Genomic DNA, 72,089 nt, shown 5'->3' on the forward strand with positions numbered 1-72,089 from the left:
ATGCTCACCAAGAACGGATACTTGCCAGGACAAGGATTAGGCAAGGACTCCCAAGGAATCCCGGAGCTACCCATTATCAAGGATAATCCGGGGAAACAAGGGTTAGGATACAACCCTTATAAAGATCAAAGGACGAAGAGAAACCAAGATCCTTCTCGACGTTCTTTAAGCCAGATCTTTAGGAAGGCCGGTTCACAAATATCAAGGCCGGCTGTCGTCATCAAGTGTTCTCCTCCTTCCGATAGGGATGTGTAAACCTGATGACTATTAGAGATTACTCCTCGGGGACAGCCCGACCCCCGAGCCTCGATAGGGCACATGTTTCCACTATGATTATAATAAAATCATTCTTCATTATTCATTATTGCTTCTTTTCTTGCTTGCAATAAAATTCTAGACCACATTATTTAACCCTGTTTGAATGAACATAAGTGAGGTTAAAATCGTCTTAATAATCAATAAACCCACATCATTTTTATGTGGAAGTGTGTGTGACAACTTGGAGCACCTTCCCTTGGCCTCGACAAGTGCCATCATGGATAAAAAGAAATCCTTTAAAATAAAAGAAGCTCGGCAGGAAACCCAAAAAGGGGACTGCGCAAAAATAAGAGCAAAAGACCCGCTAGGAATCCCACAAAAGGGTGACCTAGGCAAAAATTAGGGTTGCAAAATAATGAACAAAAACAAAAGCCCGCTAAAACTCCACAAATGGGTGTTTTAGGCAAAAGTTAGGGCAATCGAAAAACAGAATAAATCCATGATGGTACCACCAACTGAATTCAACAAAGGGGCTCAAGAAAAGCTATCCAAGTTGTCAAATCACAAATGTTAATAACCAAGACGTGCTTAACTTCATAAGTGTTTAATCAAACAAGCCTAAACACTTAAGCCTACCATTGGCCAAGCCATTCTTACAAAATCCATTTTTCAAAAAATAAATAATCCCCTCTAAAACACAAACTTTCGAAAAAAAATATCCTTTCCTTCTTTTCTCTCTTGTCCCAAATGATTTTTAAATAATCTAGTGGAAACATGGAGATATAGTAGTCAATAGGAGGGTTGACACATCTTCTAAAGGAAAGGAAAATCATTTGGTTGATGACACCAAATCTCAATATAACATGCATCATTCCTCGGTTACAGAAATCGGCAGCACACAGCCCGTCTAGAGGAGTGGCAAAAATCCAAACAGAGAAACGCATCGGTTAATTCTTTTGAAAAGTAAATCAAATAGAATTAGGTGCATCATACTGCATACATGCATACAGATGATAGGTGTAATGGAAGATCACTTATTCTCTGTTTATTGAAAAAAAAAAAAACAAAAAAATATAAACTTCAGAAAAAACAATGCGCCCGTATCATGTTCAGTACACCCGTACTAAAAACAGGGTTATTAACAAATTTTCAACTCAGTACGGGCGTACTGAAATAGATATGGCCGTATTGGCCACAAAGAAATATTCAAAGACCTCATCATGAGGCAGTCGCATAAAATAGAAAAAATAGAAAAATTGCTTGTGTATGACAGCAGCAAATAAAATGCAGAAATTCAGAAAATCAATAAAATGTACAGAATAATTGAGCCTGGAGAGGCTTGCCGAAATAATACTCTCTCAGAATAACTGAGCCTGGAGAGGCTCGCCGAAATAATACTCTCTCAGAATAACTGAGCCTGGAGAGGCTTGCCAAAATAATACTCCTTCAGAATAACTGAGCCTGGAGAGGCTTGCCGAAATAATACTCCTTCAGAATAAATGAGCCTGGAGAGGCTCGTAGAAATAATACTCCCCAGAGAAACCTCAGCTCGCGCTCAGAACAAATCCCCAGCGAGAGCTATCAAAGCAAGATCGTCAAAATCCCCAATGGAAGCGCGATCATCCAAGCAGAATATCCAAGTCAAAGGACTTAAACTTCCTCAGTAAAGATAGCTCTCCAGCTCAAGCGTTGAGTGAGGCTAAGCCTGCAGAGGCTTCCTAAATAATACTCTGGGATACATAAGATCCCCCATTCCCCAGTCGCCTACTCAGAGGCATCCCTACAAAAAGAGAAAATCAAAAATATCAATAAGTATTCCCCAAGTGGAATCCGGCTCTTAGCCAAACATCGAACGTCAAGCCGATACGCCTAACAGAAGAGGCTAATCAAAATCAACGACAAAATCCCCCAGCGGATAACAGCCTACACAGAGGCAACACAATCAGAAAATCAAAGAGAGACACCCGAATAAGGACAACCGGGATACTCCACTCACGTCAAAAGGACGTCAGCCAAACATAAGGCATTGCTCAACTCAGAGAGAGAGCATCTGTGTCTACACCCCAAGGAGTCAAAAATTCCCATGGGTACCAACTAAGCAATGCAAGTTGGGACACAAGAACCTATGAATGACTGCACATCCCCTAGACGGATCCCTGCGTTATCCATCCCTCAGCGGCACAAAATCAGAAAAACAAACCGTCGAAGCAGCATTGTGGACTGTGGAGACAAACTATACTCAACTACCACATTTTGAGAGGCAAAGTCTGGAGAGACGATACTCAAACGAAGTCTGGAGAGACGGTACTCAAACGAAGTCTGGAGAGACAGTACTCAAACGAAGTCTGGAGAGACGGTACTCAAACAAGGTCTGGAGAGATGGTACTCAAACGAAGTCTGGAGAGACAGTACTCAAACGAAGTCTGGAGAGACAGTACTCAAACGAAGTCTGGAGAGACGGTACTCAAACGAAGTCTGGAGAGACGGTACTCAAACGAAGTCTGGAGAGACTGTACTCAAACGAGGTCTGGAGAGACGGTACTCAAACAAGGTCTGGAGAGACGGTACTCAAACAAAGTCTGGAGAGACGGTACTCAAACAAGGTCTGGAGAGACGGTACTCAAACAAGGTCTGGAGAGACGGTACTCAAACAAAGTCTGGAGAAACAGTACTCAAATGAAGTCTGGAGAGACGGTACTCAAACGAAGTCTGGAGAGACGGTACTCAAACGAAGTCTGGAGAGACAGTACTCAAACGAAGTCTGGAGAGACGGTACTCAAACGAAGTCTGGAGAGACGGTACTCAAACGAAGTCTGGAGAGACTGTACTCAAACGAAGTCTGGAGAGACGGTACTCAAACGAAGTCTGGAGAGACGGTACTCAAACAAAGTCTGGAGAGACGGTACTCAAACAAAGTCTGGAGAGACGGTACTCAAAGAAAGTCTGGAGAGACGGTACTCAAACAAAGTCTGGAGAGACGGTACTCAAAGAAAGTCTGGAGAGACGGTACTCAAAGAAAGTCTGGAGAGACAGTACTCAAAGTCTGGAGAGACGGTACTCAAAGAAAGTCTGGAGAGACGGTACTCAAAGAAAGTCTGGAGAGACGATACTCAAAGTCTGGAGAGACGGTACTCAAACAAGGTCTGGAGAGACGGTACTCAAAGAAAGTCTGGAGAGACGGTACTCAAGGTCTGGAGAGACGGTACTCAAGGTCTGGAGAGACAGTACTCAAGGTCTGGAGAGACAGTACTCAAAGTCTGGAGAGACGGTACTCAAGGTCTGGAGAGACAGTACTCAACCATCAGCGTCGTCAGAGACACGTCGATGTTCAACTTCCGGCTCGGGCGTCGAGTGAAGTTGACCCTGGAGAGGGTAAAACTCAGCTACCAAGGTTGTCAGAAACACCGAGGTATGCAACAACCTGGAGAGGCTACTCAACAATTTTCCACCGGAAGACGCTACAAGTCAGAAGGTTGGCATATTACCCGGACAATTGGGTCAACTCCTTTACTTGTCAATCGGTACACCAAAAGGCCGTTTGACTAAGTAAAGGGGGGGCAGCTGTAGACCCCTAAAATTGTCCGGGTCGGAAATAAAACTCGAAGACCCTCAAAGATCGAAGGAAAGTCAGCCAGAAGGACTCCTAGAAGGCCCTAGGAGGGTTCTCTGTAGGTCTAGAGGTCTTAGGATAGCAAAAATAAGAAAAGTGGGAGGAATGAAGCTCAATACGGCCTCCCAGAGGTTCACTACGGCCGTATTGAGTATTTTGAACTGCAATACGGCCGCGGCGAACTCAGTACGCCCGTATTGAAGTCTTTGAACTTCAATACGGCCGTACTGAATTCAATACGGCCGTATTGAAGTTCAAAAACTTCAATACGCCCGTATTGACCCCAGGGGCCGTACTGCGCCTCATTCCTATAAATATGACGTCAATTTGACGTCATTGGACACTTTTCCACTGAGTTTTGACTCCCTCCTTGAGTATTCTGGGGTTTTTGAGCAGTGTTCTGCCCTAGAAATCTCTCTGGGAGTCGATCCGACGAAGTTCTGGAATTCCGAGCATTTAGCTTGGAGATTCGAACTTAGTCGAAGGGAAATCCTCCGGATTTCCATAGTTAAAATTTTCTAGGAGGGAGCGAGCGGGCTTGTAGAGCGAGGGAACGCCAAAAAGCTTCCCAGTTTTACTTGATATATAAAAGGCACGCTTCAAAGGTTTCTTCTTAAGACCTTCCTTTTACTGCTTTCTGTGTGTATATTTAACTGTCATCATGTAGATAGTTAATTTATAATTGCTTAGAATAAATAGGGGTAATTTAGTAATTTTACGCTATTATTTAATAAATAATCTGTCATAGGGAACCCGAAAGGGGCGCTGTGGGGTGCTAACACCTTCCCCACGCGTAACCGACTCCCTTACCCAACTCTGGTTGTAATGGCCGAAGTTGATTTATAAAATCAATTGCCTTATCCCTTTTTCCAATGTTTTGAGTAAAACATTGGTGGCGACTCCACGAACCCTTCCTTTTTATGAAAACCGCTAATCCATGGAGGGTCCCGCTTGGGATTAACATGGATTGGTGAGCCTTTTAATAAAATTGCTCGTTTGACGAGGTCTCAGTTTGAGAATAAGTCATTCTAGCAATCCATACTTTTCAAAACAATAAAAGAGTCCAACCATCCTTCGCGAATGCCGAAAGCCCGTTTCGGGCCGGTGGCGACAATCATATAATAACAACCATTTTTTTTATACAAATTTTCAATTAGGCAACAACTTTCTAGGGTTTATGTGTCCTTGATTCTTTCATATTGAATAAAAATTCATATTATTATATTAATGACCAAGGATTTTTGACATCAAAGTCAAGCAGAATTATAAAGGTTCTTACATCCTTATTCATCATATGTCGACTAAAAGATTCATCTTAAAATAACAACCATGTTTTTCTAAATTTTCTCGTGATAAATAAAAAAACATCTCATAATAGCAATCTCGTATTCATGACATTAAAGTCAAGGACAACCATCAAAGGTTCTCACACCCTTTTTTCATCATGTAACAACAAAGTTCTCATGAATTAAGAATTAAGGACAACTTTACAGAGTTCATATACCCGAAATTCTTTCACAAATAAATGAAAACTTAATGTTATATTATCAACCAAATATTCTTAACAACAGAGTCAGGGACAACTATATAAGGTTCTTACACTTTTATCATATGTCAACAAAAGGATTCATCATACAATAAAAATCATGTTTTCCTTAATTTAGGGTTAGGGACAACTTTATTGGGTTCATATTGTAACGCCATGGAAATACTAAGCTATTTGGTAGATATACTCTATATATATATATATGTATGTATGTATGTATGTATATATATGTTGTTTATATGGATTTGGATTGGATTATGGAGATGTGGATTTGAAATGTGCTGACCTCTGTGCATGTTGTATGTTGATGTGGTTTTGATTAGTTGTTTAAGCATGGTAGTGATTTTATAGTATGAGATGAAAGGTTAATGTTTTTGAGAGGTTTATATAGGCATGTGTGTGCATGAATTTGGTGAATGATGCATTGTACACCATTATATTGAATTGGTACTAAGAGGGAAGAAGATTGATCACCTTCCTTCTCATCTTAGTTAAGTGAAATATTATGACATGCAACTCATTATTCCAAGCATATGTATCTGAAAGTGATGTTTTTTTGTGTGTTGATACATGTTGCATTTCATATAGAGTTGTGAGTATTGCATGGAAATGAATAGGATGGATAAGAGATTAAAGGATAGGAACATAAGATAAATCCGGTCTTTCTGAGTGAATTTGAGGTTGTTTTAGAGCTTAGAGAGTTGAAATACTTCAAGGAATAGAATATTTGAGGTGAATAGGTGCTAAGGGTGAAATTTGGAAATTTTGGAAAGTGGCTATATATAGGGACTTAGGACCGGAGGATCTCATTTATCAAACAGAGACAATTTTTAGAAAGAGGAAGTAGAGAGAGAGGCTCTGGTCCGGAGGAAAGCTGAGGACACATTTGGGAAGCTTATCAAGCCATGATCAATCTTCACAACTGGAGTTTTAAGAGATTTGGCGTCTAAAGCCTTGAAAAGGGGGATTAAAGTTTGAGTTGGGATTTGAGAGGTTTGTCCAAATCTTGCATTTCTGAGGTTTCTAAGGTAAGGGTAGTACTTATAAGACTTAATATGGTGTGTATGGGTTTGAAATATCACATTGATTCCATGATTTATCCATGATTAAGGATGGATTGAGGGGAAAGGGTTTTGCTTGGGGTTTCTTCATGATTTCCACGAATTAGTGGTTAAGACTTGATTTCATTGCTTAATATGTTGTTTTTGGATAGTATTTATGCTTCATAATGGTTCGAACTCATGTAATTTGGATTGGATTCATGCTTGGAAGAAATTTTTGAGGTTTTCGAAGGTTTCTGGTTGTAAATGCGCCGGGCGTGAATTCATCAAAGACCATCAGTGCCAAATCACGCCGGGCGCAATTTGAAATGAGAATCCTAGGGTGAATCACGCCTGGCATGGGGAGAACCATGTTGGGTGCACTATCAGACGTGGTCCTTGTATTTTTCTTACTGATATTGCGCCGGGCGCAATGACCTCTATAGGTATCTGTTTGAGTTTTGCGCCGGGCGGGATATTTGTGAGCCAGACGTGAGTATGTTGGTCTTGAAGTCTTCATGAAAGTTGTAGCCTTGGATGTTAGCTTTCCAATGACGTTGGAATAACCCAAAAAGGAGGTCTAGAACTCCAGATATGACTGTTTTAGTGAACAGGGGTCAAGCTGCCAACATTGGTTATAGCTGTTGCAGTTTTTAAAATTTTTTAACAAAGTAGATGATGGAATTAGGACTTGATGTCTTCATAAGAGTTGTAGTAAATCTTCTTATCTTTCATATGAGATAAAGATGAGCATGATAAGAGTAGTATAACTCTTGATATGCTATTTTATGTGAAGATTGCCATTTCACAAAGAGTGATTTGATTAAATTGATAGTTGTTTTGGGTGTTTAATTAATTATGTTGTTATATTGAGTAATTTGGCATGATTATGGAAAAGTTTGTATGTAATTATGGAATATGCTATGTGTGTTTGGTTTGGAAAGCTAATAGGACTTAGAGGAGTAAGGTTATGGTATGGATTGAGAGATCTCTTGATGAGATCAGGATATAATCTTTGGAAAAATATGGAATTTGGGAGTTCCATGGTGAGGATTCCAATATGGAACTTTTTGAAAAGATTTTATAATAAACCACTTCAGATGTTAGGTGGATTCTGAAGTACTCCTCTAAGTATTCTATTTGCTACCGGTATGGGGGCAAGACCGAGTCATACCGATGAATGAAGTGACCATGATCACCAGGGTTACGTGACGACGTAACCCAACTGTATATTTTCCATGAGAGGTGAGGTGTGTGACATGGGCAGGTGACATGTTCACAAATTCAACACTTGGTTTAGATGTGTTGAGACCAACATTTGACTTGGATGTATTGACTACTTCATGGGATTATACAGTAGTGTGACTTTGGTTTGGATGTGGAATATGTATGCATTTGGTATGGATTGTATACATTGGTTATGGATTATTTATTATCATAGAATATGTATGCATTGGCATGAATGTGTATACATTGAATTTTGGATTGGTTTATATTTGGCATGGAAATGACTTGTTATAATGTTGTCATTCCCTTGGTATGGATACATACTGTTGATGAATATCTAGTTTATTGATATTTCATTTTATTGTACTATGATTAGTTTTATACGTGCTAACCCTTATATTTCCATGATGTGGACTGTGATGATCTCACTATGTGGGGGAGCAGGTCAGGTGTGAGGCTTTGGGATGGCAAGGAGTCTTTTAGGTAGCTGCTTTGAGAAGTGGCTAGACTTAGAGCTTGACCAGCACCTAGGGTGTCTTATTTTGATACTTTCATGATGTTGTAATTATATTATCTTTTTGAATGACTGTATAACCTTGCTGAGGATGACTCTTTTATAAAATTATGTTTTATATTATGGAAACAATTTATACGTTATTATATATTTACACTCTAGTGTAGCTGGCCTTTGTTCTATTTTCTTTATTATATATTATTTTATTTTAGTTGTCATATTGGTTGTTGATGTGACGGTCTAAGGCGGGTCGTTACACTTGTTGGTATCAGAGCTGGTCAAGTCTTTTTAGGGTTTGTGGGAAATGGTCTTGTTATGTTTCTGTTGTGAGGAAATGGATTTTGAAAAGGAATTACTTATGTATTTTAGTGTAAACTCATGAGTTCCTTGATCTTTTATCTTGATTAGGATGGTTGGTAGGGGAAACCATTCTAATCCTTCTTCAGGCGTGGATGAGCAGCAAATTGCTCAAGCTATGGAGCTGATTGCTACTACTATTGGACAACAAAATACTTTGTTGGCTCAGATGGAGACCAATCGGGCTGCAGCTGAAGCAGCTAGGGTTGAGATACCTGATGAGTATAGGGGCTTGTCAGAGTTCAGAAAAGGGAATCCTCCTCAATTTACAGGTGTTGATGGACTTGAAGTTGTTGACCAGTGGATTGAGGAGATGGAGAAAATCTTCATGGTGATGTATTGTCCTGAGGAGAGGAAGCTAGTTTATGCTGTTTATATGTTAGTGGGTGAGGCTAGCTTCTGGTGGAAAGGTGCTCAAGCTATGATGGAAGCTAGAGGGGAAGTGGTGAATTGGGAGAACTTCAGAAAGGTGTTTATGGAGAAATATTTTCCAGATAGCGCCAGATATGCTAAGGAAGCTGAATTTTTGAGATTGCAGCAAGGGAATATGTCAGTACAAGAGTATGTGGTCAAGTTTGAACACTTGGCTAGGTATTATTCTCAAGCTATCACTAAAGCTTGGAGATGTAGGAAGTTCAGTGAGGGTTTAAGGTATAAGCTGAAGAAGGCTATTGTTCTTATGGGAATTATGGATTTCCTAGTTCTAGTTGAAAAGGCAAAAATAGTTGAGAGATTTGAAGGAGGAAATAGAGTGGCAAAGGGTCTAGAGGGATCATATGGATTTGGAAGGGGGAAACATCCCCAAAAGAGACCATCTTAGTTTCAGAAGGGGAATGCTAATAAGAAACCAATGGGGACTACTACTACAGGAGCTGTTCAGAGTTTTAGATGTTACAGATGTGGAAGCCCACATATGATGAGCAATTTTCCTACAAAGGACTATGTGTATTTTAAATATGGCAAGGTGGGTCACATGGCTAAGGATTGCAATGTAAGAAATACTCAAGCTAGAGGAAACCAGAAAGTGGATTGGCCTACTGCAGCAGGTCGTGTTTTTGCTTTAACAGGTGTTGAAGCTGAAACGTCATCTGAACTGGTAAAGGGAAAGGGCAAAGCTGATGGTAATGATATTTCTATTCTATTTGATTCTGGTGCTTCACATTCTTTTATTTCTTATGAATGTGTGATAATGTTAAATTTGGTTGTGAGTTCCTTGTGTGTGGATCTAGTCGTTTCTACACCAGCTTCAGGGTTTGTTTTGACTTCTGAGGTTTGTTTAAGATGTCTGGTGGAGGTGGAAGGGCGTTGTTATAAAGTGAATTTGTTTTGTTTACCTTTATTCGATTTGGATGTGATTTTAGGGATGGATTGGCTTTCTGCTAACAAGATTTTGATCGATTGTTCAGAGAAGAGATTAATCTTTCCTATTGTTAAACAGGAGAGATTTATTTCTAGTGGACGGGTGGATGGGTTGTTGAAGGGTGGAGCTCTTGGGTTTATGATCCTATTTTTATCAGTTTAGAGAATGAAAAGTTGTTGAATAGTATTGATGTTGTTAGAGATTTCCCAGAGGTTTTTTCGGATGATGTTTTCCGGGGTTACCACCAAAACGAGAGTTGGAGTTTAGTATTGATCTTATACCAGGGGCAGGACCAATGTCTATTTCTCCTTACAGAATGGCACCAGCGGAGTTTTTTGAATTGAAAAAGCAGATTGAGGAACTTTTGGAGAAGCAGATGATCAGACCTAGTGTGTCTCCGTGGGGAGCACCCGTGTTATTAGTAAAGAAGAAGGATGGTGGTGTGAGGTTATGTGTGGATTACAGGCAGTTAAATAAGTTGACAATCAAGAATAAGTATCCATTACCAAGGATAGATGATTTGATGGATCAGTTGAGGGGAGCTTCTATTTTCTCCAAGATTGATTTGAGGTCTAGGTATCACCAAATTCGGGTAAAGGAGGAGGACATACCAAAGACTGCTTTCAGGATTCGGTATGGCCATTATGAGTATGTCGTTATGCCTTTTGGAGTGACGAATGCTCTAACTATTTTCATGGATTATATGAACAGGATTTTCATACCCTTTCTGGATAAGTTTGTTGTGGTGTTCATTGATGACATTTTGGTTTATTCTAGATCTATGGAAGAACATAGAGAACATTTGAGGATAGTTTTGCAGGTATTGAAGGAGAAACAATTATTTGCAAATTTGTCGAAATGTGAGTTTTGGCTATCTGAAGTTAAGTTCTTGGGTCATGTAATTTCTGCACAAAGAATTGCAGTTGATCCTACTAAGGTGGAAGCGGTTCTGAGGTGGGAGCGTTCGAAATCAGTTACTAAAGTTAGAAGTTTTATGGGATTGGTTGGCTATTATAGGAGATTCATAGAAGGGTTTTCTAAAATAGTTATGCCTTTGACACAACTGACCAGGAAGGATCATCCTTTTGTATGGACGGAGGAGTGTGAGAAGAGTTTTCAAGAGTTAAAGGAAAAGTTGACATCATCTCCTATGTTGATTCTGCCGGATCCCAATAAATCTTTTGAGGTTTATTGTGATGCATCTTATCAAGGCTTATGATGTGTTATTATGCAAGATAGGCAGGTCGTGGCCTATGAATCTAGGCAGTTAAAGACTCATGAACGGAATTATCTCTATGGAGCAAAGTTTGATGTGTTCAGTGATCGTAAGAGTCTAAAATATTTGTTTGATCAGAAAGAGTTGAATATGAGGCAAAGGAGGTGGATTGAGTTTTTGAAAGATTATGATTTTCAACTAATGTACCATCCAGGTAAAGCGAATGTGGTAACAGATGCTTTGAGTAAAAAATCTCTTCATATGTCTTACATGATGGTTAAAGAGACGGAGTTGGTAGAGTGATAGAACTAGATGAAGACTGGTTGTTGAATCTTCATAGTTCCACCTTCATTCGACCTTTGCACCTTGAGGTTGATTCAATTAGAAGCTATAAACACCTTTGAAGAACCTTCAATGGTGGAGAAGCAACTTGGATGGTTCAGCCACTTCAAGAAGCTTGAAGAAGCTTGAGGAACCTAGTTCAAAGGTTGAAAACCTTTGAAGAAAAACCTAGAGGAGAAGCTCCACGATTTTAGAGACTTAAGAGAAGAGAGAATTCTAGTAGAATTTCTGAATTCATTCATCAAAAGTGAAGTATTAGGTCAGATTTACAAATATATAGGGAGAGGTAGCTTGTAGTGTAAGCTAACCTTAACCATGGTTCACTAGGAACCATGGTAAGGTTTAGCCTAACCGTCCATGGTTTCTAAAACTTGTAGGAGAAGCTAACCTTGACCATGGTTCACTTAAGAACCATGGTAAGGTCAACCTAACCTCCCAAGGTTTAGAAGCTTGGAAGGCAACCTTCAAAGCTTGAAGGAGAAGACTCAAATTCCGCCAAGAACAAGGTAAAGAGCTAAGCGGCCAAGACTCAAAAATGCTCACTTGATTTATTTAAAAATATTTGATTTGGTTTAGTTAGGTTCATCATATGATGATGAGAGCTAGCTAAATCAAATCTATGAAAAATTAGGAGCAAAATGAGTCTAATATGCAAAATTTTGCCTAGGCCCAGTTCTGGCCCAATTACTAGTCACACCCTTAAGCATTGCTAAATGCCACCCCTTTTTCCCTACTGAAAAAATAGAAAATGAATGTATCAACAAGGGAGGTTAAATGGAATTAAACTCTCCAAGTAACCCACCCTAAAATCAATATACAATCACTAATTAAAAGCAAGTAAAGTGCCTCACAAATGCAAAGGCAAAATTAGACCTATACAAAGGAACTATGTACAAAATATATACAATTAGAACTAGGCCTTCTCTTCATGATAGAGTAGTCCAAATGAAGAGTACCTTGGGCTTGAGAAGCCCACTAGTCTTCAAGAGGTCTAACTCTTCTTGTATTCTTCTAGCCATAGCTCTAGTGACTGGGCCCTTGGCCCATGGTCTATCATCCCCTCCCTCTTGAGAAGGATTTGTCCTGAAGTCTGTAGGTTCATCTTCCTCATCATAATCTGCAAAAGCAGTAAGATCACTAATATTAAAAGTGTTACTTACTCCATAATCACTGGGAAGATCTAATATGTAAACATTATCATTGATTCTTTGGAGGACCTGAAAAGGACCATCTCCTCTTGGATTGAGTTTAGACTTCCTTTGAGAAGGAAACCTTTCCTTCCTCAAATGAAGCCAAACCCAATATCCTTCCTCAAAGATGAGATTTTCTTTCCTTTGCTTCTTTCTAAAGCAGTTCTCTCATTTTGTTGTTGTATATGATTTTTAACCTTCTTATGTAATTTCTTCACAAATTCAGCCCTAGATACCCCTTCTTTATGAAAATAATGAGAAGAATCGGGTAGGGGTATTAGGTCTAAAGGAGTGAGAGGGTTAAAACCATAAACAACCTTAAAAGGTGAGATTTTAGTAGTCTTATGGACTACCCTATTATAAGCAAATTCAATATGGGGCTAGTACTCATCCCAAGACTTATGGTTACCCTTAAGGACTGCCTTTAACATTGTAGATAGGGATCTATTAACTACTTCTATTTGCCCATCAGTTTAGGGATGACAAGTAGTTGAGAAAAGTAGTTTAGTTCCTAGCCTACTCCATAGAGTTTTCCAAAAATGGCTAAGAAACTTAGTGTCCCTATCTGAAACAATGGTTTTGGGAAGACCATGAAGTCTAACCACTTCCATGAAGAAAAGTCTTGCTATGTTGCTTGCATCATCTATTTTGTGACAGGGTATAAAATGGGTCATTTTGCTAAATCTGTCTACTATCACAAAAATAGAATCCATGCCTCTCTGGGTCTTAGGCAAGCCCAAAATAAAATCCATACTGATATCAACCCATGGAGAGTTAGCAATTGGCAAGGGAGTATAGGAGCCATGAGGCATTACTTTAGACTTTGCTTGTAAACAAGCTATACATCTAGAGCAAAACCTCTCAACATCTCTTCTCATATGGGGCCAAAAGAATTTTTCTTTTAAAAAGCTTAGAGTCTTTTCAACTCCAAAATGCCCCATGAGACCACCCTCATGACTTTCTTTAACAAGGAGTTTTCTAATAGATCCTTGGGGTATACAAATTCTTCCTTCTTTATACAAGTACCCCTCAGAAATATAGAAACCTCCTTGAGGCTTTGCTAAGCATTGGGTATAGTATTCATTAAACTCAAGATCATTGGAATACAGTTCCTTAATGTGATCAAATCCCAAGATTTGAGACCCAAGGGAGACTAGCAAAATGTATCTCCTAGAAAGGGCATCATCCACAACATTATTTTTCCCTTTCTTGTATTTGATCACATATGGGAATTGTTCCAAGAACTCTACCCCTTTAGCATGCCTTTTATTTAACTTGCCTTGGCCCCTCAAGTACTTAAGTGACTCATGGCCACTATGAATGACAAATTCCTTGGGAATAAGATAGTGTTCCCAAGTTTGAAGGGACCTAATTGAATTCTACATTTTTCTTCACCAACTCATTCAATGGGGAGGCAAGTGTGGAGAAATTAGGAACAAATCTTCTATAGAAGCTTGCCAAACCATGGAAGCTCCTAATATCTCCAACACTTTTAGGAGTAGGCCACTCTTGGATGGCCTTGATTTTCTCGGGGTCCACATGAACCCCTTTTTTTTTATTAATAATAAAACCTAAGAATATGACACTATCTACACAAAAAGTACATTTTTCTAGGTTTCCAAAGAGTTGGTTTTTCCTAAGTATATGAAAGACTTGTCTTAAGTGTCCTAGATGATTACTTAGGCACCTACTATATATAAGAATGTCATCAAAATAAACTACAACAAACTTACCTTTACAATCCCTAACGACATGATTCATGAGACGCATGAATGTACTATGAGCATTGGTGAGCCCAAAAGGCATCACTAGCCACTCATATAATCCAAACTTGGTCTTGAAAGCGATTTTCCATTCATCTCCTTCTTTGATTCTAATTTGATTATATCCGCTTTTAAGATCAACTTTAGAAAATATAATGGCTCCATGAAGCTCATCTAGCATGTCATCAAACCTAGGGATTGGATGTCTATATTTAACAGTTATGTTGTTGATGGCCCTACTATCACAACACATTCTCCATTTCCCATCCTTTTTAGGGACCAACAACACAGGTACAACACAAGGACTTAAGCTCTTTCGAACCCAGCCCTTCTCCAACAACTCTTGGACTTGAGACTCTATTTCTTTAGTCTCTTGGGGGTTGGTCCTATAAGAAGGCCTATTGGGTAGGCTAGCCCCAGGTACCAAATCAATTTGATGCTCTATTCCTCTTAAAGGAGGAAGGCCCTTTAGACCCTTGGGAGGAAATAGATCATCAAATTCCTTTAAAAGAATTTTTACCCCCTTAAGTAAAGTCTCATGTCCACTAGATGTGGCAGTGCAAGTGAGAGTTCCTTTGCAAAGAAGGATATAAGAAGGTTGTTGAATCAAGAGGGTTTGTTTAGAAAGTTCTTTCTCTTGAGTAACAACCTCTAGGGAAGGAACCATTTTCTCCCTAGATTCCTCTTTATCCTTAGATTTCATGGACTTTTTTCTCTCTCTTTTTTCTGCTTTTTTTTAAACCTTTTTTCACTATCTCTTTTGAGTTTCATTTGTGCTTGATCCTCAGCCACTTGTTGAGGAGAAAGAGGATGAAGCACAAATTTCTTTTCTCTATGAGTAAAGGTGATCTCGTTAGTAAGGCCATTATGCATGGTTTTCTTATCAAATTGTCATGGCCTTCCTAATAAGATATGACAAGCTTCCATTGGTACTACATCACATAACACTTCATCTTCATAATTCCCAATGGAAAGCTTGACCTTTACTTGTTGGTCAACTACTAGGTCACCATCCTCATTAAGCCAATGGAGTTGATAAGGTTTAGGATGGGGACTTGTAGTTAAATCCAACTTTTCAACCAGCCTAGTGCTACAACAGTTACACCATGAGCCACTATCAACAATGAGAGAACATGAATTGTTTGAAACTTTGCATTTAGTATGAAAAATGTTCTCCCTTTGTGATAGGGTACCACTAGGTTGGTTGTTGAGGAGTCTCCTAATCATTAAGAGCTCCCTTTCATAGGGAAAAGTAGACTCCAGATTTTCCTCTTCATCACTTGCTTCTTCCTCACTATTACTAGAGGAAGTAGTAGCCTCATCTTGGCTACTATAAATGTCATGTCCCCTCATGATCATCACTTTCTTTGTGGGACATTGGGAGGCAATGTGGCCTCTCCCTAGACATTTAAAGCATTTTATATCACTAGTCCTAGAACTAGTGTGTGAAGTGACATTTCCCTTTCCTTTGTCTTTTTCTATAGCTAGACTCTTGGAGGGTTCAAAATTTTTCTTTTTCTTAAAAGGCTTTCCCTCCCTCTTGGAGTCTTTCTTTAGAGATGAAGAGTAGGAGCTATCTCTTTTATAAGAGGATTTTCTCATTCTTTGTTGTTCTAACCTTACACAAAGTTGGACCAAGTCATTTAAGTCCCTATAGGGTAGTAGCTCCACTTGGTCTCTTATCTCTAAATTAAGACCACTTAAGAATCTAGCTACAGTTGTAGCTTCCTCTTCCTTTATGCAAGCCCTCATCATGAAAAGCTCCATTTGTTGCCTGTATTGTTTTACAGACATATCCCTTTGTTGGAGCCTTTGGAGCTTATTCATAAGCTCCCTTCCATAGTAGGTGGGAATGTGCCTCCTTCTCATTGCACTTTTAAGATCATTCCAATATTGAATTGGAGGATCATTATGGAGGCGTCTCTCTCTCTCTAGAGTTGTCCACCAATACATGGCATGCCCTTGGAAGCTAAGGATAGCCAGAGGGACTTTCCTCTCTTCACTTACCTTATGACAAGCAAAAAGTTGCTCTATTTTCATCTCCCAATCTAAGTATGACTCCACATCATCTTTTTCGAAAAATTGTGGGAGGTCAACTTTGACTTCCCTAGGCCTTATGGACCTTCTAGGGGGAGGTTGGTAGTGATCCCCTTGATTCATGCTTTCATTAGGGGATGTATATTGGGAAAGTGAGCACCTACTCTTTTTCCTATGTTTCTTCATATCTTCTTTCAACTTTTCTTCTTCTTGCCTTAGAATTCTCAATTCTTCCTCAAGATAAACAAGTTGGCCTTCCCTTTCAATTTTATCTCTTTCTCTTTGAAGAGACTATTGCTTTTTCCATAGTTTAAGTGATTTGAGCTCTTTTGTAATGTATGAAAGACTTTTTGGAGAGCCATCACTTTCACTATAGGAGAAATCTTGAGACATTTTAAGACAAAAAGATTTTTCACACAAAAATAGTTTTTAAGAAAATAATATTTTTGGGAAGTTCTTAGACTTGGCACTTGAAGGTCTAAGAGTACAAATTGAACTTTGGAGGGAGGTGAGCTACTAAAGAGCCACTTAATAACCAAGTCTCTTCAAGTAAAAATCTCTAAACCCCCTTGTACGTTTGCCTTGCACAAAGAAATTTTCACAAAGAAATTTTTCAAAGAAAAATAACAAACAAGTGCCTAAAGTGTACAATTAATCAATGCTTGAAAACTTAAATTATTTAAAACATAATTTGCTTGAAAACTTAAAGACAAGAAAACATAAACTAGGCGTGGAAAGCAATTAGACCTAGGTGAGAGCTTGGAAAGCACCAAAGACTTCCAAGGACCCTCTCACAAGTACTACACGGATTTACTACTTGGAAAACTTAAGGAGAGGTGGAGATACACCAAAGGCACTCCAAGACACTCCTTAATAAAGGCCTTGTACAAAAAATGAGAATTAAAAAGTTACAAGAAAATGAAATACAAATTTACACCAAATGAAATGCAAATTCACACTCAAATGAAATGTAAATTCACACCAAATGAAATGTAAATTTACAATCAAATGAAATTAGTGGCTGCACTTAATTTCAAAGAAAACAAAATTAGCCACTAATTAGAGACAAATTTAGAGACAGATTTTGTAAGGAAAATTGGTTTTTGAGACAAAAAAATTTTGTCACTAAAATTAGTCTCTAAAGTTCACAAAATTTTCTAAAAATTTGTTGCTCCTTCTCTTCCAATTCCAGCCACCAAGGTTGCTGTCCTCTCAAGTGTATCACTCCACTTTTTAGAAGTAGCCTTGATATTGGATACTTCAAACTTTGACTTCCTTTGAACTTGGCCTTCCACACCTTCAAGAAGCACTCAACACACCTTAAGTTGCTGGAAATTTAAAGCAAAAACTGAAAAGGAACAATTAGAAATGACTACACCAATTGGTGGAAAGAAATGAGACAACTAGAAAGAGTTCCAAAAATTGACAAGCAAAAATTAAAGCACAATTTGAAAAGCTAGCACACAAAAGAGTTCCTATCAAAGGCTCTAGAATGGATTACAAAATCAAATCTAAGATTAGAAACAAAAACAAGACACAAAATATGTGGCTGGACTGAAAATTTTAAAGGCAAAAACACACCAAAATCGAGAGCTAGTTACACTAGTTTTTCACTCCTTTTGGCTTTTTCGTTTACTATTTTCTTTCTTTTCTTTTTGCAATATATTTTTCACTTCTTTTTATTTTAATAATCAGGAGTTTAAATGCCTTTTTAACAAATATAGGTCTCAGTCTTAGGCTAATAAAACTGCTGCCAAAATATTTTCACAAAACAAGAGGTGTTCACATGCATATTCCAACTAGTGCTTCTTAATTTTGTAGTATTTTTAGGTCAAATTTTAGGCACTATTTTATTTTGTTTTTCTCATGCATTAAGAACACATACACCTCTGTTTTGTCTCTGTTTTAATGCTTTAAAAATTGATATAGGTTTCAGCCACACACAAGACTCAAAGAAACCTAATAGGAAATAGTGTTTAACAATTTTTTTGACAAAACTTTTAACAAGACATAAAGGAAACATAACTCTAGGAAATTTGCTAGAACTAATAGCAAATCATGAACTCAAATATGTAAATCAAAAGTACATATAGGTAAGGTTCAGATTCAATAAGAAAAATGACGCACCACACAATGATTGAAAAATAATACAAAAATTAGGTCAAACAAGCTAGTCTAGGAATTTTCAACATACAAAGGACTACACATGACTTTCTAAGACAAAACAAGTGATTCAAAAACAAATCTAATGTAGTATGAATGTTGTCCAATCACGGACACATGTTAAGGAATGGAGAAACTCAAGCAAATAACAAAAACACACAAGCAAAGAACCTAGGCGCACCAAAACAAATTGATTCAAGAATTAGGAACAAGCAAAAATATGAATCAATTATTTTTCATGTGACAAATAGGATCCATCAAGATATGAAAAAAATTAGATCCATACAGCAAACACACATTAAGACATAGAAAAGGAAGAGTAGACAACACGGATTCAAGTAGAACAAGTTAGAGACACAAAACCTCAAGAGCACCAAAGCTCTAGATACCAAAAATGATAGAACTAGATGAAGACCGGTTGTTGAATCTTCATAGTTCCACCTTCATTCGACCTTTGCACCTTGAGGTTGATTCAATTAGAAGCTTGAAACACCTTTGAAGAACCTTCAATGGTGGAGAAACAACTTGGATGGTTCGGCCACTTCAAGAAGCTTGAAGAAGCTCGAGGAACCTAGTTCAAAGGTTGAAAACCTTTGAAGAAAAACCTAGAGGAGGAGCTCCACAGTTTTAGAGACTTAAGAGAAGAGAGAATTCTAGTAGAATTTCTAAATTCATTCATCAAAAGTGAAGTATTAGGTCAGATTTACAAATATATAACGAGAGGTAGCTTGTAGTGTAAGCTAACCTTAACCATGGTTCACTAGGAACTATGGTAAGGTTTAGCCTAACCGCCCATGATTTCTAAAACTTGTAGGAGAAGCTAACCTTGACCATGGTTCACTTAAGAACCATGGTAAGGTCAGCCTAACCTCCCAAGGTTTAGAAGCTTGGAAGGCAAGCTTCAAAGCTTGAAGGAGAAGACTCAAATTCGGCCAAGAACAAGGTAAAGAGCTAGGCGGCCAAGACTAAAAAATGCTCACTTGATTTATTTAAAAATATTTGATTTGGTTTAGTTAGGTTCATAATATGATGATGAGAGCTAGCTAAATCAAATCTATGAAAAATTAGGAGAAAAATGAGTCTAATATGCAAAATTTTGCCTAGGCCCAGTTCTGGCCCAATTACTAGTCACACCCTTAAGCATTGCTAAATGCCACCCCTTTTTCCCTACTGAAAAAATAGAAAATGAATGTATCAACAAGGGAGGTTAAATGGAATTAAACTCTCCAAGTAACCCACCCTAAAATCAATATACAATCACTAATTAAAAGCAAGTAAAGTGCCTCACAAATACAAAGGCAAAATTAGACCTATACAAAGGAACTATGTACAAAATATATACAATTAGAACTAGGCCTTCTCTTCATGATAGAGTAGTCCAAATGAAGAGTACCTTGGGCTTGAGAAGCCCACTAGTCTTCAAGAGGTCTAACTCTTCTTGTATTCTTCATTCTTCTAGCCATAGCTCTAGTGACTAGGCCCTTGGCCCTTGGTCTATCATAGAGAAATTCAGGGATATGAATCTTATTGTTTTGGATACTCCAAATTTTATTAGTTGTGGTATGACTACCATTACTAGTGATTTCTTGGAGATGGTGAAACAAAAACAAACTCAAGATGTGGGTTTGAATAAGGTTAGATAGTTGTTGGGTTTTAAGAGAGCTGAAGGATTTGAACAAGATGTGGATGGGGTTTTGTGATACAAAGGCAAAATTTGTATTCCACAAGATGAAGAGTTGAAGAAGTTGATACTTGAAGAAGGTCATAAAAGCAAGTTGAGTGTGCATCCGTGGATGACAAAGATATATCAAGATTTGAAGAGAATGTTTTGGTGGAATGGTATGAAAAGGGAGGTGGTCGAGTATGTTGCAACTTGCATTGTGTGTTAGAAACCTGAGGTAGAACATAAAAAACCAGGAGGTTTGTTACAGTTGATAGAAGTGCTAGAATGGAAATGGGATAGTATCGCCATGAATTTTGTTGTTGGTTTGCCAAGGTCGGCTAAGAATTGTGATTCTATTTGGGTGATCGTGGATAGATTAACTAAGTGTGCTCATTTTCTTCTAGTGAATATAAAATGGTCCTTGGAAAAGTTAATTCAGTTGTATGTTAAGGAGATAGTTAGATTACATGGTGTGCCCTCCAGTATCATCTCTGATAGGGATCCTCGTTTTACCTCCCGATTTTGGTAGAGTTTTCACCAGGCGTTAGGGACTAAGTTGAGACTCAGTTTTGCTTATTACCCATAGACTGATGGGCAGTCTGAGAGGACTATCCAATCTTTGGAGGACTTGTTGAGAGATTGTATTTTGGATCATCTAGGGAGTTGGGAAGAAATGTTGCCTTTGGTCGAGTTCACTTATAATAACAATTTTCATGCAAGTATAGGAATGGCACCATTTGAGGCTCTGTATGGGAGGAAGTTTCGAACATCTTTGTGTTGGTTTAAAGAGAGAGAATCAATGATGGTGGGGCCAGAGATCATCTTATAGACTACCGAAAAAGTGAAACAAATTCAGGAAAGAATGAAAGCTGCTCAGAGTAGGCAAAAGTCTTATGCAGACAAAAGGAGGAAACCTTTGGAGTTTTCAGAGGGAGAGCATGTATTTTTGAAGGTGACGCCTGCTACAAGTGTGGGAAGGGCTACTAAAGCTAAGAAGTTGAATCCTAAGTTTATTGGGCCGTATCAAATTCTCAAGAGGATTGGACCAGTGACATATTAGATTGCATTACCTCCATTCCTGTCTAATTTGCATGATGTGTTCCATGTTTCACAACTAAGGAAGTATATTCACGATGCGAGTCATGTCTTGGAATCAAAGGCAGTGCAAGTTAAGGAGAATTTAACTTTTGAGAAACAACCAGTCTCAGTGGTAGATAAGAAAGTTAAACAGTTGCGGGGTAAATCTATCAATTTGGTAAAGGTTATTTGGGATGAGGTTACTAATGAAGCCACTTGGGAGTTGGAAGATAGGATGAAGGATCAATACCCATATCTCTTTTTGAGTAAGTGAATTTTCGGGGACGTAAATTTTTGTTGTTGGAGAGAGTTGTAACGCCATGGAAATACTGAGCTATTTGGTAGATATACTCTCTATATATATGTATGTATGTATGTATGTATATATATGTTGTTTATATGGATTTGGATTGGATTATGGAGATGTGGATTTGAAATGTGCTTACCTCTGTGCATGTTGTATGTTGATGTGGTTTTGATTAGTTGTTTAAGCATGGTAGTGATTTTATAGTATGAGATGAAAGGTTAATGTTTTTGAGAGGTTTAGATAGGCATGTGTGTGCATGAATTTGGTGAATGATGCATTGTACACCATTATATTGAATTGGTACTAAGAGGGAAGAAGATTGATCACCTTCCTTCTCATCTTAGTTAAGTGAAATATTATGACATGCAACTCATTATTCCAAGCATATGTATCTGAAAGTGATGTTTTTTTGTGTGTTGATACATGTTGCATTTCATATAGAGTTGTGAGTATTGCATGGAAATGAATAAGATGGATAAGAGATTAAAGGATAGGAACATAAGATAAATCCGGTCTTTCTGAGTGAATTTGAGGTTGTTTTAGAGCTTAGAGAGTTGAAATACTTCAAGGAATAGAATATTTGAGGTGAATAGGTGCTAAGGGTGAAATTTGGAAATTTTGGAAAATGGCTATATATAGGGACTTAGGACCGGAGGATCTCATTTGTCAAACAGAGACAGTTTTTAGAAAGAGGAAGTAGAGAGAGAGGCTCTGGTCCGGAGGGAAACTGAGGACACATTTGGGAAGCTTATCAAGCCAGGATCAATCTTCACAATGATCAAAGGTTCTTACACCCTTTTTCCATCAAGTGTCGATTAAAAAATCATCCTATAAAGCAACCAAGTTCTCATGACTTTTGAATTTGGGATAACTTTAATGGATTCATATATCTTAGTTTCTCTCATGATAAATAAAATAATCATATGCTATAATTACACAATTTTCTAATGATGAATAAAACATTCATAATCTTTTAAACACTATAATCGCATCAAAACATGTCAATTTTCGAAGGATACCATTAAGATTTTGTAATATGATTTATGCTGCATTAATGTCTATCAATTCTAAAACACATAATCTTAATTTGAGGATATGATAAGGATGACACAAAAAAAAAAATACATAGATTATTGAAAAACTTACATGTCTCATATCTTTACAAGGGACTCATTATTTACCATGTGATTATATCCAAATGCCCTTAAGCCACCATTTTTTTAATATATTATCTGGGGCATAAAGAGAAATAAGGAAGATTGTTAGTAATAACATAGTAGGAAAGGAGAAATTATTTTGTTTAATAACTAGATACCTGTTGATAGGACAATACCACTAATACAAAAAAGAATGGACAATGTAGACGACCCAAGTATTAGGTCATTGTCAATTCCCTCTCAATAGCTACAATTAATTAGAATAATATCATTTCCATTCAGTTTGCTACTTCAAGAATAAGGTATCACACAATAAAACTATGTTAGGTTGACTTACAAATACATATCATTGCATATTAGAACGAATCAAATACAACATGAAACAATATGTGTAAAAACATTGTTTTATTACCTTCCAATGTATGCATCAAACTGATCTTAGGTGAGGGAATTCACTTCCCACATAAATAGGGGGACTTTTACAATCCATGCAAGAAGAGCATACATCCATTAAGTAAATAAGTGATAATCTTACCTGTTATAGAATATAAGCCAATAAAATGAAACTTTCCAAGCTTGAAGGTGTAGACAAATGCATTGCACTTCATAAGTAAATATGTATTGGATAAGCAAGAGTTTAATGACTTGCATTTTCCAACTCCGTACCTTCTAAATTTTCTAAATATCAGTAGGGCAATGCCACAACTTTCTGGCGCGACATTGCAAACCTATTAATTAGAAGAAAAAAAATACTTTCTTATTGTGATATTGCAAATCCATTAATTAAAAAAAATGACTAAAAAAAGTAAATTAATGTCATAAAAATGGTTACAAGTCTTTAATGTTGGAACAGGGGTGAAATGATTGTTTAGTTGGACCAACTAGTATCTTCTTGTATTTATAAATGTATAACTATTAAAGATTTTCAAAAAAAAATTATCAAGTTACTAAACAAGATCACACTTCAAGATTGAATTCAAGATAATTATACCTGTTGTAACAAAGTATCTTTAAACATTGTAGTTCCCACTACAATATTATAGCACAACCCATTAGTCCCAAAATCTGCAAATGTATAACAAGGAAACAAGAGACTTTTAAATGAATTCATGATAATCATAGATGGATTTTAAAATATATATTTAACCCTTAGGGCATTGTTTGTTATCAAATTTGTGTTTTGGACAATAGATGCTTTAACCTAAGGAAATGAGTCAAAAGAACAACAACCTAATTATCAACCATTTCTATTTTTGTATGAAAATGAAATAAATTATGCACTTGATTTCAACATAACTAACTACAAAAGATATATCAACAATTAGATGTAGTTGCTTTGTTTCTTCATTACAAGTTAGTTTCTTGAATCGATAAGAAATTTTGAAAGAAATGACAAGTAGAAGAATGAAATCTCTAAAATCAAACAACTATTAATGTTAAAATTGTTAAGTTGTCATACTTTTTCCTTCTTTGGTTTCAAAGGTTTGCCAAATTTTCTCCAATATAAAAGAAAGGCTAAAGGATGCATGTCAAATATGAAATACAAATCCCCAACAAAAAAATAAGCTCCAAGTATCATAAACGGTTAAAAGATAATATTTATTTAAAATGTTAATTTATGTTTTCAACATTGTACATAGTAATGAGTGTAAGCATAAAGAATTCCTGTGAACTAACCTTAACGAGGTCCAACTCCTTGATATCTTGCGGACAAGGCCAAACTTTCTCTAATTGTCATTTCTACAATATGAAGATCATTTTAAACGACATGAGCAACAACACTGTGGTATAAACTCATTCACCACAAGACAACTATAAGTTAACTTTCCAGAAAACAAATGAAGAAATTCCACTATATAAGTTAAAGCATTTATATTAGAAAATAAAGCTAAAACATGAAAACATCGTTAAAAAAAATTAAATATACCTTTCTTTAATGTTCTAACATTTAATTTTGGATCAAGATTTCCAACCAAGGCCAAAGGGTGATTTCCCAAAACTCGAAAGGCTTAAAAGTTAAAAACATCAAAACATCATTAAAAAAAATTAAATATACCTTTCTTTAATGTTCTATCATTTACCCAAAATGAACATATTCCCCTATTTGTTGGGATTTTTGGTTGGCAGCATGGTTTCTTTAAGGCAATAATGCCATTGTTGACCTGTAAAGAATCAAAATGAATTAGAATGTTGCATTAAGTGAGAAAAAATAATACTTAAAAAGAAAAGGAAGAACCTTTATGGAAGGGGATGACGTCTTCCTCTTGTTGTTCGAGAAAAAAAGATTCTTCATTATGTCTCGGTAGCACCATTGCTATAAGATGTTAGCTCCAAATAGTATGTATCTAAGCTTACAATGTTAATAACAACATAGGAACTATCTATCCAACAATCACTACGAATGAAGGTTCATTATGCTTAGATGCATCTACATTCTATAATTCAATATTAAATTTTCAATAAAGAAGGTTCAAAACTTATATTTCTTGAACATAAAAAAATATAAATGAGAAAGAAAAAAAAGCACAAATAGATAAAGTGAAAATGAGAATGAGTGAAAAAAGGGTGAAGTATTAAGGAATGAGTAAGTATATGCATTGGCACAAAGACAAACATAAACACAAAGCACACACACATTGACACAAACATAAACACTAACATACATAGTCATAAACACAAACATAAAGTTAGAGACCAAGCGCACACAATCATAAACACAAACACACATATACACACAAAGACATAGAGGCACACCATCACACAAAGACAAACCCACATGGAAAGAGTAGGAGAGATACAAACAAAAACAAACACATAAAGACACACAAAGTGACACAAACGCAGATACAAACAAAAATCCTATCACAGAGACAGATAAATCACACAAAGACAAAGATCAAGAGACACAAACACACACATGTCCCACACAAAGAAGGACACAAAGACATAAAAGGAGTGAGAGAGATAAAAACACAAACAAACACATAAAGACATACAAAGTGACACAAACACAAATCCTATCACAAAGATACTGATAAATCATACAAACAAATAAAGACAGAAACAGAGACAAAGATAAATCACACAAAGACAAGGACCAAGAGACACAAACACAAACATGTCACACACAAAGACAGAAACAAAGACACGAAAGGAATAAGAGAGATACAAACACAAACAAACACATACACACACAAAACACAAATTCAAACACAAATCCTATCACAAAGACACAAATAAATCACACATAAATAAAGACAAACATAGAGACAAATCACACAAAGACAAAGATTCTTACTTCCTTATTCATCATATGTCAACTAAAAGTCACCATCCAACAACAACCACGTTTTTCAAATTTTAAGAGTTGAAACAAGTTTATAGGATTTATATGCCCTAAATTTTCTCTTGATAAACAAAAAAACCATCTCATAATACCAATCTCATAATCATGACATCAGAGACAGGAATAACCATTAAAGGTTCTTACACCCCTTTTCCATCATCTGCCAATTAAAAGAATAATTAGGCAACAACTTTCTAGGGTTTATGTTCCCTTATCCTTTCATGGTGAATAAAACATTCATATTATATTTAGCAACTAAATATTGTCGACCTCAGAATCACGGAGAACCATGAAAGATTCTTACTCCCTTATTCATCATATGTCAACCAAAACTCACAATTCAATAACAACCACGTTTGTCAAATTTAAGGGTTTAAACAAGTTTATAGGATTTATATGCCCCGAATTTTCTCGTGATAAATAAGAAATCATCTCATAATAGCAATCTCATAATCATGACATCAGAGACAGGAATAACCATTAAAGGTTCTTACACCCCTTTTCCATCATCTGCCAAGTAAAAGAATAATTAGGCAACAACTTTCTAGGGTTTATGTTCCCTTATCCTTTCATGATGAATAAAAAATTCATATTATATTTAGAAAATAAATATCATTGACATCAGAATCACAAAGAACCATGAAAGATTCTTACTTCCTTATTCATCATATGTCAACTAAAAGTCACCATCCAATAACAACCACGTTTTTCAAATTTAAGGGTTGAAACAAGTTTATAGGATTTATATGTCCTAAATTTTCTATTGATAAATAAAAAATCATCTCATAATAGCAATCACATAATCATGACATTAGAGACAGGAATAACCATTAAAGGTTCTTACACCCCTTTTCCATCATCAGTCAATTAAAAGAATAATTAAGCAACAACTTTCTAGGGTTTATGATCCATTATCCTTTCATAATGAATAAAACAATCATATTATATTTAGCAACTAAATATTGTCGACATCAGAATCACAGAGAACCATGAAAGATTCTTACTTCCTTATTCATCATATGTCAACTAAAAGTCACCATTCAATAACAACCTCGTTTTTCAAATTTAAGGGTTGAAACAAGTTTATAAGATTTATATGCTCTAAATTTTCTCTTGATAAATAAAAAATCAACTCATAATAGCAATTTCATAATCTTGACATCAGAGAAAGGAATAACCATTAAAGGTTCTTACACCCCTTTTCCATCATCTGCCAATTAAAAAAATAATTAGGCAACAACTTACTAGGGTTTATGTTCGCTTATCCTTTCATGATGAATAAAACATTCATATTATATTTAGCAACTAAATATTGTTGACATTAGAATCACGGAGAACCATGAATGATTCTTACTTCCTTATTCATCATATATCAAGCAAAAGTCACCATTGAATAACAACCACGTTTTTCAAATTTAAGGGTTGAAACAAGTTTATAGGATTTATATGCCCTAAATTTTCTCTTGATAAATAAAAAATCATCTCATAATAGCAATCTCATAATCATGAGATCAGAGACAGGAATAACCATTAAAGGTTCTTACACCCCTTTTCCATCATCTGCCAATTAAAAAAATAATTAGGCAACAACTTTCTAGGGTTTATGCTCGCTTATCCTATAATAATGAATGAAACATTCATATTATATTTAGCAACTAAATATTGTTGACATCAGAATCACTGAGAAAAATGAAAGATTCTTACTTCCTTATTCATCATATGTCAACTAAAAGTCACCATCCAATAACAACCACGTTTTTCAAATTTAAGGGTTGAAAAAAATTTATAAGATTTATATGCCCTAAATTTTCTCTTGATAAATAAAAAATCATCTCATAATAGCAATCTCATAATCATGAGATCAGAGACAGAGACAGGAATAACCATTAATGGTTCTTACACCTTTTTTCCATCATCTACCAATTAAAAGAATAATTAGGCAACAACTTTCTAGGGTTTATGTTCCCTTATCCTTTCATGATGAATAAAACATCCATATTATATTTAGCAACTAGATATTGTTGACATCAGAATCACGGAGAACCATGAAAGATTCTTACTTCGTTATTCATCATATGTCAACTAAAAGTCACCATCCAATAACAACCACGTTTTCCAAATTTAAGGGTTGAAACAAGTTTATAGGATTTATATGTCCTAAATTTTCTCTTGATAAATAAAAAATCATCTCATAATAGCAATCTCATAATCATGACATCAGAGACAGGAATAACCACTAAAGGTTCTTACACCCCTTTTCCATTATCTTCCAATTAAAAGATAAATTAGGCAACAACTTTCTACGGTTTATGTTCCCTTATCCTTTCATAAACACAGACACATATAGACACAAAGACATAGAGGCACACCTACGCACAAAGACAAACCCACATGGAAAGAGTAAGAGAGATACAAACAAAAACAAACACATAAAGACACACAAAGTGACACAAACGCAGATACAAACAAAAACCCTATCATAGAGACAAAGATAAATCACACAAAGACAAAGATCAACAGACACAAACACACACATGTCCCACACCAAAAAGCACTTAGACATAAAAGGAGTGAGAGAGATAAAAATACAAACAAACACATAAAGACATACAAAGTGACACAAACACAAATCCTATCACAAAGATACTGATAAATCATACAAACAAATAAAGACAGACACAAAGAGACAAAGAAAAATCACACAAAGGCAAGGATCGAGAGACACAAACACAAACATGTCACACATAAAGACAGAAACAAAGACACGAAAGGAATAAGAGAGATACAAACACAAACAAACACATAGACACACAAAACACAAATTCAAACACAAATCCTATCACAAAGACACAAATAAATCACACATAAATAAAGACAAACATAGAGAAACAAAGATAAATCACACAAAGACAAAGACCAAGAGACACAAAGGCAAACATAAACATATAACACATGCATAGTAATACAGTGATCAAAGGTTCTTACACCCTTTTCCCATCATGTGACGATTAAAATATCATCTTGTAGTAGCAACCAAGTTCTTATGACTTTTGAATTTGGGATAACTTTATTGGATTCATATATCTTAGTTTCTCTCATGATATATAAAATAATCATATGCTATAATTACACAATTTTCTAATGATGAATAAAACATTCATAATCTTTTAAACACTATAATCGTATCAAAACATGTCAATTTTCGAAGGATACCATTAAGATTTTTTAATATGAATGCTGCATTAATGTCTATCAATTCTAAAACAAATCATCTTAATTTGATGATATGATAAGGATGACAGAAAAAAAAAATACATAGATTATTGAAAAACTTACATGTCTCATCTCTTTACAAGGAACTCATTATTTACCATGTGATTATATCCAAATGCCCTTAAGCCACCATTTTTTTAATATTATCTGGGGCATAATGAGAAATAAGGAAGATTGTTAGTAATAACATAGTAGGAAATGAGAAATTATTTTGTTTAATAACTAGATACCTGTTAATAGGACAATACCACTAATACCAAAAAGAATGGACAGTGTAGACGACCCAATTATTAGGTCATTGTCAATTCCCTCTCAATAGCTACAATTAATTAGAACAATGTCATTGCCATTCAGTTTACTACTTCAAGAATAAGGTATCACATAATAAAACAATGTTAGGTTGACTTACAAATACATATCATTGCATATTAGAACGAATCAAATAGAAAATGAAACAAGGGGTAAATATTAATGCACAAGTTTGTTGATTATGTGTAAAAACATTGTTCTCTTACCTTCTAATGTATGCAACAAACTGATCTTAGGTAAGGGAATTCACTTCCCACATAAATAGGGGGACTTTTACAATCCATGCAAGAAGAGCATACACCCATGATGTAAATAAGTGATAATCTTACCTGTGATAGAATATAAGCCAATAAAATGAAACTTTCCAAGCTTGAAGGTGTAGACAAATGCATTGCACTTCATAAGTAAATATGTATTGGATAAGCAAGAGTTGAATGACTTGCATTTTCCAACTCCGTACCTTCTAAATATCAGTAGGGCAATGCCACAACTTTTTGGCGCGACATTGCAAACCTATTAATTAGAAGAAAAAAATTCTTTCTTATTGTGATATTGCAAATCCATTAATTAAAAAAATGACTAAAAAGAGTAAATTAATGTCATAAAAATGGTTACAAGTCTTTAATGTTGGAGCAGGGGTGAAATGATTGTTGTTCCTTGCAAATGTGAACATATTGCTTGAGTTAATTTACAATTTGGAAAAATTGTTGTCAAGATATCCAAACCTATGGATATCTCATTCACAAAAAGAGTTTTAGTTGGACCAACTAGTATCTTCTTGTATTTATAAATGTATAACTATTAAAGATTGTCAAAAAAAATTATCAAGTCACTAAACAAGATCACACTTCAAGATTGAATTCAAGATAATTATACCTGTTGTAACAAAGTATCTTTAAACATTGTAGTTCCCACTACAATATTATAGCACAACCCATTAGTCCCAAAATCTGCAAATGTATAACAAGGAAACAAGAGACTTTTAAATGAATTCATGATAATCATAGATGGATTTTAAAATATATATATATATATATATGACCCTTAGGGCATAGTTTGTTATCAAATTTGTGTTTTGGACATTAGATTCTTTAACCTAAGGAAATGAGTCAAAAGAACAACAACCTAATTATCAACCATTTCTATTTTTGTATGAAAATGAAATAAATTATGCACTTGATTTCAACATAACTATCTACAAAAGATATATCAACAATTAGATGTAGTTGCTTTGTTCCTTCATTACAAGTTTCTTGAATCGATAAATTTTTTTGAAAGAAATGACAAGTAGAAGAACGAAATCTCTAAAATCAAACTATTAATGTTAAAATTGTTAAGTTGTCATACTTTTCCTTCTTTGGTTTCAAAGATTTGCCAAATTTTCTCCAATATAAAAGAAAGGCTAAAGGATGCATGACAAATATGAAATACAAATCCCCAACCAAAAAATAAGCTCCAAGTATCATGAACAGTTAAAAGATAATATTTATTTAAAATGTTAATTTATGTTTTCAACATTGTACATAGCAATGAGTGTAAGCATAAAGAATTCCTGTGAACTAACCTTAACGAGGTCCAACTCCTTGATGTCTTGCGGACAAGGCCAAACTTTCTCTAATTGTCATTTCTACAATATGAAGATCATTTTGAACGACATGAGCAACAACACTGTGGTATAAAATCATTCACCACAAGACAACTATAAGTTAACTTTCCAAAAAACAAATGAAGAAATTTCACTATATTAGTTAAAGCATTTATATTAGAAAATAAAGCTAAAACATGAAAACATCGTTAAAAAAATTAAATATACCTTTCTTTAATGTTCTAACATTTAATTTTGGATCAAGATTTCCAACCAAGGCCAAAGGGTGATTTCCCAAAACTCGAAAGGCTTAAAAGTTAAAAACATCAAAACATCATTAAAAAAAATTAAATATACCTTTCTTTAATGTTCTATCATTTACCCAAAATGAACATATTCCCCTATTTGTTGGGATTTTTGGTTGGCAGCATGGTTTCTTTAAGGCAATAATGCCACTGTTGACCTGTAAAGAATCAAAATGAATCAGAATGTTGCATTAAGTGAGAAAAAAAAATACTTAAAAAGAAAAGGAAGAACCTTGATGGAAGGGGATGACGTCTTCCTCTTGTTGTTCGAGCAAAAAAATTCTTCATTATGTCTCGGTAGCACCATTGCTATATGATGTTAGCTCCAAATAGTATGTATCTAAGCTTACAATGTTAATAACAACATAGGAACTATCTATCCAATAATCACTACGAATGAAGGTTCATTATGCTTAGATGCATCTACATTCTATAATTCAATATTAGATTTTCAATAAAGAAGGTTCAAAACTTATATTTCTTGAACATAAAAAAATATAAATGAGAAAAAAAAAGCACAAATAGATAAAGTGAAAATGAGAATGAGTGAAAAAAGGGTGAAGTATTAAGGAATGAGTAAGTATATGCATTGGCACAAAGACAAACATAAACACAAAGCACACACACAAACACTAACATACATAGTCATAAACACAAACATAAAGTTAGAGACCAAGCGCACACAATCATATACACAAACACACATATAGACACAAAGACATAGAGGCACGCCTACACATAAAGACAAACCCACAAGGAAAGAGTAGGTGAGATACAAACAAAAACAAACACATAAAGACACACAATGTGACACTAACGCAGATACAAACAGAAATCCTATCACAGAGACAAAGATAAATCACACAAAGGGAAAGATCAAGAGACACAAACACACACATGTCCCACACAAAGAAGGACACAAAGACATAAAAGGAGTGAGAGAGATAAAAACACAAACAAACACATAAAGACATACAAAGTGACACAAACACAAATCCTATCACAAAGATACTGATAAATCATACAAACAAATAAAGACAGACACAAAGAGACATAGATAAATCACACAAAGACAAGGACCAAGAGACACAAACACAAACATGTCACACACAAAGACAAAAACAAAGACACGAAAGGAATAAGAGAGATACAAACAAACAAATAGACACACAAAACACAAATCCTATCACAAAGAAAAATAAATCACACATAAATAAAGACAAACATAGAGAAACAAAGATAAATTACACAAACACAAAGATTCTTACTTCCTTATCCATCATATGTCAACTAAAAGTCACCATCCAATAACAACCACGTTTCTCAAATTTAAGGGTTGAAACAAGTTTATAGGATTTATATGCCCTAAATTTTCTCTTGTTAAATAAAAAATCATCTCATAATAGCAATCTCATAATCATGACATCAGAGACAAGAATAACCATTAAAGGTTCTTACACCACTTTTCCTTCATCTACCAATTAAAAGAATAATTAGGCAACAACTTTTTAGAGTTTATGTTCCCTTATCCTTTCTTGATGAATAAAACATTCATATTATATTTAGCAACTAAATATTGTCAACATCAGAATCACGGAGAACCATGAAAGATTCTTACTTCCTTATTCATCATATGTCAACCAAAAGTCACAATTCAATAACAACCACATTTTTCAAATTTAAGGGTTTAAACAAGTTTATAGGATTTATATGCCCTAAATTTCGCCTTGATAAATAAAAAATCATCACATAATAGCAATCTCATAATCATGACATCAGAGATAAGAATAACCATTAAAGGTTCTTCCACCACTTTTCCATCATCTGCCAATTAAAAGAATAATTAGACAACAACTTTCTAGGGTTTATGCTCCTTTATCCTTTTATGAAGAATAAAACATTCATATTATATTTAGCAACTAAATACTTTTGACATCAAAATCACGGAGAACCATGAAAGATTCTTACTTCCTTATTCATCATATGTCAACTGAAAGTCACCATCCAATAACAACCACATTATTCAAATTTAAAGGTTGAAACAAGTTTATAAGATTTAATGCTCTAAATTTTCTCTTGATAAATAAAAAATCATCTCATAATAGCAATCTCATAATCATGACATGAGAGACAGGAATAATCATTAAAGGTTCTTACACCCATTTTCCATCATCTGCCAATTAAAAGAATATTTAGGCAACAACTTTCTAAGATTTATGTTCCCTTATCCTTTCATGATGAATAAAACATTCATATTATATTTAGCAACTAAATATTGTTGACATCAGAATCACGCAGAACCACGAAGATTCTTACTTCCTTATTCATCATATGTCAACTAAAAGTCACTAACAACCACGTTTTTCAAATTTAAGGGTTGAAAGAAGTTTATAGAATTTATATGCCCTAAATTTTCTCTTGATGAATAAAAAATCATATCATAATAGCAATCTCATAATCATGACATCAGAGAGAGGAATAACCATTAAAGGTTCTTACACCCCTTGTCCATCATCTGCCAAGTAAAAGAATAATTAGGCAACAACTTTCTAGGGTTTATGTTCCCTTATCCTTTCATGATAAATAAAACATTCATATTATATTTAGCAACTAAATATTGTTGACATCAGAATCACGGAGAACCATGAAAGATTCTTACTTCCTTATTCATCATATGTCAACTAAAAGTCACCATTCAATAACAACCATGTTTTTCAAATTTAAGGGTTGAAAGAAGTTTATAGGATTGATATGCCCTAAATTTTCTCTTGATAAATAAAAAATCATCTCATAATAGCAATCTCATAATCATGACATCAGAGACAGGAATAACCATTAAAGGTTCTTACCCCTTTTCCATCATCTGCCAAGTAAAAGAATAATTAGCCAACAACTTTCTAGGGTTTATGTTCCCTTATCCTTTCATGATGAATAAAACATTCATATTATATTTAGCAACTAAATATTGTTGACATCAGAATCGCAAAGAACCATGAAAGATTCTTACTTCCTTGTTCATCATATGTCAACTAAAAGTCACCATCCAATAACAACCACGTTTTTCAAATTTAAGGGTTGAAACAAGTTTATAGGATTTATATGCCCCAAATTTTCTCTTGATAAATAAAAAATCATCTCATAATAGCAATCTCATAATCATGACATCAGAGACAGGAATAACCATTAAAGATTTTTACACCCCTTTTTCATCATCTGCCAATTAAAAGAATAATTAGGCAACAACTTTCTAAGGTTTATGTTCCCTTATCCTTTCATGATGAATAAAACATTCATATTATATTTAGCATCTAGATATTGTCGACATCAGAATCACGGAGAACCATGAAAGATTGTTACTTCTTTATTCATCATATATCAACTAAAAGTCACCATCCAATAACAACCACGTTTTTCAAATTTAAGGGTTGAAACAAGTTTATAGGATTTATATGCCCTAAATTTTCTCTTGATAAATAAAAAATCATCTTATAATAACAATCTCATAATCATGACATCAGAGACAGAAATAATCATTAAAAATTCTTACGCCCTTTTTCATCATCTGCCAATTAAAAGAATCATGTAAAAGCAACCAAATTTTCATGAAATTAAAATTAGGATAACTTTATAAAATTCATATACCCTAAGTTCTCTCACAATAAATGAAAACCTAATGTCATATTATCAACAACAAAATCAGGGACCGCTATACAAGAATTTTACACACTTATCATATTTCAAAATCAAGTTTAAAATCATGAACCGATTTTTTACTCTAATTTTAACAAAATAAATAATATTAAAATTTATTCTACACAAAGACTTGATTATTTTTATTAAATCTGTTTAAAATTGATTTATGGTTCAAATCATTGTGAAACAAATTTGGTTTTAAAACCAATTTATGGTTCAAAATCAATACAATTTTAATATATATTTCAAATCATAAACCAGTCGAAAACTATAATCAATTTTAAAACTAAACTTTAATTATAATTGTTTTAAAAACCAGTTTGAAACGATAATCAACTTTAAAACAGATTTAAATTATAGACATATTATCCCTCCCTTTACCTCATCAAATGCAAGTATGCTGCTATGGTGATACCGTCGGATAATGAATTCACGAAACATAATATAAAATCAATGTCATTGAATCCTTTAATTTCCAATAATCAAGCAAGACCCCTCCACCATAATATATCAGTGGTTAAAATCTTTTGATACTATACACAGACATTAAAAATAAGACTGGTTACATAGATTGGCAACAAGACATAATATCCAACGTAACAAACAAAAAGAACGGACAATTATAACTAGGTTCACCTGATGCCTTATTTTTCCAACTAACACCATAAGGTTTGGCCTCTCTCTTAGTCATCTATGTTTGGAGCCAGAATATACATCGTCATAACATGAGCAATCCAAATAATCATTACATACCTCAAAAAAATACCCCTGTCACTTCATTTTATTTCCTCTTACAGAATAAAGAAAGTAATCTTTCCACAAAATTTGAGCTCTTAAACTAAAGATCCAGGAACACCACAAAACAAAACAATTTTTTAATCAATTTATCATATTGAAACTTAACCCAAAGAAATAGACACACAAAATACACATAAAGTAGAAGGAGGTACACAAGTATGAAAACTATCCTGTGAAAATCCTAAAGTTAACATTTTGATATAAATTCACATGTAATAGTAAGACAGAATTAATCGATAGAGTAGATGATATAAATCTGAAATTGTACGACTTACATTATGGGCACCTATAGCTTGTAGTAAAACACAAGCCTCATCTTTTAGATTCAGCCGTTGTGATGGACCATTGATGCACACGTCACATCTGCATGAAAGGGGGCTTATAAGGAAAGCCACAATATGAAGGCTAACATGCAATAATAAATGACTCAAACATATTAACTCTACCAGTAAAAACAGCGACGTTTCCAAAAAATAATTCCTTAATTACAAAATGAAGCAAATATGCTAATGCAATTATCAAAGTAGGTAACTCAATACAGGCTATTATATTTTAGAATATCTTTTCACTCAAGTGGACGGTGAAACATTATAAAACTGCAAGGAATTGGGACAGAATTTCACATACAAGAGACATTTATGATGACTGAAATCCTCTCCAAAGTATTCAACAAGTGTTAGTGCTTGAAAGCATGAAGTATTCATTCCATATCTGAAAATATACATTAAGATCCGTAAGCATCTTACTAAGATCTATTATTTTCAATAAAATTCAAGTAATATCAAATATTTTGTCTAATACTCTATTAATAGCTTAAATTTATTGAAAATTACAAATCTCGATGATTCTCGCATCTCACTAAAATTTATTATTTTCAATAAATTTTAAACAATCTCAAATGGTATTTTTTGTCTAACACACTTTGTTATAAGTTGAATTTTATCAAAAACTATAAATTTTGGTGGTTCTCGCATACCACTAAGATTTATTATTTTTAGTAAATTTCAAACAAATCTCTAATATTTTTTGTTTAATACTTTTATTATTAGCTTAAATATTTTGAAAATCACAAATCTTGATGACTCTCGCATCTCACAAAGATTTATTATTTTCAATAAATTACAAACAATCTCCAAAAATTTTGTCTAATACTCTCTTTTAATAGCTAAAATTTATCTAAAATTACTAATCTAGGTGATCCCCGCATCTCACAAAGATTTGATATGTTAAAAATAAATTTCAAACAATCTAAAATATTTTTGTGACTAACACTCTTTATTATATGAAATTTATTGAAAATCACAAATCTTTGTGACTCCCGCAACTCACCAAGGTTTATTATTTTCAATAAATTTCAAGGAATCTCCAATATTTCTTGTCTAACACTATTAATAACAGAAATTTATTGAAAATCATAAATCTCGGTAACTCCCACATCTGACCAAGATTTATTATTTTCAATAAATTTCAAGCAATCTACAAGATTTTGTCTAACACTCAATTAATAGCTGAAATTTATTAAAAATCACAAATCTAGGTGACTCCTGCATCTCACTCACTCAGATTTATTATTTTCAATAAGTTTCAAACAATTTCCAATATATTTGGTATAACACTATTAATAGCTGAAAAATATTGAAAATTACAAATATCACAGACTCCCACATCTCACTAAGATTTACTATTTTCAATCAATTTCAAGCAATCTCCAATATTTTTTATCTTACATTCCATTAATAGCTAAAATTTATTAAAAATTACAAATCTCGGTAACTCTCGCAATTAACTAAGATTTATTGTTTTCAATAAATTTCAAGCAATTTCCATTAGTTTTTGTCTAACTCTATTAATAGTTGAAAAATATTGAAAATTACAAATATCAGAGACTCCCGCATCTCACTAAGATTTATTATTTTCAATAAATTTCAAACAATCTAAAATTATTTTTTACTCAAACACACTTCATTATAAGTTGAAATTTATTGAAAACCAGAAATTTTGATGACTAAAGCATCCCACTAAGATATATTATTTTCAATAAATTACAAACAATCTCCAATATTTTTTTTCTACAACTCAATTTTTGGCTCAAATATGTTGAAAAGCACAAATCTTGATGAGTCGCATTTCAATAAATTTCAGTTATGCTTAGAGTATGTATGTCACAGGTTATGTTGGTGTTTATAAAAAAAGTAGACGATAAAAAAAAACTTTCAAAAAAGAAATATCAACCCATTAATGGCCCCTATATTAATTATGGTGCTCATTTTCCTTTAAAAAAATTGATTTTAAGTTATCACAAATCTCGACGAGTGGCATTTCAATAAATTTCAGCTATGCTTAAAGTATGTATGTCACAGATTATGTTGGTGTTTATAAAAAAAGTAGACGATAAAAAAAAAGTTTCAAAAAAGAAATATCAACCCGTTAATGGCCCCTATATTAATTATGGTGCTCATTTTCCTTTAAAAAAAATTGATTTTAAGTTATCACAAATCTCGATGAGTTGCATTTCAATAAATTTAAGCTATGCTTAAAGTATTTATGTCACAGATTATGTTGGTGTTTATAAAAAAAGTAGACGATAAAAAACAAAAAGTTTCAAAAAAGAAATATCAACCGATTAATGGCCCATATATTAAATATGGTGCTCATTTTCCTTTAAAAAATTAATTTTTAAGTTATTTAAGTTGTTGTATAACGGGAGAAAACAAACCTCAATTGCATCACGACGCAGAACCAACATGCCAGCCTCAACACATACAGTTTCAGCTGTGCTCCATTGAAATCATACGTAGAATGAGCAAGTTCTTCAAAGTTGACATCATGGTGAACATTCATCTTCCTAGAATGGATCTAAAATATCAAAGTGAGAGCAGTTAGTAAATGTTCCAAAAATATGCAGATAAATTTTGAAGACACTAAACCTGTAAAATCCGAGCCCTTCTTCCATTTGGTGCAGAAACTCAATTTTACAATCCAATCACCCAGAACGCATAAGGGCGGGGTAAAGAATATCTACACATTTTGTTGCTACTATAACATGCAATTGACAAGAATAAATGAAAATGACTCCTGAAAAACATAGTCTAAATGAACAAAATCCAGTATGTTTGGTGCCAACTATTAAAACTAGTTAATCGATATTCGAGTTAACATGTTATAAAACAAATGTGTAAAAAAAACAAAAAAAAAAAAAGAAAGTAAAATTATGGAACCAGCCCCTTAACTTGGGACTTTAAGTACCACAGACAGTAAAATTATTTATATCACTTTAATTAAGAAAAAACATACAGACAATAAGAATTAAAGACAAGCTTTAGTTCTGTCATCACTACTAAAATCATCAAGCTATATGTGCAATTCCAAATTATTCATTATAATCGGGAAAATAGTTTGTTTAGATTTTCAAAATCAGGTTTAAAATTGGTTATAAAACCACTTTATGATGAGAAATCCGGTTGGGTTTCAAAGCTAGTTTAAAATCATAAATCAGTTTTTTATTCTAATTTTAACAAAATAAATAACATTAAAATTTATTCTACACATAAACTTTTTTTTTTAAATCTATTTAAAAATTGATTTATGGTTTAAATCATTGTGAAACCAATTTAGTTCTAAAACCAATTTATGGTTCAAAATCAATTTTAAAATCAATAGAGTTTTAATATATATTTCAAATCATAAACCAGTCGAAAACCATAATCAATTTTAAAACTTAACTTTAATTATAATTGTTTTAAAAACCAGTTTGAAACTATAATCAACTTTAAAACAGATTTAAATTATAGACAATTTATCTCTCTTTTTACCCACGGATAATGAATTCACAAAACATAATATAAAATAATTATCAATATATATATATATATAAGAAATGAAAGAAATTGGAATAAAAACATTAATATGAAGAAAACCTTGGGAAGTGGATAGTGATGCTGATAAAGCGACAAAATGGATTGTTGGATTCTTGCATCTCTTTGAAATAAAGGGGAGGGGGAAACACAGAAGATAAAAGCCTCAAAACACACAACATCTATAAAAAAAACAACTTCAACAATGAAAATAAAAAGAAAAATAAACAAAAAGATTCAAAATATGATGTACCAAATACATCGGAGGCTAGAAATAACGCATTTTATAAAATTATTATTATTATTATTATAATTCAAATAATATTTTAAGTAATAAAAAAATTAATATAAGACCTTAAAAATTTTGTTTTCTTAATTTTGTTTATTTACATGCAAGAAATAGAATAGTTGAATGAAATGAACACACAAAATTAGAACCCACAAAATCATAAACCAAAAAGATGTCATCTTTATCAAAAAAAGAAAGCAAGCTTTCTATTCTTGACCCTCTTTTATGCTTTCTCTTCGCGTAATAGTTGACACCATCAACACTTAGTAGAGACCAATTGAAATCAAAAAAACCCATGAAAACATAAAGACATGCAAAAAATAGAAAAATTGAATGAACCGATACAAAATTAAAGCCCACAAAATCATAAACAAAAAATATTTCATCTTTATAAAAGCTTTTTTTTTTTTCTTGACCCTGTTTTATGGTTTTGCTTCCCATAACACTTGACACCATCAACACCCATTGCAGACTGATTGAAATCAGAAAACCCATGAAAACATAAAGTCAGTTTATTTACATGCAAGAAATAGAAAATTGAATTAACAAACATAAAATTAAAATCCACAAATTTATAAACCAAAAAGATTTTATCTTTATCGGAAAAAAAGAAGAAGAAGCAATCTTTCTTTTCTTGACCCTATTTTATGCATTCTCTTTTCATAACACATGACATCATCAACACCCATAGGAGAATAATCGAGACAACAACACTCCTAAAATTTCACGTAAGGAGTGACAACAATCGGTGTGTAACTGTAAGCAAGAATGAAAAAACTAAACAAAATGAAATTTAAAAGAATGAAAAAGAGAACACATTTCGTGAGAGATGTTGAAAGAAGAAAAGATAAAAAAGCATTGTGTATTTTGGGTATCTTAAAATAAACAAGTGAAGCACGTAGGAATGAGTGAGGGTATATATATTTACACAGTGCAAGTGATTCAACAAAAACGAGGCAACTTGAGTTAAATTGGGAAAATAATGATGCTGACATTTTAACTAAGATGTCTTTTTCTAAATATTTTGTTATATTTAATTTTTATATATTATATAATTAATTATATTATTTAAGAATTCAAATATTTTATATAATATATTAATAATAATGTAAAGGTTGCTTACATTATTATTTGTTAAGCTTGTTATTTTATAATTATTAATATTTTAACTTGTTTATTATATAGATAAATATTTATTTTATGCAATTAAAATTTATTAAAATTTATAATAAATAATTATATTTATATAAATTATATTTTAAACTTATTATAAATAATTTATAGTTATATAAAACTCTTTTAATCATTGACAGTTTTTAAAATATATTAAAATTCAATTTAAAAAATAAAAATGATAAATTTTAAAAAAGTGATTAAAAAAAATATTTTAAAAAGCACGACACTTAAAAAAAACTAAAAAAACTATCATTAAAAAAAATTCCTAAACTCCTTTAATATAATTATTCTAATTTATATAAATGGTTTTAAAATATAATTATTTTTTACAGAAAAAATATCGTTATGTGGGTATTGTATTTGGCATTTACACACATTTTATCCTCTTTTTACACAACCAACAAGAGGGGAGATCAATTTTATTTCTCGTTTTTCATTTTTTCCAAAAGAAAATCTAAAATTTACCTTATTCTACTTTTTTTTTCTTTCCATTTCTTTTCATACACTCCTTTAGTGATCTCATTTTAAAATAAAATAATTTGATTTGAAAAATAAAATTAATATAAAATTATATTTGTTAAATGAATAATTAATAATTAATATTTTAATTTTTTTCTTCTCAAGTGAAAGATAAAGCAGATGTGTTAAGTATAATTGTATAAAGATTATAAATTTACTAAAATTTTAATTTTAATTGTTAATTTGTAATTAATGCTTATACTTTATTTTTTTAAAATTAACTTTTATTTTAGACCATCAATTTGTTTAAGTGTATATCTTTTTATCATGAACAAATCAGTTTGTACTCAAATTGCCTGTGCTGGGCATCTCGAAAAGTTGTTGAACATAAACAATATTCCAAATGACAGTTACGGCACTCCATGCATGGTCTTATTACAATGAATGGTGATATACAAATGTCTCACGATATAATAACTGTGATTAGATAAAATCTTAAAAAATTTATATAAATAAATATAAATAAATTAAGTTTTTCTGAGCTAAAATTAATTAATGCACTTAGCTTATAAAGAAGCTTTCTTTCTTCTTTTTTTTTTACCGGTAAAAATTACAATAACAAATCTAAAATTTAAACTTAAGATCTTATTTATGTATATAACTTTAATCTCAAATTATTAAACAAATCCTATAAGTTCAGAAGCACTTTTATTTAATTATCCTCAAAAAGGTTGAATGCTATAAGTTGATATGAGTTAAACGTTTAAAAAATAATTATAAAAATTATTTCTTAAAAGATAAAAAAATTGTTCATTTTTAAAATAATCAGTTTAGACAAACAGAGAAAAACAGAAAAATACTTATTTCATTAAAAAAATTAAATTAATAGATGAACCATTCATATATAAAGAGAAAAAAAACAATTAATTTTGGGCCAATTTAATCCTCTAAATGGTTGAATGAATGCTATAAGTTGATATGAGAACAATTTATTAAAACTTTTAAAAAATGATTATAAAAATTATTTATTTCTTTAAAGATAAAAAGTTGCTTATTTTTAAAATAATCAGTTTAGACAAGCATCTAGAAGAAAAAAACAATTCATTTTGGGCCAATTTACAATAAACACATTAAAAGAATATAATAAACTCTGTATATGTTGTCAGCTAATAATTGATTCTAGTCACAATGATCATATTGGGTCAAAAATGTCAATTTAAATCAAGATCAAAATTTAAATCTTTATCTAATTGAACAAGTTTAAGCAACCAACTAATTAGCTCAACCAATGTCGTCACATCTAAACCATCTACATGCTATACTCTATTGCAAAAAAAAAATATATATATATATATATATATATACACATATATATATATATATATATAGCACAGTAATATAAAAAAAATCATAAACTAGTTCTTTGTCTCTCACTTTTATGTAGAGGTTAAACTTTTTTGACACTGGATTGTCCCTTTATGCGATTTGAAGATAGATATTTTTATTTAGTAATGTAGTTTGATTTGATATAACTTAAAATATTTAAATTAAAATTATTTGATTAAAGATATTTTTAATAATTTTTATTTAATAATAATATAAAAAGAATAAAAGTTTAAAAGTTATAAGGAAAAGAAAAAATAGAAATTTTATTACAATCAAAAAACTTAAAATGAAAGGAAGAATTACCTCACAGATATCGTCTGTATCTGCAATGGTGCAATGGGTTTTACCTTAACACTCACAATTTTCTTCAAAGACCTCAATGGAAGCTCTCTTAACACTGCATGAGCACATCCAGAGAGTTCCTCCTCCCATAATGCAGTTTTGGGACCACCAAAGCTTTGGGATCCATTTGTAAAAATTAAAAAGGTACCAACTATTTTATAATAAAACATAAATCCTATCCATGAGTCTAGCTAAGCAAAACAAATGCAACTAAAAATAAGAACGGGAACATTATATTAGCATAAAAAAAGACCTTGGTTGTAACTAACTGTCTTAAGCTTAGCTTGTGTCTGCTCTTTAAATCAATTGCATCAACTATCACCTAGCATTAAACGATATATACACAAAAGCTTAAGATAATTATTTATATAAATACTATTAATATCACATAAGTAAAATTGATAATGGGATTTTTTACATGGAGATAAGCATGCAACTTAAGTAACCTATTTCACTACTATTTAGATTAATACCATAGCAAAAGACACAAAATCTGATACTGAAAGCAATTGAAAAACCCTTCAAAACAAAAGTACGCATATTCCAAAATTCTTTTTGGCACTTCGATCAGTGACTACATACACCTTTTATAATAATGTAAGTTCAGGTTTGAAAGAATTACTGAGTGAATTATTGGAAAGTCCAAAATTTAGAGTCAAAGAGAGTAAGAAGCGAAAGGTAGTGATATATGTAGTCAGACAAAAACATAGGGAGGTAGAATCAAACACCCCGGTTGATCGGCAAGAAGAATACCGTAAAGACACTCATAGAAATATGATTAATTTTTAGATGTATACATACATGGTATCAGAATCTGAATAAATTCCTTGTCAAGTATTTTCGGTGCAACCTTTGTGCCATTCCAATTAGCTATTTGGTATGTACCCTGTAAATAGATGGGTCATACAATAGTGAAGAACTATAGGTGACAACTTTGGTTGCAGTGAATAATTATACATTGAATTTTTTATATGAATATTTTTGGTGAGAGGAATGCATTGTGGTGATGTAAGTAGTGGAAAATCATAAAAGGTGGAAGTTTTGAGGAGGCTCTTGCGAGAGTACCATCAGACAAAATCAAATCAAATTAAATAGAAAAAGACATAATTCATCACATAAAACAAATGAGTCGTAAGTAAATGCCATCATCCACCTTTAAGCCAAAACCAGCATGAACAAAATTATTACAAAAAATGAACATATTTCTCTATTTGTTGGAATTATTGGCTGGCAGCATAGTTACTCTGAAGCAGCAACGCCGTTGTTGACCTGCGAAGAATCAGGAAGGTGAATGAAGTGAGAAAGAAGAATTTGCGACATCAGAGAGAGGAATAATCAATGATTATATAATAACATAATCTGAATCATCTGAGATGAAAGCCTTTCCATTTCCATCAATATTTTGCCTTTCTGCCACATACTTTAATCAATTCACAAAAATCTTTTCCATAAGAAGCCTTTGATGTTCGATAATCCTTTACCTGTATAGAGCCACAATGAATCTTAAGAGTAACAAGATTGTATATTTAGAGATGAATGTAAAAGTTATAGTCAACAAACTCACCATGAAGCGTAAATTAGATCGAAAAAATGATTTAAGAACAACATTTGTTTCTGTTGATCTCTCAAATTACAGGGATTTTAGCTTACTAGCAATAAAATTTTCCCTCAGCACAGACAGTCGGCTGAAACAAAAACAAACATTTTAAAACAGGTCATATTTATGACATTCACAATAGACTAAAAACATTAAATAATACGTGAAGTGTGCACCAAACAAAGAACAAATGAAATGTGCATGATCACCAATCAAATTAACCAATAACTGATCTATCTTTCTTCAATATGCAATTTAAGATGTTCTAAGTAAACTCATCAAGCCAGTTCATCTCCATAAGCCATAAACAGTAAGGATACACTGGGGTTAAAAAACAGACCTATAGTCTGGATGGAAATCATGACCCCATTTAGAAACACAATGTACTTCATCAATTGCAAATAAAGAATTACCGTGAATTTCTGCAAGCTTCTGCAATGGTTGAAAATCTACACAACATTGCATTATAGTTACAAAATATTAAAAGAGTCTAAAAGCTGACTTCTAAGACATGCTATGAACTTCAAGATCAACTTCCATTCCTTGAAGCTTAGGTCAGTCAGATCAAATATCAAGGCTCCAAACCATACCTCAACACAGTCTTTGGGCAAACATATACTATACTATACAAGCCTCTGATTGCTTTTTGTTCAACAATATCATCAGGTTGCCCCGAGCCAAGAAAGCAAGCACTGATTCCCTGCACACAAAACATAATTATGAATAAATGAACAAAAGCTAAACAACACGTAAACAATCTTTTGGATAAACTTCTCAAAATTATATTTGTAGAAAAAATATAAATAAATAAATTAAAAGAAACAAGAGAATTTTAAACAAGAGACTTTTAAATGAATTCATGATAATCATAGATGAATTTTGAAGTATATATTTTACTCTTGGGGCATAATTTGTAATCAAATTTGTCTTCTGGACTTTAGATGCTTTAGCCTAAGGAAAAGAGTAAAAAAAAAAACCTAATTATCAGCCATTTCTACTTTTGTATAAAAATGAAAGATTACGCACTTGAATTCAACATAACTAATTACCAAAAATATAACAGAGTAGACGTAGCTGCTTTGTTTCTTCATTACAAGTTTCTTGAACTGGTAAGAAATTTTTAAAGAAATAGCAAGTAGAAGAATCGAATCTCTAATATCAAACAACTATTGATATTAAAATTGTTACGTTGTCATATTTTTCTCTATTTGGTTTGAAAGGCTTGCCAACTATTCTCCAATATAAAACAAAGGCTAAGGAATGCATGTCAAATATGAAAAGCACACCCTATAAAAGATGAGCTCTAAGTATTACAAACAAAGTAAAAAGTTAAAACCTGCAAAAGAAGATGAAAATTAGAAAGAATGTAGTAGTTATGTTTGTAAGATATTGAGTACGTCAACTTTTTATTTAATATTTTCTATGTTAAGTACCAAAGAGATTATAGCAAAAATCAAAAGACATGTTTTAAAATTAGGAATTGCTTGCCTAAGCAAAAGCACGCTCTACAGAAACCACTATATGATCAGAAATCCGCTTGGGTTTCAAAGCTAATTTAAAATCATAAATCAGATTTTTAAACTAATTTATCAAAATAAATAATATTAAAATTTATTTTAAACAAAGACCTGTTTATTTTTTTAAAATTTGTTCAAAACTAATTTATGGTTTAAATCATTGTGAAACCAATTTGGTTTTAAAACAAATTTATGTTTCAAAATCGATTTTAAAATCAGTCCAGTATTAATATATATTTCAAATCATAAACCAGTTGAAAACTATAGTTAATTTTAAAACTAAATTTTAATTATAATTGTTTTATAAAACAGTTTGAAGCTACAATCAACTTTAAAACGGATTTAAATAATACACTTTATCCCTCTTTTTACCTTGTTAACATCAAATGTAAGTATGCTGCTATGGTTATATCCACAGATAATGAAAGAAATTGGAATAAAAACATTAATATGAACAAAACCTTGGGAAGTGAATAGTGATGCTGATAAAGTGACAAAGAAATTGGAATAAAAACATTAATATGAACAAAACCTTGGGAAGTGAATAGTGATGCTGATAAAGTGACAAATGGATTATCGGATTCTTGCATCTCATTGAGATAAAGGGGAGGGGGAAACACACAAGATAGAAGCCTCAATTCGCACACGGCTTCTCTTCAAGAAAACAACTTCAACAATGAAAATAACAAGCAAAATAAACAAAAGGATTCAAAATAAGATGTACCAAACACATCAGAGGCTAGAAAGTATTTCATAAATGTGGTTAAAAACAATCAACCAAAGAAAAGAATAAAATACACATTCAAGAATTTCAACTAGGGGAAAAAAATTACAACTTTAGAAACAATGAAGAGCTTTTCAATTTCAATCAAGAAGGGTGCAACATTGAATTGTTGAAGAATGTTTTCTTGACTTTCCTTTGGAAGGCTTGGCAATGGATAGAGACAATGACCAAGAGACCACCAAAATTTTTTTAACGTGGATGTAAAAACCTCAAAACAATCCTCGTATATATATTAACAATCTTTAGATGCAATGAAGATCATCCATAATGCATACATCAAACATCACATCGGCAAGCAGAGGACTAGAAAATGGCAAGACAAGTAACTACAACAATTTTCATTACTTTAGACCAATTCTAGGAGCCTATAACCAGAAAATATTGGAAAGGGGCAAATAATTCACCTCAAGGTCAACAATCGTCCTCCACAAATGAGCACTCCAGTCATTTTGTAGAAAAAGTAGTACAACATTAAGTTAAACTTGCAGAAAAACAACATGTCAACAATACTCGTATAACTAGCTTTTAATACTAACAAACTTTGCAAATTAAATGTTGAATAAAGCAGTAATAAAAAAAATCTTGAATCTTGAAAGGTTAATTTCAAATTACTCACTTACCACGTGACAGAAAACAATTCTGGAATTCACCAAAGAAAAAAGAAAACACTTCTTGTACACCTTGTCGACATGCAAGATCACACACCGGCCTAGCCTGCACCCCCAATTCTCAACACCTGAAATACCAGGGAAACATTCATTGCAATTTGCATACCGCGGATTTGTATTATCTGTCATCATTCTTCTTGTATGCAATCAAATTCAATAAAATAAATAAATAATAAAAAATAAAAAATAAAAACAACCGGTCTTGAAAACAAGATAACGCAAATTCGAGAAAGATCCAAGATCCAGACAGAGGAATCAAAAACAGCAATAAGGAAAGCGAAGGACTCCTGTCTCATTGCACTCCAAACAGAAGAAAAACAGAATCGAGTTCAGTTCAAAATCAGAGAAGCAAAAGAAAAAGAAGATAAGGAAAACAAAAGCAAAAGATTGAAGAGGTATTGTATGTGGCAAAATAAAGAAGTTCAAATAACAAAAGGGTAAAACGAGAATCAGATAAGCAAAATCAATCCATTTATGAAAGGTTCTACTTGCACCTGTGCTTGTTCTTCGGCCTCTTTGTGTTGTTCTCCTGTTGTTTCTGTGCCGCTATTTGATCATCGAAGGGAGAAGACACAGACGAAAGAGACCAACAAAAGAGAACCCAGACATAAAAACGCTTAAAATGTAATGTCGAGAAAGCACAGTTCTTTTGTCACATGTGAATCCATTATATATTATTAAAAGAGACCATGGACCAAGCCCACGGCCATAAAGCCCATTATGTCATAAGTTCAAAAAGCCCACAAAACTATATTCGTTAGGGTCAGTTTAAGCGTTAAATCTTAAAAATTTAATAATAATAAACACAACTATTAAAATATTATTTTAATTCATTTTATAAATGTATTTACTTCATCATTAATTTATTTTATTAGCTAACTTTTTATTTTTTTTATAAAAACATTTAAAATAAAATATAAAAAAATTAAAATTAAAATAAAAATTGGAAATGTATGAAAAAAACCAAAAAATCAACTAGAAACCGGGAAAAAGAATAGAAAGAAAAAACTGGGAAACCCGCAATCAGCCATAGTGATAATATATGAATAATGTAAAGGTATTTACATTAATATTTAAAAAATTTGTTAATTTACAATTATTAATATTTTAACTTGTATAATATAAAGATAAATATTTATTTTACGTAATGAAAATTTATAATTACTAAATATTTTTATACATAAATTATATTATAAATAATTTAGGTTGCTATATAAAACACTTTTCATCATTAGCAAATTTTAATATATAATATAAAGTTAAATTTAACAAATAAAAATGATAAATTAAAAAAAATAGTGACTAGAAGAAACTCTTCAAAAACACTTATATTAAAAAAACTTCCTAAACTCATTTAATATAATTATTTTAATTTAAATATAAATTATTTTTAAAATATTTAATATATAATTATCTTTCACAGAAAAAATAAACTAAATTATCTTATTATACTTTTTCTTTCCATTTCTTTTTATACACTCTTTTAGTGATCTCATTTTAAATACAATAATAAAGGTTTTGATTTGAAAAATTAAATTAATATAAAGTTATTGTTGTTAAATGAATAATCAATAATTAATATTTTAATAATCAATGTGTAGTGCCTGAACCAATGAACTGATTCTAGACGGGTTTTCTTTCTTTTTTCATTTTATATTCCATTTCATACATTATTGGTCGAGCTACTTCGTGTTTAAAGATAAAATAAAAATAAAAATAAAGTAATGTTATAATTAGTCTATAAGTTTTAAGTTCTTGAATTTGATTAAAAATATTTATTTTTCTAATTCTTTAAAATAGAAGGGTACAATAGTCAACAAAATATGGAGATCAAAGTGGTTATTAAAAAGAATATCTCTTTTATTTATTAGTATAGATAAATCTCATCTTAAATTATTTTAGATAAATTATAAAAGTTTATAAATAGATAAAAAAAAAATAATGCAAACTGTCGTGCTGACACATGACCATGGAAAAGAAATCCTACATGCAACCACGTCAAGGGTTACACCAATATCGAAACAGGAGAATATTATGTTGCATGAAAGTCGCATGGAATCTTCCACAAAATCTAGTTCATCTAATATCAAGTCACATGGAGAGTGGTTAGTGGTCAAACGTAAAAACAAGAAAAGCGGGCACAAAAATAATGGCAAATCATCCAAGGATTTGTCCCAGATTTTTACATTCCAAGCTGGCAGGAATAAAGGGAAAGACGTTGTAGCCAAGGTGGGGCTAAAGCCCTCTCCTCTAAGTATTCTATTTGCTACCAGTATGGGGGCAAGGCCGAGTCATACCGATGGATGAAGTGGCCATGATCACCAAGGTTACGTGACGACGTAACCCAACTGTATATTTTCCATGAGAGGTGAGGTGTGTGACATGGGCAAGTGACATGTTCACAAATTCAACACTTGGTTTGAAATGTGTTGAGACCAACATTTGGTTTGGATGTGTTGGCTACTTCATGGGATTATACAGTGGTGTGACTTTGGTTTGGATGTGGAGTATGTATGCATTTGGTATGGATTGTATACATTGATTATGGATTATTTATTATCATAGAATATGTATGCATTGGCATGGATGTGTATACATTGGATTTTGGATTGGTTTATATTTGGCATGGAAATGACTTGTTATAATGTTGTCATTCCCTTGGTATGGATACATACGGTTGATGAATATCTAGTTTAATGATATTTCATTTTATTGTACTATAGTTGGTTTTATACGTGCTAACCCTTATATTTTCATGATGTGGACTGTGATGATCTCACTATGTGGGGGAACAGATCAGGTGTGAGGCTTTGGGATGACAAGGAGTCTTTTGGGTAGCTGCTTTGAAAAGTGGCTAGACTTAGAGCTTGACCAACACCTAAGGTGTCTTATTTTGATACTTTCATGATGTTGTAATTATATTATCTTTTTGAATGACTGTATAACCTTGCTGAGGATGACTCTTTTATAAAATTATGTTTTATATTATGGAAACAATTTATACGTTATTGTATATTTACACTCTAGTTGTCATATTGGTTGTTGATGTGACGATCTAAGGTGGGTCGTTACACATATACCTGAATATTTCTCATGATGAATAAAAAATTCATTTCATAGTAGAAACCATGTAGTTGCGACATCAAAATCAAAGACAACCAATGGTTGTTCTTGCACCCATATTTGTGATGTTAATGAAATGAATCATCATATAATAACAACCAATTTTTTTACAAACTTTTAATTAGGCAACAACTTTCTAGGGTTTGTGTACCCTTGATTCTTTCATGATGACTAAAAAAATTATATTATTATATTAGCACCCAAGTATTGTCAACATCATAGTCAGGGATAACCATAACGGTTCTTACATCCTTGTTCATCATATGTCAACTAAAAGATTCATCATACAATAACAACCATGTTTCTTTTTTAAATTTAAGGTCACAGACAAATTTATAAAGTTCATATACCCTAAATTTTCTCATGACAAATAAAAAAATCATCTCATAATAATAACCTGATTTTCACGATTTCAAAGCCAAACACAATGATCAAAGGTTCTTACACCCTTTTTCCATCAAGTGTCGATTAAAAAATCATCCTGTAAAGCAACCAAGTTCTCATGACTTTTGAATTTGGGATAACTTTATTGGATTCATATATCTTAGATTCTCTCATGATAAATAAAATAATCATATGCTATAATTACACAATTTTCTAATGATGAATAAAACATTCATAATCTTTTAAACACTATAATCGCATCAAAACATGTCAATTTTTGAAGGATACCATTAAAATTTTGTAATATGATTTATGCTGCATTAATGTCTATCAATTCTAAAACACATCATCTTAATTTGAGGATATGATAAGGATGACACAAAAAAAATACATAGATTATTGAAAAACTTACATGTCTCATATCTTTACAAGGAACTCATTATTTACCATGTGATTATATCCAAATGCCCTTAAGCCACCATTTTTTTATATATTATCTGGGGCATAAAGAGAAATAAGGAAGATTGTTAGTAATAACATAGTAGGAAAGGAGAAATTATTTTGTTTAATAACTAGATACCTGTTGATAGGACAATACCACTAATACCAAAAAGAATGGACAGTGTAGATGACCCAAGTATTAGGTCATTGTCAATTCCCTCTCAATAGCTACAATTAATTAGAATAATATCATTGCCATTCAGTTTACTACTTCAAGAATAAGGTATCACACAATAAAACTATGTTAGGTTGACTTACAAATACATATCATTGCATATTAGAACGAATCAAATAGAACATGAAACAATATGTGTAAAAACATTGTTTTATTACCTTCCAATGTATGCATCAAACTGATCTTAGGTGAGGGAATTCACTTCCCACATAAATAGGGGGACTTTTACAATCCATGCAAGAAGAGCATACACCCATGAAGTAAATAAGTGATAATCTTACCTGTTATAGAATATAAGCCAATAAAATGAAACTTTCCAAGCTTGAAGGTGTAGACAAATGCATTGCACTTCATAAGTAAATATGTATTGGATAAGCAAGAATTGAATGACTTGCATTTTCCAACTCCGTACCTTCTAAATTTTCTAAATATCAGTAGGGCAATGCAACAACCTTCTGGCGCGACATTCCAAACCTATTAATTAGAAGAAAAAAAATAATTTCTTATTGTGATATTGCAAATCCATTAATTAAAAAATGACTAAAAAAAGTAAATTAATGTCATAAAAATGGTTACAAGTCTTTAATGTTGGAACAGGGGTGAAATGATTGTTGTTCCTTGCAAATGTGAACATATTGCTTGAGTTAATTTACAATTTGGAAAAATTGTTGTCAAGCTATCCAAACCTATGGATATCTCATTCACAAAGAGTTTTAGTTGGACCAACTAGTATCTTCTTGTATTTATAAATGTATAACTATTAAAGATTGTCAAAAAAAATTATCAAGTCACTAAACAAGATCACACTTCAAGATTGAATTCAAGATAATTATACCTGTTGTAACAAAGTATCTTTAAACATTGTAGTTCCCACTACAATATTATAGCACAACCCATTAGTCCCAAAATCTGCAAATGTATAACAAGGAAACAAGAGACTTTTAAATGAATTCATGATAATCATAGATGGATTTTAAAATATATATTTAACCCTTAGGGCATTGTTTGTTATCAAATTTGTGTTTTGGACAATAGATGCTTTAACCTAAGGAAATGAGTCAAAAGAACAACAACCTAATTATCAACCATTTCTATTTTTGTATGAAAATGAAATAAATTATGCACTTGATTTCAACATAACTAACTACAAAAGATATATCAACAATTAGATGTAGTTGCTTTGTTTCTTCATTACAAGTTAGTTTCTTGAATCGATAAGAAATTTTGAAAGAAATGACAAGTAGAAGAATGAAATCTCTAAAATCAAACAACTATTAATGTTAAAATTGTTAAGTTGTCATACTTTTTCCTTCTTTGGTTTCAAAGGTTTGCCAAATTTTCTCCAATATAAAAGAAAGGCTAAAGGATGCATGTCAAATATGAAATACAAATCCCCAACAAAAAAATAAGCTCCAAGTATCATAAATAGTTAAAAGATAATATTTATTTAAAATGTTAATTTATGTTTTCAACATTGTACATAGTAATGAGTGTACGCATAAAGAATTCCTGTGAACTAACCTTAACGAGGTCCAACTCCTTGATATCTTGCGAACAAGGCCAAACTTTCTCTAATTGTCATTTCTACAATATGAAGATCATTTTAAACGACATGAGCAACAACACTGTGGTATAAACTCATTCACCACAAGACAACTATAAGTTAACTTTCCAGAAAACAAATGAAGAAATTCCACTATATTAGTTAAAGCATTTATATTAGAAAATAAAGCTAAAACATGAAAACATCGTTAAAAAAAATTAAATATACCTTTCTTTAATGTTCTAACATTTAATTTTGGATCAAGATTTCCAACCAAGGCCAAAGGGTGATTTCCCAAAACTCGAAAGGCTTAAAAGTTAAAAACATCAAAACATCATTAAAAAAAATTAAATATACCTTTCTTTAATGTTCTATCATTTACCCAAAATGAACATATTCCCCTATTTGTTGGGATTTTTGGTTGGCAGCATGGTTTCTTTAAGGCAATAATGCCATTGTTGACCTGTAAAGAATCAAAATGAATTAGAATGTTGCATTAAGTGAGAAAAAATAATACTTAAAAAGAAAAGGAAGAACCTTTATGGAAGGGGATGACGTCTTCCTCTTGTTGTTCGAGAAAAAAAGATTCTTCATTATGTCTCGGTAGCACCATTGCTATAAGATGTTAGCTCCAAATAGTATGTATCTAAGCTTACAATGTTAATAACAACATAGGAACTATCTATCCAACAATCACTACGAATGAAGGTTCATTATGCTTAGATGCATCTACATTCTAACATTTAATTTTGGATCAAGATTTCCAACCAAGGCCAAAGGGTGATTTCCCAAAACTCGAAAGGCTTAAAAGTTAAAAACATCAAAACATCATTAAAAAAATTTAAATATACCTTTCTTTAATATTCTATCATTTACCCAAAATGAACATATTCCCCTATTTGTTGGGATTTTTGGTTGGCAGCATGAAGGTTCACTACGAATGAAGGTTCATTATGCTTAGATGCATCTACATTCTATAATTCAATATTAAATTTTCAATAAAGAAGGTTTAAAACTTATATTTCTTGAACATAAAAAAATATAAATGAGAAAAAAAAAAGCACAAATAGATAAAGTGAAAATGAGAATGAGTGAAAAAAGGGTGAAGTATTAAGGAATGAGTAAGTATATGCATTGGCACAAAGACAAACATAAACACAAAGCACACACACATTGACACAAACATAAACACTAACATACATAGTCATAAACACAAACATAAAGTTAGAGACCAAGCGCACACAATCATAAACACAAACACACATATAGACACAAAGACATAGAGGCACACCATCACACAAAGACAAACCCACATGGAAAGAGTAGGAGAGATACAAACAAAAACAAACACATAAAGACACACAAAGTGACACAAACGCAGATATAAACAAAAATCCTATCACAGAGACAGATAAATCACACAAAGACAAAGATCAAGAGACACAAACACACACATGTCCCAGACAAAGAAGGATACAAAGACATAAAAGGAGTGAGAGAGATAAAAACACAAACAAACACATAAAGACATACAAAGTGACACAAACACAAATCCTATCACAAAGATACTGATAAATCATACAAACAAATAAAGACAGACACAGAGACAAAGATAAATCACACAAAGACAAGGACCGAGAGACACAAACACAAACATGTCACACACAAAGACAGAAACAAAGACACGAAAGGAATAAGAGAGATACAAACACAAACAAACACATACACACACACACAAAACACAAATTCAAACACAAATCCTATCACAAAGACACAAATAAATCACACATAAATAAAGACAAACATAGAGACAAATCACACAAAGACAAAGATTCTTACTTCCTTATTCATCATATGTCAACTAAAAGTCACCATCCAACAACAACCACGTTTTTCAAATTTTAAGAGTTGAAACAAGTTTATAGGATTTATATGCCCTAAATTTTCTCTTGATAAACAAAAAAACCATCTCATAATACCAATCTCATAATCATGACATCAGAGACATGAATAACCATTAAAGGTTCTTACACCCCTTTTCCATCATCTGCCAATTAAAAGAATAATTAGGCAACAACTTTCTAGGGTTTATGTTCCCTTATCCTTTCATGGTGAATAAAACATTCATATTATATTTAGCAACTAAATATTGTCGACCTCAGAATCACGGAGAACCATGAAAGATTCTTACTCCCTTATTCATCATATGTCAACCAAAAGTCACAATTCAATAACAACCACGTTTTTCAAATTTAAGGGTTTAAACAAGTTTATAGGATTTATATGCCCCAAATTTTCTCTTGATAAATAAAAAATCATCTAATAATAGCGATCTCATAATCATGACATCAGAGATAGGAATAACCATTAAAGGTTCTTACACCCCTTTTCCATCATCTGCCAATCAAAAGAATAATTAGGCAACAAATTTCTAGGGTTTATGTTCCCTTTTCCTTTTATGATGAATAAAACATTCATATTATATTTAGCAACTAAATATTGTTGGCATCAGAATCACAGAGAACCATGAAAGATTTTTACTTCCTTATTCATCATATGTCAACTAAAATTTACCACCCAATAACAACCACGTTTTTCAAATTTAAGGGTTGAAACAAGTTTATAGGATTTATATTCCCTAAATTTTCCCATGATAAATAAAAAATAATCTCATAATATCAATCTAATAATCATCACATCAGAGACAGGAATAACCATTAAAGGTTCATACACCCCTTTTCCATCATCAGCTAATTAAAAGAATAATTATGCAACAACTTTCTAGGGTTTATGTACCCTTATCCTTTCATGATGAATAAAACATTCATATTATATTTAGCAACTAAATATTGTCAACATCAGAATCACGGAGAACCATGAAAGATTCTTACTTCTTTATTCATCATATGTCAACTAAAAGTTACCATTCAATAACAACCTCATTTTTCAAATTTAAGGTTTGAAACAAGTTTATAAGAATTATATGCTCTAAATTTTCTCTTGATAAATAGCAAATCATCTCATAATAGGAATCTCATAATCATGACATCAGAGACAGGAATAACCATTAAAGATTCTTACACCCCTTTTCCATCATTTGCTAATTAAAAGAATAATTAGGCAACAACTTTCTAGGGTTTATGTTCCCTTATTCTTTCATGATGAATAAAACACATTGATATTATATTTAACAACTAAATATTGTTGACATCAGAATAACGGAGAACCATGAAAGATTCTTACCTCCTTATTTATCATATGTCAACTAAAAGTCACCATTCAATAACAATCATGTTTTTCAAATTTAAGGGTTGAAAGAAGTTTATAGGATTTTTATGCCCCAAATTTTCTCGTGATAAATAAAAAATCATCTCATAATAGCAATCTCATAATCATGACATCAGAGACAGGAATAACCATTAAAGGTTCTTACACCCCTTTTCCATCATCTGCCAAGTAAAAAAATATTTAGGCAACAACTTTCTAGGGTTTATGTTCCCTTATCCTTTCATGATGAATAAAAAATTCATATTATATTTAGCAACTAAATATCGTTGACATCAGAATCACAAAGAACCATGAAAGATTCTTACTTCCTTATTCATCATATGTCAACTAAAAGTCACCATCCAATAACAACCACGTTTTTCAAATTTAAGGGTTGAAACAAGTTTATAGGATTTATATGTCCTAAATTTTCTATTGATAAATAAAAAATCATCTCATAATAGCAATCACATAATCATGACATCAGAGAGAGGAATAACCATTAAAGGTTCTTACACCCCTTTTCCATCATCTGTTAATTAAAAGAATAATTAAGCAACAACTTTCTAGGGTTTATGATCCATTATCCTTTCATAATGAATAAAACATTCATATTATATTTAGCAACTAAATATTTTCGACATCAGAATCACAGAGAACCATGAAAGATTCTTACTTCCTTATTCATCATATGTCAACTAAAAGTCACCATTCAATAACAACCTCGTTTTTCAAATTTAAGGGTTGCAACAAGTTTATAGGATTTATATGTCCTAAATTTTCTATTGATAAATAAAAAATCATGTCATAATAGCAATCTCATAATCATGACATCAGAGACAGGAATAACCATTGAAGGTTCTTACACCCCTTTTCCATCATCTGTCAATTAAAAGAATAATTAAGCAACAACTTTCTAGGGTTTATGTTCCCTTATCCTTTCATAATGAATAAAACATTCATATTATATTTAGCAACTAAATATTGTCGACATCAGAATCACAGAGAACCATGAAAGATTCTTACTTCCTTATTCATCATATGTCAACTAAAAGTCACCATTCAATAACAACCTCGTTTTTCAAATTTAAGGGTTGAAACAAGTTTATAAGATTTATATGCTCTAAATTTTCTCTTGATAAATAAAAAATCAACTCATAATAGCAATTTCATAATCTTGACATCAGAGACAGGAATAACCATTAAAGGTTCTTACACCCCTTTTCCATCATTTGCCAATTAAAAAAATAATTAGGCAACAACTTACTAGGGTTTATGTTCGCTTATCCTTTCATGATGAATAAAACATCCATATTATATTTAGCAACTAAATATTGTTGACATTAGAATCACGGAGAACCATGAATGATTCTTACTTCCTTATTCATCATATATCAAGCAAAAGTCACCATTCAATAACAACCACGTTTTTCAAATTTAAGGGTTGAAACAAGTTTATAGGATTTATATGCCCTAAATTTTCTCTTGATAAATAAAAAATCATCTCATAATAGCAATCTCATAATCATGAGATCAGAGACAGGAATAACCATTAAAGGTTCTTACACCCCTTTTCCATCATCTGCCAATTAAAAAAATAATTAGGCAACAACTTTCTAGGGTTTATGTTCGCTTATCCTATGATAATGAATGAAACATTCATATTATATTTAGCAACTAAATATTGTTGACATCAGAATCACTGAGAACAATGAAAGATTCTTACTTCCTTATTCATCATATGTCAACTAAAAGTCACCATCCAATAACAACCACGTTTTTCAAATTTAAGGGTTGAAACAAGTTTATAAGATTTATATGCTCTAAATTTTCTCTTGATAAATAAAAAATCAACTCATAATAGCAATTTCATAATCTTGAAATCAGAGACAGGAATAACCATTAAAGGTTCTTACACCCCTTTTCCATCATCTGCCAATTAAAAAAATAATTAGGCAACAACTTACTAGGGTTTATGTTCGCTTATCCTTTCATGATGAATAAAACATTCATATTATATTTAGCAACTAAATATTGTTGGCATTAGAATCACGGAGAACCATGAATGATTCTTACTTCCTTATTCATCATATATCAAGCAAAAGTCACCATTCAATAACAACCACGTTTTTCAAATTTAAGGGTTGAAACAAGTTTATAGGATTTATATGCCCTAAATTTTTTCTTGATAAATAAAAAATCATCTCATAATAGCAATCTCATAATCATGAAATCAGAGACAGGAATAACCATTAAAGGTTCTTACACCCCTTTTCCATCATCTGCCAATTAAAAAAATAATTAGGCAACAACTTTCTAGGGTTTATGTTCGCTTATCCTTTCATGATGAATAAAACATCCATATTATATTTAGCAACTAGATATTGTTGACATCAGAATCACGGAGAACCATGAAAGATTCTTACTTCGTTATTCATCATATGTCAACTAAAAGTCACCATCCAATAACAACCACGTTTTTCAAATTTAAGGGTTGAAACAAGTTTATAGGATTTATATGTCCTAAATTTTCTCTTGATAAATAAAAAATCATCTCATAATAGCAATCCCATAATCATGACATCATAGACAGGAATAACCACTAAAGGTTCTTACACCCCTTTTCCATTATCTGCCAATTAAAAGATAAATTAGGCAACAACTTTCTATCGTTTATGTTCCCTTATCCTTTCATAAACACAAAGACACATATAGACACAAAGAAATAGAGGCACACCTACACACAAAGACAAACCCACATGGAAAGAGTAAGAGAGATACAAACAAAAACAAACACATAAAGACACACAAAGTGACACAAACGCAGATACAAACAAAAACCCTATCATAGAGACAAAGATAAATCTCACAAAGACAAAGATCAAGAGACACAAACACACACATGTCCCACACAAAAAAGCACTTGGACATAAAAGGAGTGAGAGAGATAAAAATACAAACAAACACATAAAGACATACAAAGTGACACAAACACAAATCCTATCACAAAGATACTGATAAATCATACAAACAAATAAAGACAGACACAAAGAGACAAAGAAAAATCACACAAAGGCAAGGATCGAGAGACACAAACACAAACATGTCACACATAAAGACAGAAACAAAGACACGAAAGGAATAAGAGAGATACAAACACAAACAAACACATAGACACACAAAACACAAATTCAAACACAAATCCTATCACAAAGACCCAAATAAATCACACATAAATAAAGACAAACATAGAGAAACAAAGATAAATCACACAAAGACAAAGACCAAGAGACACAAAGGCAAACATAAACATATAACACATGCATAGTAATACAATGATCAAAGGTTCTTACACCCTTTTCCCATCATGTGACGATTAAAATATCATCTTGTAGTAGCAACCAAGTTCTTATGACTTTTGAATTTGGGATAACTTTATTGGATTCATATATCTTAGTTTCTCTCATGATATATAAAATAATCATATGCTATAATTACACAATTTTCTAATGATAAATAAAACATTCATAATCTTTTAAACACTATAATCGCATCAAAACATGTCAATTTTCGAAGGATACCATTAAGATTTTTTAATATGATTTATGCTGCATTAATGTCTATCAATTCTAAAACAAATCATCTTAATTTGATGATATGATAAGGATGACAGAAAAAAAAATACATAGATTATTGAAAAACTTACATGTCTCATCTCTTTACAAGGAACTCATTATTTACCATGTGATTATATCCAAATGCCCTTAAGCCACCATATTTTTAATATTATCTGGGGCATAATGAGAAATAAGGAAGATTGTTAGTAATAACATAATAGGAAATGAGAAATTATTTTGTTTAATAACTAGATACCTGTTAATAGGACAATACCACTAATACCAAAAAGAATGGACAGTGTAGACGACCCAATTATTAGGTCATTGTCAATTCCTTCTCAATAGCTACAATTAATTAGAACAATGTCATTGTCATTCAGTTTACTACTTCAAGAATAAGGTATCACATAATAAAACAATGTTAGGTTGACTTACAAATACATATCATTGCATATTAGAACGAATCAAATAGAAAATGAAACAAGGGGTAAATATTAATGCACAAGTTTGTTGATTATGTGTAAAAACATTGTTCTCTTACCTTCCAATATATGCAACAAACTGATCTTAGGTAAGGGAATTCACTTCCCACATAAATAGGGGGACTTTTACAATCCATGCAAGAAGAGCATACACCCATGAAGTAAATAAGTGATAATCTTACCTGTGATAGAATATAAGCCAATAAAATGAAATTTTCTAAGCTTGAAGGTGTAGACAAATGCATTGCACTTCATAAGTAAATATGTATTGGATAAGCAAGAGTTGAATGACTTGCATTTTCCAACTCCGTACCTTCTAAATATTAGTAGGGCAATGCCACAACTTTTTGGCGCGACATTGCAAACCTATTAATTAGAAGAAAAAAATACTTTCTTATTGTGATATTGCAAATCCATTAATTAAAAAAATGACTAAAAAGAGTAAATTAATGTCATAAAAATGGTTACAAGTCTTTAATGTTGGAGCAGGGGTGAAATGATTGTTGTTCCTTGCAAATGTGAACATATTGCTTGAGTTAATTTACAATTTGGAAAAATTGTTGTCAAGCTATCCAAACCTATGGATATCTCATTCACAAAAAGAGTTTTAGTTGGATCAACTAGTATCTTCTTGTATTTATAAATGTATAACTATTAAAGATTGTCAAAAAAAATTATCAAGTCACTAAACAAGATCACACTTCAAGATTGAATTCAAGATAATTATACCTGTTGTAACAAAGTATCTTTAAACATTGTAGTTCCCACTACAATATTATAGCACAACCCATTAGTCCCAAAATCTGCAAATGTATAACAAGGAAACAAGAGACTTTTAAATGAATTCATGATAATCATAGATGGATTTTAAAATATATGTATGACCCTTAGGGCATAGTTTGTTATCAAATTTGTGTTTTGGACATTAGATGCTTTAACCTAAGGAAATGAGTCAAAAGAACAACAACCTAATTATCAACCATTTCTATTTTTGTATGAAAATGAAATAAATTATGCACTTGATTTCAACATAACTATCTACAAAAGATATATCAACAATTAGATGTAGTTGCTTTGTTCCTTCATTACAAGTTTCTTGAATCGATAAATTTTTTTGAAAGAAATGACAAGTAGAAGAATGAAATCTCTAAAATCAAACAACTATTAATGTTAAAATTGTTAAGTTGTCATACTTTTCCTTCTTTGGTTTCAAAGGTTTGCCAAATTTTCTCCAATATAAAAGAAAGGCTAAAGGATGCATGACAAATATGAAATACAAATCCCCAACCAAAAAATAAACTCCAAGTATCATGAACAGTTAAAAGATAATATTTATTTAAAATGTTAATTTATGTTTTCAACATTGTACATAGCAATGAGTGTAAGCATAAAGAATTCCTGTGAACTAACCTTAACGAGGTCCAACTCCTTGATGTCTTGCGGACAAGGCCAAACTTTCTCTAATTGTCATTTCTACAATATGAAGATCATTTTGAATGACATGAGCAACAACACTGTGGTATAAAATCATTCACCACAAGACAACTATAAGTTAACTTTCCAAAAAACAAATGAAGAAATTTCACTATATTAGTTAAAGCATTTATATTAGAAAATAAAGCTAAAACATGAAAACATCGTTAAAAAAATTAAATATACCTTTCTTTAATGTTCTAACATTTAATTTTGGATCAAAATTTCCAACCAAGGCCAAAGGGTGATTTCCCAAAACTCGAAAGGCTTAAAAGTTAAAAACATCAAAACATCATTAAAAAAAATTAAATATACCTTTCTTTAATGTTCTATCATTTACCCAAAATGAACATATTCCCCTATTTGTTGGGATTTTTGGTTGGCAGCATGGTTTCTTTAAGGCAATAATGCCACTGTTGACCTGTAAAGAATCAAAATGAATCAGAGTGTTGCATTAAGTGAGAAAAAAAAAATACTTAAAAAGAAAAGGAAGAACCTTGATGGAAGGGGATGACGTCTTCCTCTTGTTGTTCGAGCAAAAAAATTCTTCATTATGTCTCGGTAGCACCATTGCTATATGATGTTAGCTCCAAATAGTATGTATCTAAGCTTACAATGTTAATAACAACATAGGAACTATCTATCCAACAATCACTACGAATGAAGGTTCATTATGCTTAGATGCATCTACATTCTATAATTCAATATTAGATTTTCAATAAAGAAGGTTCAAAACTTATATTTCTTGAACATAAAAAAATATAAATGAGAAAAAAAAAGCACAAATAGATAAAGTGAAAATGAGAATGAGTGAAAAAAGGGTGAAGTATTAAGGAATGAGTAAGTATATGCATTGGCACAAAGACAAACATAAACACAAAGCACACACACAAACACTAACATACATAGTCATAAACACAAACATAAAGTTAGAGACCAAGCGCACACAATCATAAACACAAACACACATATAGACACAAAGACATAGAGGCACGCCTACACACAAAGACAAACCCACAAGGAAAGAGTAGGTGAGATACAAACAAAAACAAACACATAAAGACACACAAAGTGACACAAACGCAGATACAAACAGAAATCCTATCACAGAGACAAAGATAAATCACACAAAGGGAAAGATCAAGAGACACAAACACACACATGTCCCACACAAAGAAGGACACAAAGACATAAAAGGAATGAGAGAGATAAAAACACAAACAAACACATAAAGACATACAAAGTGACACAAACACAAATCCTATCACAAAGATACTGATAAATCATACAAACAAATAAAGACAGACACAAAGAGACATAGATAAATCACACAAAGACAAGGACCAAGAGACACAAACATGTCACACACAAAGACAAAAACAAAAACACGAAAGGAATAAGAGAGATACAAATACAAACAAACAAATAGACACACAAAACACAAATCCTATCACAAAGACAAATAAATCACACATAAATAAAGACATCCATAGAGAAACAAAGATAAATTACACAAACACAAAGATTCTTACTTCCTTATCCATCATATGTCAACTAAAAGTAACCATCCAATAACAACCACATTTCTCAAATTTAAGGGTTGAAACAAGTTTATAAGATTTATATGCCCTAAATTTTCTCTTGTTAAATAAAAAATCATCTCATAATAGCAATCTCATAATCATGACATCAGAGACAAGAATAACCATTAAAGGTTCTTACACCACTTTTCCTTCATGCCAATTAAAAGAATAATTAGGCAACAACTTTTTAGGGTTTATGTTCCCTTATCCTTTCTTGATGAATAAAACATTCATATTATATTTAGCAACTAAATATTGTCAACATCAGAATCACGGAGAACCATGAAAGATTCTTACTTCCTTATTCATCATATGTCAACCAAAAGTCACAATTCAATAACAACCACATTTTTCAAATTTAAGGGTTTAAACAAGTTTATAGGATTTATATGCCCTAAATTTCGCCTTGATAAATAAAAAATCATCACATAATAGCAATCTCATAATCATGACATCAGAGATAGGAATAACCATTAAAGGTTCTTCCACCACTTTTCCATCATCTGCCAATTAAAAGAATAATTAGACAACAACTTTCTAGGATTTATGCTCCTTTATCCTTTTATGAAGAATAAAACATTCATATTATATTTAGCAACTAAATACTTTTGACATCAAAATCACGGAGAACCATGAAAGATTCTTACTTCCTTATTCATCATATGTCAACTAAAAGTCACCATCCAATAACAACCACATTATTCAAATTTAAAGGTTGAAACAAGTTTATAAGATTTAATGCTCTAAATTTTCTCTTGATAAATAAAAAATCATCTCATAATAACAATCTCATAATCATGACATCAGAGACAGGAATAACCATTAAAGGTTCTTACACCCCTTTTCCATCATCTGCTAATTAAAAGAATATTTAGGCAACAACTTTCTAGGATTTATGTTCCCTTATCCTTTCATGATGAATAAAACATTCATATTATATTTAGCAACTAAATATTGTTGACATCAGAATCACGCAGAACCACGAAAGATTCTTACTTCCTTATTCATCATATGTCAACTAAAAGTCACTATTCAATAACAACCACGTTTTTCAAATTTAAGGGGTGAAAGAAGTTTATAGGATTTATATGCCCTAAATTTTCTCTTGATGAATAAAAAATCATCTCATAATAGCAATCTCATAATCATGACATCAGAGAGAGGAATAACCATTAAAGGTTCTTACACCCCTTGTCCATCATCTGCCAAGTAAAAGAATAATTAGGAAACAACTTTCTAGGGTTTATGTTCCTTTATCCTTTCATGATAAATAAAACATTCATATTATATTTAGCAACTAAATATTGTTGACATCAGAATCACGGAGAACCATGAAAGATTCTTACTTCCTTATTCATCATATGTCAACTAAAAGTCACCATTCAATAACAACCATGTTTTTCAAATTTAAGGGTTGAAAAAAGTTTATAGGATTGATATGCCCTAAGTTTTCTCTTGATAAATAAAAAATCATCTCATAATAGCAATCTCATAATCATGACATCAGAGACAGGAATAACCATTAAAGGTTCTTACCCCTTTTCCATCATCTGCCAAGTAAAAGAATAATTAGCCAACAACTTTCTAGGGTTTATGTTCCCTTATCCTTTCATGAATAAAACATTCATATTATATTTAGCAACTAAATATTGTTGACATCAGAATCGCAAAGAACCATGAAAGATTCTTACTTCCTTATTCATCATATGTCAACTAAAAGTCACCATCCAATAACAACCACGTTTTTCAAATTTCAGGGTTGAAACAAGTTTATAGGAATATCAGAGACAGGAATAACCATTAAAGGTTCTTATACCCTTTTTTCATCATTTGCCAATTAAAAGAATAATTAAGCAACAACTTTCTAGGGTTTATGTTCGCTTATCCTATGATAATGAATGAAACATTCATATTATATTTAGCAACTAAATATTGTTGACATCAAAATCATTGAGAACAATGAAAGATTCTTACTTCCTTATTCATCATATGTCAACTAAAAGTCACCATCCAATAACAACCACGTTTTTCAAATTTAAGGGTTGAAAAAAAATTATAAGATTTATATGCCCTAAATTTTCTCTTGATAAATAAAAAATCATCTTATAATAGCAATCTCATAATCATGACATCAGAGACAGGAATAACCATTAAAGGTTTTTACACTCCTTTTCCATCATCTGCCAATTAAAAGAATAATTAGGCAACAACTTTCTAGGGTTTATGTTCCCTTATCCTTTCATGATGAATAAAACATTCATATTATATTTAGCAACTAAATTTTTTCTACATCAGAATCATGAAGAACCATGAAAGATTCTTACTTCCTTATTCAACATATGTCAAGCAAAAGTCACCATTCAATAACAATCACGTTTTTCAAATTTAAGAGTTGAAACAAGTTTATAGGATTTATATACCCTAAATTTTCTCTTGATAAATAAAAAATCATCTCATAATAGCAATCTCATAATCATGAATTCAGAGACAGGAATAACCATTAAAGGTTCTTACACCCCTTGTCCATCATCTGCCAAGTAAAAGAATAATTAGGCAACAACTTTCTAGGGTTTATGTTCCCTTATCCTTTCATGATAAATAAAACATTCATATTATATTTAGCAACTAAATATTGTTGACATCAGAATCACGGAGAACCATGAAAGATTCTTACTTCCTTATTCATCATATGTCAACTAAAAGTCACCATTCAATAACAACCATGTTTTTCAAATTTAAGGGTTGAAAGAAGTTTATAGGATTGATATGCCCTAAATTTTCTCTTGATAAATAAAAAATCATCTCATAATAGCAATCTCATAATCATGACATCAGAGACAGGAATAACCATTAAAGGTTCTTACGCCTTTTCCATCATCTGCCAAGTAAAAGAATAATTAGCCAACAACTTTCTAGGGTTTATGTTCCCTTATCCTTTCATGATGAATAAAACATTCATATTATATTTAGCAACTAAATATTGTTGACATCAGAATCGCAAAGAACCATGAAAGATTCTTACTTCCTTGTTCATCATATGTCAACTAAAAGTCACCATCCAATAACAACCACGTTTTTCAAATTTAAGGGTTGAAACAAGTTTATAGGATTTATATGCCCCAAATTTTCTCTTGATAAATAAAAAATCATCTCATAATAGCAATCTCATAATCATGACATCAGAGACAGGAATAACCATTAAAGATTTTTATACCCCTTTTTCATCATCTGCCAATTAAAAGAATAATTAGGCAACAACTTTCTAAGGTTTATGTTCCCTTATCCTTTCATGATGAATAAAACATTCATATTATATTTAGCATCTAGATATTGTCGACATCAGAATCACAGAGAACCATGAAAGATTGTTACTTCCTTATTCATCATATATCAACTAAAAGTCACCATCCAATAACAACCACGTTTTTCAAATTTAAGGGTTGAAACAAGTTTATAGGATTTATATGCCCTAAATTTTCTCTTGATAAATAAAAAATCATCTTATAATAACAATCTCATAATCATGACATCAGATACAGAAATAATCATTAAAAATTCTTACGCCCTTTTTCATCGTCTGCCAATTAAAAAAATCATGTAAAAGCAACCAAATTTTCATGAAATTAAAATTAGGATAACTTTATAAAATTCATATACCCTAAGTTCTCTCACAATAAATGAAAACCTAATGTCATATTATCAACAACAAAATCAGGGACCGCTATACAAGAATTTTACACACTTATCATATTTCAAAATCAAGTTTAAAATCATGAACCGATTTTTTACTCTAATTTTAACAAAATAAATAATATTAAAATTTATTCTACACAAAGACTTGATTATTTTTATTAAATCTGTTTAAAATTGATTTATGGTTCAAATCATTGTGAAACAAATTTGGTTTTAAAACCAATTTATGGTTCAAAATCAATACAATTTTAATATATATTTCAAATCATAAACCAGTCGAAACGATAATCAACTTTAAAACAGATTTAAATTATAGACATATTATCCCTCCCTTTACCTCATCAAATGCAAGTATGCTGCTATGGTGATATCCTCGGATAATGAATTCACGAAACATAATATAAAATCAATGTCATTGAATCCTTTAATTTCCAATAATCAAGCAAGAACCCTCCACCATAATATATCAGTGGTTAAAATCTTTTGATACTATACACAGACATTAAAAATAAGACTGGTTACATAGATTGGCAACAAGACATAATATCCAACGTAACAAACAAAAAGAACGGACAATTATAACTAGGTTCACCTGATGCCTTATTTTTCCAACTAACACCATAAGGTTTGGCCTCTCTCTTAGTCATCTATGTTTGGAGCCAGAATATACATCGTCATAACATGAGCAATCCAAATAATCATTACATACCTCAAAAAAATACCCCTGTCACTTCATTTTATTTCCTCTTACAGAATAAAGAAAGTAATCTTTCCACAAAATTTGAGCTCTTAAACTAAAGATCCAGGAACACCACAAAACAAAACAATTTTTTAATCAATTTATCATATTGAAACTTAACCCAAAGAAATAGACACACAAAATACACATAAAGTAGAAGGAGGTACACAAATATGAAAACTATCCTGTGAAAATCCTAAAGTTAACATTTTGATATAAATTCACATGTAATAGTAAGACAGAATTAATCGATAGAGTAGATGATATAAATCTGAAATTGTACGACTTACATTATGGGCACCTATAGCTTGTAGTAAAACACAAGCCTCATCTTTTAGATTCAGCCGTTGTGATGGACCATTGATGCACACGTCACATCTGCATGAAAGGGGGCTTATAAGGAAAGCCACAATATGAAGGCTAACATGCAATAATAAATGACTCAAACATATTAACTCTACCAGTAAAAACAGCGACGTTTCCACAAAATAATTCCTTAATTACAAAATGAAGCAAATATGCTAATGCAATTATCAAAGTAGGTAACTCAATACAGGCTATTATATTTTAGAATATCTTTTCACTCAAGTGGACGGTGAAACATTATAAAACTGCAAGGAATTGGGACAGAATTTCACATACAAGAGACATTTATGATGACTGAAATCCTCTCCAAAGTATTCAACAAGTGTTAGTGCTTGAAAGCATGGTAGTTGAATCGGGATACAAATAGTGTATCGGAAAGCTTATATTTTGAATCGTGAATCGAATCGTATCGTGAATCGTAAGATTCATGATCAATAAAAACATATATATATATATATATATATATATATATATATATATAAACAAATATAAAAAAATAAAATCATACATTAATATATAGTTAATAATATATAAACATATTCTTATTTATTTATTTTTACATATATATATAAATATTAAATAATTTATAATACATATAATTAATAATATACATATAAAAATAGAAACATAACTTAATTTATACATTAAATAATTTCAATAATTAAAATTTATAGTAGTTAAACAAAATAATAAAAAAATTAAGAAAACAAAATATTTAAGGTTTTATATTAAATTTTTTATTACTAAAAATATTATCTGAATTATAATAATAATTAATAATAAAGAGAAGTTACCTTCTTAAAAAAAATAGTGAAGGCCAAATCAAAAGATAAAATAAAATTTGGGCCCATTTGGCCCAACTTTTCTTTGAAGAAGACAGGTTGCATATGCCGGAGATGACAGAGTCACCGCCGGAGGAGACACAGTCACTGTCAGAGAAGACAGATCGACACAGATTCGTCGGAGAAGAAGACAGATCGGTGGAGGATCGGCACTTTCCCTCTCTTTTCTGCATTTTTTTTAGGGTTTCCAGAATCAGGTCGCGCGTGACTCGATCCAATTTCGAGGCGTGACCCGCTGTTTCGAAATCGTGCGATTTCGTCCAGAATCGCGATTTTTCCGATTCACGCAACGATACGCACGATTCACATGCGATTCTTAATCAAAAACGAGACAACTTGCGATTCGTATCGCGGAAGCTCAGAATCGTATCGTATCGTACGATACGAATCGCGATACATCCGATACTTACTACCATGCTTGAAAGCATGAAGTATTCATTCCATATCTGAAAATATACATTAAGATCCGTCAGCATCTTACTAAGATCTATTATTTTCAATAAAATTCAAGCAATATCAAATATTTTGTCTAATACTCTATTAATAGCTTAAATTTATTGAAAATTACAAATTTCGATGATTCCCGCATCTCACTAAAATTTATTATTTTCAATAAATTTTAAACAATCTCAAATGGTATTTTTTGTCTAACACACTTTGTTATAAGTTGAATTTTATCAAAAACTATAAATTTTGGTGGTTCTCGCATACCACTAAGATTTATTATTTCTAGTAAATTTCAAACAATCTCTAATATTTTTTGTTTAATACTTTTATTATTAGCTTAAATATTTTGAAAATCACAAATCTTGATGACTCTCGCATCTCACAAAGATTTATTATTTTCAATAAATTACAAACAATCTCCAAAAATTTTGTCTAATACTCTCTTTTAATAGCTAAAATTTATCTAAAATTACTAATCTAGGTGATCCCCGCATCTCACAAAGATTTGATATGTTAAAAATAAATTTCAAACAATCTAAAATATTTTTGTGACTAACACTCTTTATTATATGAAATTTATTGAAAATCACAAATCTTTGTGACTCCCGCAACTCACCAAGGTTTATTATTTTCAATAAATTTCAAGGAATCTCCAATATTTCTTGTCTAACACTATTAATAACAGAAATTTATTGAAAATCATAAATCTCGGTAACTCCCACATCTGACCAAGATCTATTATTTTCAATAAATTTCAAGCAATCTACAAGATTTTGTCTAACACTCAATTAATAGCTGAAATTTATTAAAAATCACAAATCTAGGTGCCTCCTGCATCTCACTCACTCAGATTTATTATTTTCAATAAGTTTCAAACAATTTCCAATATATTTGGTATAACACTATTAATAGCTGAAAAATATTGAAAATTACAAATATCACAGACTCCCACATCTCACTAAGATTTACTATTTTCAATCAATTTCAAGCAATCTCCAATATTTTTTATCTTACATTCCATTAATAGCTAAAATTTATTGAAAATCACAAATCTCGGTAACTCTCGCAATTAACTAAGATTTATTGTTTTCAATAAATTTCAAGCAATTTCCATTAGTTTTTGTCTAACTCTATTAATAGTTAAAAAATATTGAAAATTACAAATATCAGAGACTCTCGCATCTCACTAAGATTTATTATTTTCAATAAATTTCAAACAATCTAAAATTATTTTTTACTCAAACACACTTCATTATAAGTTGAAATTTATTGAAAACCAGAAATTTTGATGACTAAAGCATCCCACTAAGATATATTATTTTCAATAAATTACAAACAATCTCCAATATTTTTTGTCTACAACTCAATTTTTGGCTCAAATATGTTGAAAAGCACAAATCTTGATGAGTCGCATTTCAATAAATTTCAGTTATGCTTAGAGTATGTATGTCACAGGTTATGTTGGTGTTTATAAAAAAAGTAAACGATAAAAAACAAAAAGTTTCAAAAAAGAAATATCAACCGATTAATGGCCCATATATTAATTATGGTGCTCATTTTCCTTTAAAAAATTAATTTTTAAGTTATTTAAGTTGTTGTATAACGGGAGAAAACAAACCTCAATTGCATCACGACGCAGAACCAAC

At 31.8% G+C, this 72,089-nt stretch overlaps 2 protein-coding genes across 11 annotated transcripts; both read right to left on the reverse strand.

Moving 5' to 3' along the window:
• Positions 1-14,752: 14,752 nt before the first annotated feature.
• LOC145953195 (uncharacterized) lies at positions 14,753-30,870 on the reverse strand. The gene is made up of 6 exons (XM_083066988.1): positions 24,884-30,870; positions 24,505-24,567; positions 23,819-23,892; positions 23,494-23,555; positions 22,817-23,362; positions 14,753-17,808 (listed from the first exon to the last, which is right to left on the reverse strand). The coding sequence occupies exon 6, from the start codon at positions 16,644-16,646 to the stop codon at positions 15,315-15,317; it is 1,332 nt and encodes a 443-aa protein (XP_082923114.1). The 5' UTR covers positions 16,647-17,808; positions 22,817-23,362; positions 23,494-23,555; positions 23,819-23,892; positions 24,505-24,567; positions 24,884-30,870; the 3' UTR covers positions 14,753-15,314.
• A 4,121-nt stretch (positions 30,871-34,991) lies between these two features.
• Positions 34,992-48,875, reverse strand: LOC109793417 (ATP-dependent DNA helicase Q-like SIM). Of its 10 annotated transcripts, none has more exons than XM_083066997.1 (10): positions 48,703-48,872; positions 48,161-48,276; positions 45,830-45,939; positions 45,653-45,688; positions 45,207-45,327; positions 44,444-45,123; positions 38,853-43,964; positions 36,764-36,847; positions 36,412-36,499; positions 34,992-36,176 (listed from the first exon to the last, which is right to left on the reverse strand). In XM_083066997.1, exons 7-10 carry the CDS (start codon positions 38,975-38,977, stop codon positions 36,120-36,122), a joined length of 354 nt encoding a protein of 117 aa, XP_082923123.1. In that variant the 5' UTR covers positions 38,978-43,964; positions 44,444-45,123; positions 45,207-45,327; positions 45,653-45,688; positions 45,830-45,939; positions 48,161-48,276; positions 48,703-48,872; the 3' UTR covers positions 34,992-36,119. The 10 variants fall into 10 exon arrangements, 2 of the variants coding, with proteins under 2 accessions (XP_082923123.1, XP_082923121.1); XR_014430754.1 differs by lacking the exon at positions 34,992-36,176 and adding an exon at positions 47,945-47,963 and having other exon boundaries at positions 36,227-36,499; positions 48,703-48,875; XR_014430753.1 differs by lacking the exon at positions 34,992-36,176 and adding an exon at positions 47,945-47,978 and having other exon boundaries at positions 36,243-36,499; positions 48,703-48,874.
• Positions 48,876-72,089: the final 23,214 nt, after the last annotated feature.

Source organism: Cajanus cajan, chromosome 1 (genome assembly GCF_000230855.2).
Source record: "Cajanus cajan strain Asha chromosome 1, NIPB_CcT2T_4, whole genome shotgun sequence".
NCBI lineage: Eukaryota > Viridiplantae > Streptophyta > Magnoliopsida > Fabales > Fabaceae > Cajanus > Cajanus cajan.

What these genes read in the sequence shown, in the direction of transcription:
- LOC109793417 (XM_083066995.1), bottom strand. Translation starts at nt 38,977, where the DNA reads ATGAATGTTCACCATGATGTCAACTTTGAAGAACTTGCTCATTCTACG. An exon ending in TGCGTCGTGATGCAATTGAG is followed by an intron (nt 36,848 to 38,852) that starts GTTTGTTTTCTC and finishes GTATATTTTCAG; the next exon opens with ATATGGAATGAATACTTCAT. An exon ending in AGTCATCATAAATGTCTCTT is followed by an intron (nt 36,500 to 36,763) that starts GTATGTGAAATT and finishes CCTTTCATGCAG; the next exon opens with ATGTGACGTGTGCATCAATG.
- LOC145953195 (XM_083066988.1), bottom strand. Translation starts at nt 16,646, where the DNA reads ATGAAGAAACATAGGAAAAAGAGTAGGTGCTCACTTTCCCAATATACA.